Source organism: Helianthus annuus, chromosome 10 (genome assembly GCF_002127325.2).
Source record: "Helianthus annuus cultivar XRQ/B chromosome 10, HanXRQr2.0-SUNRISE, whole genome shotgun sequence".
NCBI classification, from domain to species: domain Eukaryota; kingdom Viridiplantae; phylum Streptophyta; class Magnoliopsida; order Asterales; family Asteraceae; genus Helianthus; species Helianthus annuus.
In genome coordinates this window covers 113,816,425-113,888,513 of record NC_035442.2, presented here as the reverse complement: position 1 = coordinate 113,888,513, position 72,089 = coordinate 113,816,425, and the positions used below count along the sequence as shown (strand labels likewise).

At 37.5% G+C, this 72,089-nt stretch overlaps 3 protein-coding genes, 1 long non-coding RNA gene, 2 other non-coding genes and 1 pseudogene across 47 annotated transcripts; 5 read left to right on the top strand and 2 right to left on the bottom strand.

Moving 5' to 3' along the window:
• The first annotated feature begins 14,099 nt into the window (after nucleotides 1-14,099).
• LOC118483533 lies at nucleotides 14,100-14,206 on the top strand. The gene has a single exon (XR_004870823.1). It is a non-coding gene; the product is annotated as a small nucleolar RNA R71 (small nucleolar RNA).
• A 5,692-nt stretch (nucleotides 14,207-19,898) lies between these two features.
• LOC118483510 lies at nucleotides 19,899-20,005 on the top strand. The gene has a single exon (XR_004870800.1). It is a non-coding gene; the product is annotated as a small nucleolar RNA R71 (small nucleolar RNA).
• Nucleotides 20,006-24,010: 4,005 nt separating this feature from the next.
• Nucleotides 24,011-25,379, top strand: LOC110881343 (putative nuclease HARBI1). Its single transcript, XM_022129630.1, has 2 exons — nucleotides 24,011-24,173; nucleotides 24,280-25,379. The coding sequence occupies exons 1-2, from the start codon at nucleotides 24,011-24,013 to the stop codon at nucleotides 25,377-25,379; spliced, it is 1,263 nt and encodes a 420-aa protein (XP_021985322.1).
• Nucleotides 25,380-27,605: 2,226 nt separating this feature from the next.
• Nucleotides 27,606-32,351, top strand: LOC110884745. Of its 42 annotated transcripts, none has more exons than XR_004869058.1 (12): nucleotides 27,606-27,844; nucleotides 27,921-27,965; nucleotides 28,095-28,194; nucleotides 28,335-28,392; nucleotides 29,084-29,378; nucleotides 29,755-29,912; nucleotides 30,150-30,403; nucleotides 30,513-30,608; nucleotides 30,682-30,780; nucleotides 31,448-31,503; nucleotides 31,579-31,649; nucleotides 32,019-32,351. It is a non-coding gene; the product is annotated as an uncharacterized LOC110884745 (long non-coding RNA). The 42 variants fall into 42 exon arrangements; XR_004869063.1 differs by having other exon boundaries at nucleotides 29,618-29,912; XR_004869060.1 differs by having other exon boundaries at nucleotides 29,609-29,912.
• Nucleotides 32,352-32,808: 457 nt separating this feature from the next.
• On the top strand, nucleotides 32,809-33,410 carry LOC118482678 (annotated as a pseudogene).
• Nucleotides 33,411-45,200: 11,790 nt separating this feature from the next.
• On the bottom strand, nucleotides 45,201-53,464 carry LOC110884744 (phosphatidylinositol 4-phosphate 5-kinase 8). Its single transcript, XM_022132456.2, has 9 exons — nucleotides 53,189-53,464; nucleotides 48,590-49,666; nucleotides 48,134-48,301; nucleotides 47,777-47,942; nucleotides 47,503-47,613; nucleotides 47,210-47,397; nucleotides 46,964-47,115; nucleotides 46,287-46,452; nucleotides 45,201-45,661 (listed from the first exon to the last, which is right to left on the bottom strand). The coding sequence occupies exons 2-9, from the start codon at nucleotides 49,663-49,665 to the stop codon at nucleotides 45,382-45,384; spliced, it is 2,307 nt and encodes a 768-aa protein (XP_021988148.1). The 5' UTR covers nucleotide 49,666; nucleotides 53,189-53,464; the 3' UTR covers nucleotides 45,201-45,381.
• An 8,894-nt stretch (nucleotides 53,465-62,358) lies between these two features.
• On the bottom strand, nucleotides 62,359-63,225 carry LOC110881342 (uncharacterized mitochondrial protein AtMg00810-like). The gene has a single exon (XM_022129628.1). The coding sequence runs from the start codon at nucleotides 63,223-63,225 to the stop codon at nucleotides 62,359-62,361; it is 867 nt and encodes a 288-aa protein (XP_021985320.1).
• Nucleotides 63,226-72,089: the final 8,864 nt, after the last annotated feature.

Genomic DNA, 72,089 nt, shown 5'->3' with positions numbered 1-72,089 from the left:
GGGATGGAACCGAAGTCTGCCGCCAAACAAGATAAGGAGATCGGGCAATGATCGGAAAGACCCCTTTTGTGCACCATCAGCCTCGCATTAGGCCAGAGGCTTAGAAATGTGTCGTTAACTAGAAATCTATCTAGTTTACTCAACTTTACTTCTTTATGACCCGAAATAAAAGTAAACTTACCTCCTGACATGGGGTATTCAAGGAGCCCTGTGTTGGAAATAAAGCCGTTGAAAGCCTCGCTTGAGCCGTGGTCAAACTGGGAGTTCACTCTTTCTTCAACCGAACGCACCTCGTTGAAATCTCCCAGCAAAAGCCACAAACCACTGTGAACTGAAATCAGCCCCGTAATCTCCTCCCAAAATAACCTTCTCCTCCCGGCCTCATTCGGAGCATGAATATCAAGGATGTTAATCCTTTCATCAACTCCCGTAATAACTCCAGAGGTTAGCAGAAATTTTTAGCTCTTCTCCACCGTATCGATGGAGAAAATATCCGGGTTCCAAATGGAAACCAACCCGCCCGATATGCCTACCGAATCGACCGACACCGATTTAACATTGGAATTATCCCAGAATTTACGAACCATAAGGTCGTCAACCCCCCCCCTGGTGAGTCTCTTGAATGCCGATGAAGTATGCCTTAACATTACCTTTCAGACTTTTAATCCAAAGACTTTTCCGGGAATCGTAAACCCCATTAATATTAACTGAGATAAAATTCATTGAGCAACATTAGCGTCCATCTCCCCACTAACCGGTTTTCTGACATGATTATCAAAACCCCCTACATCTATTCCCAGACGAGCACCAAACTCTAAAGTCTGACTTACTTCCTTCTCAAATAATCTTCTGGTCACGTCTTCGATCTGAATGTCAACCTCCCTGTCTACCTGTATCTCCATCGAGGGGCCTCCCTTATCCTTGTTCGGCATTAACTCTGAATCACCAGGAGATACCCTGTCGGCATGTCCCAACTCAGACGTCTCCTTTCTCAGATTTTCCACCGGAACTCTATTGTCTTCTTCTCCTGATATCGGAATAGTAGAATCTCTGTATCAAGATACCCCCTTCCTTTTCCAACTTGAATATCTCATTAATATTAAACGGGTCCGAGCTATTAGAAATCTCCGCCCCCTTATTCATACCTGGAACAGAGAACTGACAGGCCTTCATTTTAGATCCTCCCATCCTTTTGGGCCGGTTTGTAATATAACTGGGCCTTGGGGAAGAGGGCGATGTCACCCTGGCTGGGCTACCCCCATTAACAAACCTTATCCTGGGCCCAACTCCTTCTCTTTCTCTCTCATTATAAATTCCTGAGTCATGATAGTTTTGTCCCCCACGAGCCGCCCACACTATTTCGTTTTCCATAACCTTGGGAGATAAAACGTCTTCTTTATTTCCCATGCAAAAAGAACCATCCATGCACCCTTTCGACTCTCTATCTTCTTCCACCGGAGACTTGTCATATTCCGACGAAATCCCCAGAGACTCTGCGTCTAAATCAGCTGGCTCCAGGAACGATGGAACCCACTTCCCCGAAATTTCCTCTACCCAGACTAGCAACGACTGATTTTTCCAAACTACAGTGAATTCTTCGGCTATTCACTTCCTAGTATGAACTATAATGGCCAGCCTCTCCTCCGCCATATTACCATCGTTAGCCTCAACTTCTGATTTAACGATTAATCTACCGCATCTTTCCCCAATTTTATTGAAGACATTCCTATCCCAAAGGGAGACAAGAACTCCTAACACTTTAACCCATGCTACTCGCTCGAAGATCAGAGGAATACTATCCCAAACATACAACCTAGAGAACCAATTCTCCCATTCCTCCGATCTGTGAACACGGAACTCCTCCTTCCTCCGAACTACTGAAACAAAGCAGAACCTTGAGTCCTCCTAAGTATCTTAGCTCAATCCCTACTTCCATTAAACCCGAGAGGTGTTCCTTAAAATTGTTAAGAATGTCAATATCCTTAACTTCTCCAATCAACGACTTAAATTCCCATCTCTTTTTTTGTTTCGGAGTTCATTGGAGGTAGTTCGATAGATTGTTTTTGGCAAGCCGCATTCACCACTGAGCTGTAAGACCTGTGATCTCTGTTATGAAAAGAACCCGTCCCAGTACCCCTGGGCTCCTTAGCCACTGCTGGTCCCATGTTAAGTCTATCGAACACCGACACTCTTTCTCCCACGATATGCGCTTCGATCTTGGACCCGTCTCTATCAAATTTGGCTATGTTCACATCGATCGCCGCTCCTTCTATTCGAACTTGCTTGAGCTCTTCAATCCAACCCGCTGGATCTCTAACATTAGACAACTTCAAAAATCCAAATTTATTGCCTGCTCTATCCTTCTTAAACGGCACGAAAACATCCTCCAAATTTTCCAAATGTCCAAACGCCGTCCAAAGAGTGGAACGATTGCAAGAGTCGGGCAAATTAGAAATGAAAAACGAGGTCGCGTTACGAAGTCGGAGTTCTCTATTAGTAAAAATTTTCTCCTGCCTGACTTGCTTCTTACTAAGAACAGTATTCGAACCATCTTCTTTATTAGGCCAACCAAAGCGACCCTTTCCAGGGTAACCTCGATTACCCCCGCGAGCCATAAGAACAATTGGAATGAAGATTACACGGATCTTTAAAAGGTTAATAGGATTCGTACCTGTCTAGCTAAACTATCCACAATAGCCGCGACAAGTAACAGACCTACTAAGCAATCAAGAGGCCGGAAATCTCCACCCAAACCACACAAAAAGAAGAGACGAAAGACGGAGAACTGAAAACAACCGACCCGAAAGGCGAATGGATAAAGCAACAACCTGAATAGAAAGAAAGGTAACCTGCAGATTCACGACCAAGGTGAGAATCAAGGGATCTTGCCTGCTATTCCGAGATGTGGCTCATCGTCGAGCACTTCCGGCGCCGGGACTTAGTGAGAGAGAGATGACATATGTTATCTTTTATTGACATATATTATTACTCCGTGACACTTTCTCTGAGTGCCAAGAATTTTCTTGTGGTGAAAGATAAATCTGTTCGATAATAAAGATCGAATAATATTTCCTCGTCGGATTATTATTTTTTTCTTGATTATCCTTTTTTTTATTTCCGAACTGATAGCGAAGAAGTAAACAAAAAATTATATAGGGTTTTTCAAATCAATGAAATTTTGTTGATATTTACATTTGAGAAGAAAACTTTTTTATGAAATTTTGTTGATATTTACGTTTGAGAAGAAAACTTTTTAAATTATAAATGGTATGTACAATATGCGTAAACGATTCTTTTATTTTTGAAAACAGAAACTGTCGTCAAACATTGTTTTTATTTGGTTTATAGTTTCGAAATAAATGCATAGAACTTTTGTCACAAATTTTATAATTTAATATTTATTTATTTAACTTATGTTATTTATTTATTTATTTAATATATATAATTGGAAAGTAGGTATGAATAGTACCATTAATGGTTTTTTTGATAGTGTCCATAAATAGTGATTGGGTATTTTTAGATAATTATTTTTATTTAGTAGTAGTATTTTATTTATTATTCATTTGATTTTTTAGTAATAAATGGTAATTGATAAGTCTTTTATTTTTTATTAACATTCAATTTATATATATATATATATATATATATATATATATATATAGGGGACCGCTAAAATGAAAATCACATCCAGTTGTAAGAACCATTAGAACTACACCGTACGGGGCGAGTTGAACCAAATTTTTTTTCATAAACGTAGATGCGTGTATTATAAACACATTTGTAAAAAAAATTAAAAAAATGTCTATTACACATATTATATATATATATATATATATATATATATATTTATATATATATATAACTTACGTTCATTAACATTGAAAGAAATTTAACTTTGCATCTTTGTTTTTTTAACATTTCACGTTATTTGTCCGCACATAATTGGAAAGTGTGTAATAGTAACTTTATTTTTATAATAGTATATAGTTTTTTTTTTTCGTAATTTTATTTTTTTTAATACTACAATAGATTCTATTACACATATTATTATTTACATTTAATTGTACCGCCATCATACCAGAAAGAACCGAAACCGACCTAATAATATATGTATTAGTACCAGTTTTTATTTATATTGTTTTTGTTTTCGACAAACCAATGTTTATTTATATTGTTTTTACTTTCGATTGAAATTCAGAACGTATAGCACACCATAACAGCCGATAAATAAATTTGTAAAATTAAATAAAATGATATCTACATGTCCTATGCTATTAGTATCGTAACTCGGCTCTAAACATCAAAATAATAAGAAAAGGCAAAACAATATAGTAAATAACAAAGGTAAAAAAAGGTAACCGAAAAAGAAAACGATAAAAACTCGGCTAGTGTCGGTGCGCTCGTTATAGCAAAGAAAAAGAAAAGTTAAAAAATATGTTCAAAAGAGTATCGACGCATTCGTTAAAAAACTAAACTAAAAAAAAACTTCGCCACACTCGTTATAGCAAAGAAAAAAAAGTTAAAAATATGTCTAAAATTGTATTAACGTGTTCGTTAACAAACTATTTAGGGGTAGAAAAATAATTTGGTTAATGTAAAAGAAAACGAATACAATAATTAAACTACATGGATTTCAAATGAAAAAACTTACAGTAAACGACGAAATAGACTAAAAGACAAAGAAAAACAGTATACAACTTCTTTTAATTATTATATAGAGATAATAATAGTTTTGTTTCTTCATTTTTTTATTATTTTAATACTACAATAAATTCTATTACAAATATTATGATTAATATTTAATTATACCACTATCGTATCAAAAAGAACTGAAACCGACCGAATAATATATGTATCGGTACCAGTATTTATTTATACAGTTTTCGCTTTCGACAAACCAGAATTTACTTATATTGTCTTTGCTTTTGATAAACTGACATCATATCGCTACTATACCGTACCGAGCAACATCGGTACCTGTACCCGTACTCCTTTGTATAGTTATTGTTTGGTAACGAATTTTGTGCCGCAACCGCAGTCAACCAAACCGAAACCAAACGAACAACATCGGTATAGGTACTGGTACTTATTTTTAGTGTTTTTACCTTTGATAAACTAATGTATCGTACGAAACAACATTGTTACATATACTTGAATTCATTTTTATGATTTCCAGTTTCGATAATTTGCATTTATACAACTCTGTCTGTGATGATAAACAAATATCATTACTACTACCGTGATGATCTGAACTGATCGATATCATTTGGACAGCATCGTTGTTGGTACCGGTGTTTGTTTTTTCCATTTTCAGTTGATGTTAAACATGTGTTGATTTCTATACCGAGTGCATGTATTGTACCAGTATTATAATGAAACTAACCCATACTGATCGAATGTCCGTGATAAAGTAACGTCGCAACGCGCGGGAAACAACCTAGTATAACAAAAGTTTATGGTTCTTAGGAACAGTAGAACTATTGGACAATAATTAGATGCTAATTACAATTCTGCCCTCTTTTGAATTGTTTGTGCTCCATCTCCTCATAGTTACCGAAGTGAAGTGATGATTACCAGATTTTATCTAAATCTCAAAGTTACTGATATTTTCTCTATTAAAATCTAGATAAAGCCAATCATCTGAAGATCAAGTAATAGAAGGCTTGCATTTCTCTTAGGAGATACATGGTTCAACTTTTACTTGGTGTAGAGCAAGGCAGTGATAGGAGAACCAGGGAAACTTGGGTTCGATTCTTGAGTCAAATGGGTTTTACTGTTAATTTCACCGTCGTGCCTACGATGGGGGGGGGGGGGGTTATCGCGTTTTCTCCGAAATTGGTGGTGGACTCGAGTTACTCTCGGAGTACTCCGTTTGATCTAGTGGGTGCCCCGAGAGTGCTTAGGATTAATTTTGTTTGTGGTCCAAAAATTCTAGATAAATTTATTAGGAAAGGTTTATAAGAATGTGTTTTTGATTTATTTTCTTAGTATTTTGATTTAAAGATACCCTAGCTTTGGGTTTTTTCGATTGTTATAGTGAGTGTCGGTACCTTAAAGAAGCGAAACGGTACCAATCAACTTTCCGCCCCGAAGCACGGAGTATCTCAACTAGTTAAGTAATACTAGAGGTGTGTTGTTAAATTGGTTGTATTTAATTCTAATAAAAAACTCCAACTAATACCCACATGTCATTTTCTTATTCAAAATTCTAACTAATGACACATGACATTTTCTTCTTTAAATCATTAATAATATTATTTAATTAATATCTAATTCTAATTAATGATTATTAATAATATTATACTATTAATATTAATTAAAATTCAAGACTAATTAATGATTAAAAAGTACTTAAAGATTTTATTAAAATAATACTTCAACTTTATTTTAAAGGTGGTTATCTATAATTTTCAAAACCTATGATTTTAATAATTTTTAAATGAATAATTATGCTTAAGTTTTTTCATATGATCTATATTTTCATGTCACATATTAGTTGTCGTTTCCGATTTATTCTTATATTTCACAATAATTTATGCTTAAGGTGAATATTGTGAACCTATTTATTTGTAATAGGATTTAGACTAATCACATATTTGTAATAGGATTTTGTTTATTTTTTTAATGGGAAATGTTTGAATCTTATTTATTCTTCTTTTTTAGGTTATAAAGGGTTCATTTTAAAACATGTAATTTTTATGGGTCAAAAGGATTTGAGTCATGTTAGGCCAACGTTTCAACACCTTTTGTGCATTGTATTTTTTATATACATTTTGTAATATTTGATGTATTGTTTATGAGTAGCTGATGCGTGTGTAGTGTAATATATTTTTAATGTATAATTAAGCCCTTTTTTACACCTTTAGCCAAGTTTTAAATTTATAAAACACGATATTTACTAACACTAAACACACATATGGGCAAGTGCACCCATCGTGGACGTAGTATAGTGTTGGTAAGATACCGAGGTCGTCCAAGGACACAAGAGCTTTTAGTACCGGTTTATCCTCAATGTCTAATCAAATCAAAAGGTTAGAAAAATGTTTTTAAACTAAGAAAATAAAAACTAACTAAATGCTGAAAAATAAAAATAAAATAAAAACAGATAGACAAGATGAATCACTTAGATCCGACTCATGTATTAGTATAACCTTTGATTATTTTCGCACTTTGATGCGTGTGTAGTGTAATATATTTTTGATGAGTATTTAAGCCCCTTTTTACACTTTTAGCCAAGTTTTAAATTTATAAAACACGATATTTACTAACACTAAACACACATATGGGCAAGTGCACCCATCGTGGACGTAGTATAGTGTTGGTAAGATACCGAGGTCGTCCAAGGACACAAGAGCTTTTAATACCGGTTTATCCTCAACGTCTAATCAAATCAAAAAGTGAGAAAAATGTTTTAAACTAAGAAAAATAAAAACTAACTAAATGCTGAAAAATAAAATAAAATAAAAACAGATAGACAAGATGAATCACTTGGATCCGACACGTGTATTAGTATAACCTTTGATTATTTTCGCACTTTTGCACTTGTTTAAGAGATTATCTTAGTTATTGTAGTAGGCCCCTCTTTTGAAGGCGACGTTACCCTCAACCCAGTAGTTTGAGTCAGCAAGGATACAATCCTAAAGGGTCGGATTATTGAAAGATAATGAATTAAGTTATTAATGCAAATTGTGGTAGGCCCCGCTTTCGGCGGTGACGTTACCCTCGGCTAAGTAGTCTGAGTCAGCAGGGATACAGTCCTAAATAGCCGGGTTATAATATTAATAGTAGTTAACTTATGAGGGGGTCAAAGAGTTTGGATCCCCGCCATCCAATACCTATGGGCATTGAAGGAGATCCTACTAAATTTGACCCAGGTCCCAAGCAGGACCTCTAAACGCTGAACAAGGGCAAGACCCTTACCAAACCGTTCCCTTAACCCCCGACCAGGTAGCCAACATACCTCCATATAGACCGTGGAGATATGAATGGTGAAAATCTTTTATTTTATATAGACAGTAAAATAATGCCAAGACACCACGGACAAACGATAAGGAAAGATCACCTTCAACATAAGTAACTAGTTATTAAAGTCATTAATACAAAACCAAATAAAAAGTGCAAAAGATTAAAAATAAAAAGTATTATACTAAACACTTGTCTTCACCAAGTGATGTAAGAGACTTAGGCAAACATGGCCTTGATTGTCAAGAACTCTTACTATCAATCTTGGATCCCGAGACGACTCACACACTCTACGATGGACAATGGATGATGGTGGTGGATGATGGTATTATGGTGGTGGTGGGTGGTGGATGAAGTGTGAGAGAGGTGGTGTGCCAAGGGATGAAAGAGAATGAAACCAAGCTCCCCTATTTATAGGCTGAACAGAAGGCTGGGCACGGCCCCGTGTCCGCTGGACACGCCCCCGTGCCCGTCTGACATTCTCTCTCTTCATTAATTGTAATTCGCAATTACAATTAATGCGCCTGCTGTACTTTCACCACGCCCCCGTGCCCACTGGACACGGCCCCGTGGTGGGCAATGGAAGCTTCTACTGGTTTGTCTTTTCTGCTGCTTCCTGGGCACGCCCCCGTGTTCGCTGGACACGGGGCGTGTTCAGTCTCTGTTTTCTCTTCTTTGCCTTGGGAGGTGCCGTTGAGGGTCCGGGCAGTCTACTTTTGTTCCTTTTCTTGTATTTATGCTAGAATTAGTTGTCTTTTTGCTTCTTTTGTGATTTTGAGCTCATTTCATCCTGAAAATACAAAAGGAAGACAAAAACACTCTTTTTCCAACATTAGTACTAAAAAAGGGTTAGTTTTATGCCTTAATTGATGTGATTTATATGTTGCATTTTACACATATCAAATACCCCCACACTTGAACTTTTGCTTGTCCTCAAGCAAAACTCTTTAAATGTGGCTTACACTCCCAAATGGAATAGGTAGAAGAGAAAGTTTTTAGCTTGTCCTAGAGTGTCGGGAATCCAAGGTCTTTGTAAGTTTTATTTTTATTTATTTAGAATCCTATTCGTTATGATTTATTTTGAACGTTTCATAAGATAAATTACTTATTTGGGCATAGCATGCCTTATTAAAATTCCATTTATATACAAGTTCACATACCTCACGGGGGATCACTCAACACTCGGCCGAAGGTGTATATTTTTAGTGAATCACTCGAGAGCGGCATGGAACTTACGCCTTCCATAGGCTTGCCAAGCAATCAATCCTCCTCCTTTTTAACTTTTTACCTTTGTAAATATCAAGAGGACTTTTGGGTGAAGGGTTAGGCTTGGGTTAAAGGTGGGTGGTTGGGTTAGTGGTTAGTAAAAAGGGCGAAAAATCGTAAAAGCGTCGGTTTTCGTAAAATACCTTGTCTTTAGCGACTTTTTATTTTGAAGTATTTCTCCAAACAAGCTTTTATATAGCTTTTGTTTGTTTTTGACTTCATCATTGTTGTTGTTTTTTTTTTCATCACATAAAAAGGCGAGTTTACGAAAAACCGAGCTTGTTACTGAAATAAAGGGTGAAAAATAAAAAAGGTTTTTGGTGGGTGAAAAGGGTTTTGGGGTAATGAAATGAAAAGGTTTAGGCTCAAAGGGGCTATCTAGGGGGATTTTGGGTAGGTGAAAAAAAATGAAAAATAATGGTTTTGAAAGAAAAATAAGGTTAGTCCTAATGCCTCCATCATTTACTTACTTGGGTTTAAGTTGGTAAGGACCGGGAATGTATTGTCGTGGCAAGTTCTAGATTTGTAAGAACCAAGCGGCTATTCACACAAGAAACGAAAAATGAGCATTTAATCTAAATATGTATATTTTTATGCTCAATAGACAAGATGAATCACTTAGATCCGACTCATGTATTAGTATAACCTTTGATTATTTTCGCACTTTGATGCGTGTGTAGTGTAATATATTTTTGATAAGTATTTAAGCCCCTTTTTACACTTTTAGCCAAGTTTTAAATTTATAAAACACGATATTTACTAACACTAAACACACATATGGGCAAGTGCACCCATCGTGGATGTAGTATAGTGTTGGTAAGATACCGAGGTCGTCCAAGGACACAAGAGCTTTTAATACCGGTTTATCCTCAACATCTAATCAAATCAAAAAGTGAGAAAAATGTTTTAAACTAAGAAAAATAAAAACTAACTAAATGCTGAAAAATAAAATAAAATAAAAACAGATAGACAAGATGAATCACTTGGATCCGACACGTGTATTAGTATAACCTTTGATTATTTTCGCACTTTTGCACTTGTTTAAGAGATTATCTTAGTTATTGTAGTAGGCCCCTCTTTTGAAGGCGACGTTACCCTCAACCCAGTAGTTTGAGTCAGCAAGGATACAATCCTAAAGGGTCGGATTATTGAAAGATAATGAATTAAGTTATTAATGCAAATTGTGGTAGGCCCCGCTTTCGGCGGTGACGTTACCCTCGGCTAAGTAGTCTGAGTCAGCAGGGATACAGTCCTAAATAGCCGGGTTATAATATTAATAGTAGTTAACTTATGAGGGGGTCAAAGAGTTTGGATCCCCGCCATCCAATACCTATGGGCATTGAAGGAGATCCTACTAAATTTGACCCAGGTCCCAAGCAGGACCTCTAAACGCTGAACAAGGGCAAGACCCTTACCAAACCGTTCCCTTAACCCCCGACCAGGTAGCCAACATACCTCCATATAGACCGTGGAGATATGAATGGTGAAAATCTTTTATTTTATATAGACAGTAAAATAATGCCAAGACACCACGGACAAACGATAAGGAAAGATCACCTTCAACATAAGTAACTAGTTATTAAAGTCATTAATACAAAACCAAATAAAAAGTGCAAAAGATTAAAAATAAAAAGTATTATACTAAACACTTGTCTTCACCAAGTGATGTAAGAGACTTAGGCAAACATGGCCTTGATTGTCAAGAACTCTTACTATCAATCTTGGATCCCGAGACGACTCACACACTCTACGATGGACAATGGATGATGGTGGTGGATGATGGTATTATGGTGGTGGTGGGTGGTGGATGAAGTGTGAGAGAGGTGGTGTGCCAAGGGATGAAAGAGAATGAAACCAAGCTCCCCTATTTATAGGCTGAACAGAAGGCTGGGCACGGCCCCGTGTCCGCTGGACACGCCCCCGTGCCCGTCTGACATTCTCTCTCTTCATTAATTGTAATTCGCAATTACAATTAATGCGCCTGCTGTACTTTCACCACGCCCCCGTGCCCACTGGACACGGCCCCGTGGTGGGCAATGGAAGCTTCTACTGGTTTGTCTTTTCTGCTGCTTCCTGGGCACGCCCCCGTGTTCGCTGGACACGGGGCGTGTTCAGTCTCTGTTTTCTCTTCTTTGCCTTGGGAGGTGTCGTTGAGGGTCCGGGCAGTCTACTTTTGTTCCTTTTCTTGTATTTATGCTAGAATTAGTTGTCTTTTTGCTTCTTTTGTGATTTTGAGCTCATTTCATCCTGAAAATACAAAAGGAAGACAAAAACACTCTTTTTCCAACATTAGTACTAAAAAAGGGTTAGTTTTATGCCTTAATTGATGTGATTTATATGTTGCATTTTACACATATCAAATACCCCCACACTTGAACTTTTGCTTGTCCTCAAGCAAAACTCTTTAAATGTGGCTTACACTCCCAAATGGAATAGGTAGAAGAGAAAGTTTTTAGCTTGTCCTAGAGTGTCGGGAATCCAAGGTCTTTGTAAGTTTTATTTTTATTTATTTAGAATCCTATTCGTTATGATTTATTTTGAACGTTTCATAAGATAAATTACTTATTTGGGCATAGCATGCCTTATTAAAATTCCATTTATATACAAGTTCACATACCTCACGGGGGATCACTCAACACTCGGCCGAAGGTGTATATTTTTAGTGAATCACTCGAGAGCGGCATGGAACTTACGCCTTCCATAGGCTTGCCAAGCAATCAATCCTCCTCCTTTTTAACTTTTTACCTTTGTAAATATCAAGAGGACTTTTGGGTGAAGGGTTAGGCTTGGGTTAAAGGTGGGTGGTTGGGTTAGTGGTTAGTAAAAAGGGCGAAAAATCGTAAAAGCGTCGGTTTTCGTAAAATACCTTGTCTTTAGCGACTTTTTATTTTGAAGTATTTCTCCAAACAAGCTTTTATATAGCTTTTGTTTGTTTTTGACTTCATCATTGTTGTTGTTTTTTTTTTCATCACATAAAAAGGCGAGTTTACGAAAAACCGAGCTTGTTACTGAAATAAAGGGTGAAAAATAAAAAAGGTTTTTGGTGGGTGAAAAGGGTTTTGGGGTAATGAAATGAAAAGGTTTAGGCTCAAAGGGGCTATCTAGGGGGATTTTGGGTAGGTGAAAAAAAATGAAAAATAATGGTTTTGAAAGAAAAATAAGGTTAGTCCTAATGCCTCCATCATTTACTTACTTGGGTTTAAGTTGGTAAGGACCGGGAATGTATTGTCGTGGCAAGTTCTAGATTTGTAAGAACCAAGCGGCTATTCACACAAGAAACGAAAAATGAGCATTTAATCTAAATATGTATATTTTTATGCTCAATAAAGGCTCAAAACTCACTTTTGTGGGAATGGGTTTTTAATGTGATCAAGTATATATAATCGAATTTTTAACTAGACTTGTTATGCCGTTTCATAATTTTCTTATGTTGGTTCTTTGTTATCACGACGCTATCGGTTGTAAACTTATAAAAATATAACCTTTTTAGAACTTGTTATTCCCAACTTAAACTAAGACAAGTAAATAAAAAAATGAGAAAGTTTTTGAAAAAATTTGGGGTGTTTAGCGGTTCCAATAGAGTTTTGTGTAAGGCTTGTATTTAGGATTTGCAAAATTCAAGGTTTTAGCATCCCCCCCCCCCCACACTTAAATTACACATTGTCCTCAATGTGTCCAAAAACAATGTTTTTGGTTGATTATAATGTGTAAAAGTGGGTTAAAAAGCAAAGATTTATGTTACTGGCATCCTGGACACGGCCCTGTGGTGACCGGGCACGGCCCCGTGGTCAAGTTACCTGAACTGGGTGTTTTCCTGCAGGTGGCTCAGCACGGGGCCGTGTTGGTTGGGCACGGCCCGTGTTGAGCCTTCTGTGATGGAGATTTGTGTCGGGTTGCTCTGTTCTTCGTGCATGGTTCCATTTTTCTCGTTCCCTTTTTCATCCATTACCACCATGAGTGTGTTTTATTCGGGGTACGGAACTCGAGGAGCCTTGGTCGGCTCTGGTGATGGAGGAGAGTTCTTCTCCTGCAGAGGTGTCGGTACTGTTTCTTCCGTTGGCGGTGGCACTTCTGCAGGCCTTACGGTGCGGTTTCGTAGTGTGATGAGGTGAACTTGCGCCTTTGGGTTTGTTTCGGTATTGCTAGGTAATGCGCCTTGCGGTCTCTCGGAAAAATTTTGAGCTATTTGATTTAATTGTTTTTCTATGTTTTGAATGCTAGCTTGTTGATTTCTAAAATTAGATTCTAATTGTAGAAATCTTTCCGAGTTTTTCTTATCAGTGTCAGAGACGAGGCGAGATATAGTATCTTCGAGCCTTTCTCGTCCACCTTGTTGTTGAGTGAAATTTTGTGACTCATTTCTTGGTTGCTGAAAGTTTGTTCGTTGGGTTTGTTGGTTATTACTATTGCCGGGTTCCCTCCAACCAAGGTTTGGGTGGTTTCGCCATCCTTGGTTTTAAGTTCCCGTTGGAGGACCCGACGGCCTAGGTCTATTATCAATGTAGTTTACCATTTCTTGTTGATCGTCTGTTTCTTTCATGCAACTCCAATTTTCATGTGACCCACCACACCCTTCACAAGCCATAACCGAGACTGTTTTTGTCATTTCCAATTTTTTTATCTTTGAAGAAAGGGCCTCGATTTGGGCTTGTAAAGAAATGCTTTCATCGACCTTATGGGCGCCCGGGGCGATAGACTTATTTCCCCGGGGGGTGTGCCATTGAAAACTGGTTTAAGCAATTTCCTCAATTTGATTATATATTTCGTGTGGGCGTCGATTACCTAAAAGTCCCTCGGAGCTAGAATCAAGTGTCTGCCTAGTGTGTGGCAACAATCCATTATAGAAAGTGGATACTTGTTGCCATATTGCGAGGCCGTGATGGGGACACTTGCGTAATAGCTCCTTGAACCTTTCCCAAGTTTCATATAAGGATTCCCCGTCCTCTTGTGAATATGTATTAATTTCAGCCATTAACTTAGCAGTTTTAGCAGGAGGGAAATACTTATATAGAAATTTTTGGGCTAGTTCATCCCAGGTGTTTACCGATCCAGCTGGGAGGGCGTTGAGCCAAGCTTTCGCTCGGTCTTTTATGAGAAGGGAAACATACGGAGGCGGATGGCGTCGTTTGATGCTCCATTGATCCGAAAGGTATCACATATTTCCAAGAAATTAGTTATATGTAGATGGGGATCCTCGTCCGCAAGCCCGTGGAAGGTTGCGGAGTTTTGGAGCATTTGTATCAAATGCGGCCGAAGTTCGAAGTTATTGGCTTCGACATTCGGAGCATTGATAGCGGCGCCTATATTACATACGGTGGGTTGTAGATAATCCATAAGGGTACGTTGATCCGCCATTGGAGGTGGATCACCCGAAACCTTCTCTTGGTTTTTGGCTTTTAACCTTTTTCTGAGAAAGCGTTCGGGTTCTTCTAGTGGTTCTTTTATGTCTTTAATGGAACTTGAGCTCATACACTACCTGAGGGTGGCGTCGGGTTCCAAGTCCTGCAATAAAAACAAAAAAGAATGTTGGTCAGAAGGTTCACCACAGCCCCGTGTTGAGCGAACACGGCCCGTGGTCGGAATTTCAGTGATTGTTTTTCCAGATCCCAGTTACTGGAAGTTGGACACGGCCCCGTGTTGCACCGGCACGGCCCCGTGGTCAACCTTCTGTAACTTGGAAAACAAAAACTGCCAGTAATGATGCTGAGCACGGCCCGTGTCCGACCAGGCACGGCCCCGTGCTGAGCTCTGCAGAAGCTGAAAATCTAAAAAAAAATCCTAAAAAATTAAAGAAAAATAGAAATATGATTAGGCCGTTGATTCCTAACTTTCTTAAAATCCTTGTGTCCCCGGCAGCGGCGCCAAAAACTTGATGCGTGTGTAGTGTAATATATTTTTGATAAGTATTTAAGCCCCTTTTTACACTTTTAGCCAAGTTTTAAATTTATAAAACACGATATTTACTAACACTAAACACACATATGGGCAAGTGCACCCATCGTGGATGTAGTATAGTGTTGGTAAGATACCGAGGTCGTCCAAGGACACAAGAGCTTTTAATACCGGTTTATCCTCAACATCTAATCAAATCAAAAAGTGAGAAAAATGTTTTAAACTAAGAAAAATAAAAACTAACTAAATGCTGAAAAATAAAATAAAATAAAAACAGATAGACAAGATGAATCACTTGGATCCGACACGTGTATTAGTATAACCTTTGATTATTTTCGCACTTTTGCACTTGTTTAAGAGATTATCTTAGTTATTGTAGTAGGCCCCTCTTTTGAAGGCGACGTTACCCTCAACCCAGTAGTTTGAGTCAGCAAGGATACAATCCTAAAGGGTCGGATTATTGAAAGATAATGAATTAAGTTATTAATGCAAATTGTGGTAGGCCCCGCTTTCGGCGGTGACGTTACCCTCGGCTAAGTAGTCTGAGTCAGCAGGGATACAGTCCTAAATAGCCGGGTTATAGTATTAATAGTAGTTAACTTATGAGGGGGTCAAAGAGTTTGGATCCCCGCCATCCAATACCTATGGGCATTGAAGGAGATCCTACTAAATTTGACCCAGGTCCCAAGCAGGACCTCTAAACGCTGAACAAGGGCAAGACCCTTACCAAACCGTTCCCTTAACCCCCGACCAGGTAGCCAACATACCTCCATATAGACCGTGGAGATATGAATGGTGAAAATCTTTTATTTTATATAGACAGTAAAATAATGCCAAGACACCACGGACAAACGATAAGGAAAGATCACCTTCAACATAAGTAACTAGTTATTAAAGTCATTAATACAAAACCAAATAAAAAGTGCAAAAGATTAAAAATAAAAAGTATTATACTAAACACTTGTCTTCACCAAGTGATGTAAGAGACTTAGGCAAACATGGCCTTGATTGTCAAGAACTCTTACTATCAATCTTGGATCCCGAGACGACTCACACACTCTACGATGGACAATGGATGATGGTGGTGGATGATGGTATTATGGTGGTGGTGGGTGGTGGATGAAGTGTGAGAGAGGTGGTGTGCCAAGGGATGAAAGAGAATGAAACCAAGCTCCCCTATTTATAGGCTGAACAGAAGGCTGGGCACGGCCCCGTGTCCGCTGGACACGCCCCCGTGCCCGTCTGACATTCTCTCTCTTCATTAATTGTAATTCGCAATTACAATTAATGCGCCTGCTGTACTTTCACCACGCCCCCGTGCCCACTGGACACGGCCCCGTGGTGGGCAATGGAAGCTTCTACTGGTTTGTCTTTTCTGCTGCTTCCTGGGCACGCCCCCGTGTTCGCTGGACACGGGGCGTGTTCAGTCTCTGTTTTCTCTTCTTTGCCTTGGGAGGTGCCGTTGAGGGTCCGGGCAGTCTACTTTTGTTCCTTTTCTTGTATTTATGCTAGAATTAGTTGTCTTTTTGCTTCTTTTGTGATTTTGAGCTCATTTCATCCTGAAAATACAAAAGGAAGACAAAAACACTCTTTTTCCAACATTAGTACTAAAAAAGGGTTAGTTTTATGCCTTAATTGATGTGATTTATATGTTGCATTTTACACATATCAAATACCCCCACACTTGAACTTTTGCTTGTCCTCAAGCAAAACTCTTTAAATGTGGCTTACACTCCCAAATGGAATAGGTAGAAGAGAAAGTTTTTAGCTTGTCCTAGAGTGTCGGGAATCCAAGGTCTTTGTAAGTTTTATTTTTATTTATTTAGAATCCTATTCGTTATGATTTATTTTGAACGTTTCATAAGATAAATTACTTATTTGGGCATAGCATGCCTTATTAAAATTCCATTTATATACAAGTTCACATACCTCACGGGGGATCACTCAACACTCGGCCGAAGGTGTATATTTTTTTTTTTAGTCACATAAAAGAACGAGCTTGCGAAAAACCGAGCTTGTTATTAAAATAAAGGGTGGAAAATAAAAAGGGTTTTTGGTGGGTAAAAAGGGTTTAGGGTAAGGAAACGAAAGGTTTAGGCTCAAAGGGGTTAACTAGGGGGATTTTGGGTAGGTGGTAAAAAAATGAAAAAAAAATGGTGTAGAAAGAAAAATGGTTAGTCCTAATGCCTCCATCATTTACTTACTTGGGTTTAAGTTGGTAAGGACCGGGAATGAATCGTCGTGGCAAGTTCTAGAATTGTAAGAACCAAGCGGCTATTCACACAAGAAACGAAAAATGAGCATTTAGTCTAAAGATGTAAATTTGTATGCTCAATAAAGGCTCAAAGCTCACTTTTGTGGGAATGGGTTTTTAATGTGATCAAGTATATATAATCAAATTTTAACTAGACTTGTTATGCCGTTTCATAATTTTCTTATGTTGGTTCTTGTTATCACGACGCTCTCGGTTGTAAATTTTATAAAAATATAACCTTATTAATCTTGGGATTCCTAACTTAAACTTTAGACAAGTAAAAAAAATGAAAATTTTTGTAAAAAAATTTGGGGTGTTTAGCGGTTCCAATAGAGTTTTGTGTAAGGCTTGTTGTTAGGACTTGCAAAATTTCAAAGTGTTAGCTCCCCCCCCCCCCCCCCCACACTTAAATTACACATTGTCCTCAATTTGTCCCAAAAATAAATTTTTAGGTTGATTGGATGTGTAATGTGGCGTTAAAAAGCAAAGATTTATGTTACTGGCAGTCTGGACACGGCCCCGTGTTCAGGTGCCAGTAACAGAAATTAAAGAAATGAGACAGAAGCCTGGACACGGGGGCGTGTCCGGTGAACACGGCCCGTGTCCAGTTACCTGAACTGGGCGTTTTTCTGCAGGTGGTTCAGCACGGGGCCGTGTCGGTTGAGCACGGCCCGTGTTGAGCCTTCTGTAATGGAGATTTGTGTCGGGTTACTCCGTTCTTTGTGCATGGGGCCATTTTTCTCGTTCCCTTTTTCATCCATTACCACCACGAGTGTGTTTTATTTCTGCAAATTAAAACTAAAGGATTAAAATAAACTAAGGATAGTTCCGCGGAATGCCTCCGTGGTGCGCCATGTTTATAAGGGTCCTTGGCTAGACCCAATGTGAGGTTATATATTTTCTGAGTGGGATGCTTGGCGTCCCATGTTACACTGTCGGAGAGCAGCATCCAAGCTCGAATCAATAACCTTCATGTAGTTGACCGGGTCGTCGTCCTCTATTCTCTTCCCAACTCCGAATTTTACTTCATCATCCCCATACCTCAAGGTGAGTGTTCCGTCATTCATATCTACCACCGCCTGTGCGGTGGCAAGAAATGGTCTCCCTAGTATGAGGGGGACCTCGGTGTCTTCCTCCATATCGAGTATGACAAAGTCGGCTGGATAGACGAATCTGCTTACCTTTACCAAGACATTTTCGATGACACCTTGTGGAAATTTGACGGATCGATCAGCGAGTTGTATGCTCATTTTTGTAGGACTCGTGGTTCCTAGGCCGAGTCTTTTAAACATTGATGAGGGCATGAGGTTAATGCTAGCCCCAAGGTCGGCTAGGGCATTACGAACGGGGGACTCCCCTATTGAGCAGGGAATCGTGAAGCTTCCGGGATCGATTTTCTTTTGGGGAAGTTTATTGAGTACGAGGGCAGAGCATTCTTCGCCTAATTTGACTAATTGCAAATTTTCAATTTTCTTTTTATGAGTGAGGAAGTCCCTCATGAACTTAGAGTATTTGGGCATTTGGGTTAGGACCTCAATAAAAGGAATATTGACATGCAATTGCTTTAATAGACTTTCGAACTTCGCGAATTGCTCATTGGTCTTTTGACGAATTAACCTACCGGGGTACGGAACTCGAGGAGCTTTGGTAGGCTCTGGTGACGGAGGGGAGTTCTTTTCCTGCAGAGGTGTGGGTACCGTTTCTTCTGTTGGCGGCGGCGCTTCTGCAGGCCCTACGGTGCGGTTTCGTAGCGTGATGAGGTGAACTTGCGCTTTTGGGTTTGTTTCGGTATTGCTAGGTAATGCGCCTTGCGGTCTCTCGGCAAAATTTTGAGCTATTTGATTTAATTGTTTTTCTATGTTTTGAATACTAGCTTGTTGATTTCTAAAATTTGATTCTAATTGTAGAAATCTTTCCGAGTTTTTCTTTTCAGTGTCGGAGATGAGGCGAGATACAGTATCTTCAAGCCTTTCTCGTCCACTTTGTTGTTGAGTGAAATTTTGTGACTCATTTCTTGGTTGTTGAAAGTTTGTTCGTTGGGTTTGTTGGTTACTACTATTGCCGGGTTCTTTCCAACCAAGGTTTGGGTGGTTTCGCCATCCTTGGTTGTAAGTTCCCGTTGGAGGACCCGACGGCCTAGGTCTATTATCAATGTAGCTTACCAATTCTTGTTGATCGTCCGTTTCTTTCATACAACTCCAATTTTCATGTGACCCACCACACCCTTCACAAGCCATAACCGAGACTGTTTTTGTCATTTCCAATTTTTTTTATTTTTGAAGAAAGGGCCTCGATTTGGGCTTGTAAAGAAGTGCTTTCATCGACCTTATGGGCGCCCGGGGCAATAGATTTATTGCCTCGGGGGGTGTGCCATTGAAAATTGGTTTGAGCAATTTCCTCAATTTGGTTATATATTTCATGCGGGCGTCGATTACCTAAAAGTCCCCCGGAGCTAGAATCAAGTGTCTGCCTTGTGTGTGGCAACAATCCATTATAGAAAGTGGATACTTGTTGCCATATCGCAAGGCCGTGATGTGGACACTTGCGTAATAACTCCGTGAACCTTTCCCAAGTTTCATATAAGGATTCCCCGTCCTCTTGTGAATATGTATTAATTTCAGTCATTAATTTAGCCGTTTTAGCGGGAGGGAAATACTTATATAGAAATTTTTGGGCTAGTTCATCCCTGGTGTTTACCGATCCAGCTGGGAGGGCGTTGAGCCAAGCTTTCGCTCGGTCTTTTAGTGAGAAAGGAAACATTCGGAGGCGGATGGCGTCATTTGATGCTCCGTTGATCCGAAAGATATCACATATTTCTAAGAAATTAGTAACATGCAGATGGGGATCCTCGTCCGCAAGCCCATGGAAGGTTGCGGAGTTTTGGAGCATTTGTATCAAATGCGGCCGAAGTTCAAAGTTATTAGCTTCAACATTCGGAGCATTGATAGCGGCGCCTAGGTTAACTACGGTGGATCGTAGATAATCCATGAGGGTACGTTGGTCCGCCATTGGAGGTGGATCACCCGAAACCTTCTCTTGGTTTTTAGCTTTTAATCTTTTTCTGAGAAAGCGTTCGGGTTCTTCTAGAGGTTCTTTTATGTCCTTATTAGAACTAGAGCTCATACACTATGTAAGATTGGCGTCGGGTTCCAAGTCCTGCAATAAAAACAGAAAAGAATGCTGGTCAGAAGATTCACCACGGCCCCGTGTTCAGCGAACACGGCCCGTGGTCGGAGTTACAGTGATTGTTTTCTAGATCCCAGTTACTGGAAGTTGGACACGGCCCCGTGTTGCACCGACACGGCCCCGTGGTCAGCCTTCTGTAACTTGGAAAACTAAAAACTGCCAGTAACGATGCTGGGCACGGCCCGTGTCCGACCAGGCACGGCCCGTGCTGAGCTCTGCAGAAGCTGAAAAACTAAGAAAATCCTAAAAAATTAAAAAGAAAAATAAAAATATGATTAGGCCGTTGATTCCTAACTTTCTTAAAATCCTTGTGTCCCCGGCAACGGCGCCAAAAACTTGATGCGTGTGTAGTGTAATATATTTTTAATGTATAATTAAGCCCTTTTTACACCTTTAGCCAAGTTTTAAATTTATAAAACACGATATTTACTAACACTAAACACACATATGGGCAAGTGCACCCATCGTGGACGTAGTATAGTGTTGGTAAGATACCGAGGTCGTCCAAGGACACAAGAACTTTTAGTACCGGTTTATCCTCAACGTCTAATCAAATCAAAAAGTTAGAAAAATGTTTTTAAACTAAGAAAATAAAAACTAACTAAATGCTGAAAAATAAAAATAAAATAAAAACAGATAGACAAGATAAATCACTTGGATCCGACTCGTGTATTAGTATAACCTTTGATTATTTTCGCACTTTTGCACTTGTTTAAGAGATTATCTTAGTTATTGTAGTAGGCCCCTCTTTTGAAGGCGACGTTACACTCAACCCAGTAGTTTGAGTCAGCAAGGATACAATCCTAAAGGGTTGAATTATTGGAAGATAATGAATTAAGTTATTAATGCGAATTATGGTAGGCCCCGCTTTTGGCGGTGACGTTACCCTCGGCTAAGTAGTCTGAGTCAGCAGGGATACAGTCCTAAATAGTCGGGTTATAGTATTAATAGTAGTTAACTTATGAGGGGGTCAAAGAGTTTGGATCCCCGCCATCCAATACCTATGGGCATTGAAGGAGATCCTACTAAATTTGACCCAGGTCCCTTGCAGGACCTCTAAACGCTGAACAAGGGCAAGACCCTTACCAAACCGTTCCCTTAACCCCCGACCAGGTAGCCAACATACCTCCATATAGACCGTGGAGATATGAATGGTGAAAATATTTTATTTTATATAGACAGTAAAATAATGCCAAGACACCACGGACAAACGATAAGGAAAGATCACCTTCAACATAAGCAACTAGTTATTAAAGTCATTAATACAAAACCAAATAAAAAGTGCAAAAGATTAAAAATAAAAAGTATTATACTAAACACTTGTCTTCACCAAGTGATGTAAGAGACTTAGGCAAACATGGCCTTGATTGTCAAGAACTCTTACTATCAATCTTGGATCCCGAGACGACTCACACACTCTACGATGGACAATGGATGATGGTGGTGGATGATGGTGTTATGGTGGTGGTGGGTGGTGGATGAAGTGTGAGAGAGGTGGTGTGCCAAGGGATGAGTTGGAATGAAACCAAGCACTCCTATTTATAGGCTGAACAGAAGGCTGGGCACGGCCCCGTGTCCGCTGGACACGCCCCCGTGCCCGTCTGACATTCTCTCTCTTCATTAATTGTAATTCGCAATTACAATTAATGCGCCTGCTGTACTTTCACCACGCCCCCGTACCCTTTGGACACGGCCCCGTGGTGGGCAATGGAAGCTTCTACTGGTTTGTCTTTTCTGCTGCTTCCTGGGCACGCCCCCGTGTTCACTGGACACGGGGCGTGTTCAGTCTCTGTTTTCTCTTCTTTGCCTTGGGAGGTGCCGTTGAGGGTCCGGGCAGTCTACTTTTGTTCCTTTTCTTGTATTTATGCTAGAATTAGTTGTCTTTTTGCTTCTTTTGTGAATTTGAGCTCATTTCATCCTGAAAATACAAAAAGAAGACAAAAACACTCTTTTTCCAACATTAGTACTTAAAAACGGTTAGTTTTATGTCTTATTTGACGTAATTTATATGTTGTATTTTACACACATCAGTAGCGAAAACATATTATCAAAAGTATAATATAAGATTTTTTTAATAAAAAGATTAAGAACATTTTAAGCATTCAAATACTTTTGACACATTTGATCATTTCACTTTTTTGCTTTTTAAAAAGTGAAACATGTTACTCAGTTGAATATTTCTGACAAAATACGACTCTAATCGATCGTTTCCACTATCATATATAAAAATATAATTTCAGTCCTTTGATGTATTTATATAAAGTAAGAAAATTACATTTAAGCTCTATTCTAGAGTGACTTAATTTTGTTTTTTAATGGTAATCTACCCTACTTCTAAATTATACCCATATTTAATGGTGCTCGTAGAAGCTTTTCTCTGTTACTAGGCTACTTGCCCAAGTTTGAATTTGCGACATGAGACCTCCCCGTATTTGACAATCAGACCATTGGGCGTGGGGAACGGCAGAGGGCCGTCCCAGCCCTCTAGCCTCGTCAAACACTGCCCCCTTGGGGCCTGGCATGGCTTATCCATCCGAATTTGGACGTTGGAGACGGGCCGGCTTTTTGAATGGGGTGGGCCCTTGAAACGGTAACTTGCAACATTTAAAAAAAAAATTACCCCAACACTATAAATTCAACCCCTTTTCACCCCACTTTTTTACCAAACTACTCCCACTTTTCTCTCATTTTTATAAAAAAAAAAACCTCTCCCAACCTTTAAAAAAATTATGGATCCCTACAACCCAAATAATCCCAACTCAAGTTCACACCCGTTTTCGTCATCCGGCTACACACCCGTAATGGACAACGCTTTTGCGGGTTACCAACAAATGCCAAACGCTTTCAACCAATACCCGTTCAACCCAATGCAAATGCAACAACCCAACATGTCGTTCAACCCATATCAAATGCAACAACCCAACATGCCGTTCAACCCATATCAAATGCAACAACCCAACATGCCACAAGCACCTTAAACACAAATCGAGGAACAAGATGATGAGATAGAGGTTGTGCCAGAAACACAACCTGAACCTTCAAAAAAGAAAAATAAAAAGGGAAAGGGTAAAAAGGAAGACGCACCGGGCAAACAAATACAACAATGGACAAAAATTGAGGAAGAGGCGTCGGCGAAAGCATATATTAACTCTTCAACGTCTCCTATAGTCGGTAAAATATTATTATTCTTATATTATTATTGTTATTAAATATTATTTGTACATTATATTTTTATTGTTATTATTAAATATTATTTGTATATTTTTATTGTTGTTTGTTAAATATTTTTGTTTGTACACTATATTTTTCTTACAAAATATTATTATTATTGTTACTAACTTGTAGATAACAACTCCCACATTTTTTATACCAAAATTCACTCACTTTCTCCAAACAACTCCCACATTTTTTATACAAAATACCCGCATAATCTTCTCTAAAAAATACACCATGTCATCTTCTTCTTCATCGGGTTCGACGGACACCATGGAAGCCGTAAATTTTTTTATAAACAAGGTGGTAGAGGCGACACAAATAATTTTGGAAGAAGAGGAGGAGGAGGTTTCGTCACAACCACGAAACAGGAACCCACACATCGAGCGAGACCGAGAAAGTTAGTGATATTTTTATTCTTATATATTTATTCTTAATTTTTTAAGTTTATGTTTTTACTCTTATTTTTTAATTATAAGTTATATATATATTTTGTTATCTTGTAGGTGCTAACCAAAGATTAATCGTTGATTACTTTGCCGACGAGCCGTTGTACTCGGAGGCTATTTTTAGACGCCGTTTCAGAATGAGTCGTCAACTTTTCTTACGTATCGCCGACGATTTAGCCGCTTATCACCTGTTTTTTACCATGCGACCCGATGCTAGAGGCAAAATGGGCTTCACCACCTTACAGAAATGTACTGCGGCGATTCGTCAACTTGCTTATGGGACGACAGCCGATTCTTGGGACGAATACTTAAAGATGTCCGAAAGACATGCTAGAGAATGTTTATACAAGTTTTGCAAATTTGTGGTGAAGCTCTATAGCCAAAAATATTTGCGAAAACCGAATCACAATGACGTTCAAAATTTGTATCAACACCACCAAGCAAGGCCCGGTTTTCCAGGCATGCTCGGGAGCATTGATTGCATGCATTGGCCATGGCGGAATTGTCCTACCGCTTGGCGAGGAATGTATACGCGAGGCGATCAGGGACATCCAACAATAATTATAGAAGTTGTTGCGTCTCAAGACCTATGGATTTGGCATGCTTTCTTTGGTATTCCTGGTTCGAATAACGACATCAATGTTCTACAAAATTCGGAGGTTTTTGACGATGTTATAAAAGGGGTCGCTCCTGATACGAGTTTTACAGTTTCGGGCGTGGAGTACAGATGCGGGTATTATCTTGCCGATGGAATATACCCACAATACTCTACAATAGTTAAAACGGTTAGGCATCCTGCGGATGAAAAAAGAAAGAAATTTGCCAAGTTTCAAGAAGCGGCTAGAAAAGATATTGAACGGTGTTTTGGGGTTCTCCAACAAAGATGGCATATTATTGAAAACCCAGCACGCGCTTTTAGACCCAAAACGTTGCGATACTGTATGTATGCTTGTATTCTGGTACATAACATGATCCTCGAAGACGAAGGACATGCAATTTGTGAGTATGACGAGAACGCGGTGGAGGAGAATAATGTTCCGGTTAGCGGAGAACAACAAGATTTGAACAGGTTCTCGTTACATAACGATTTCACACATGTCAATCTTCAATCGGACTTGATCGATCACATTTGGAGTCTCGGACAAAACAACGCGTAGTTTTTTTATTTATTTGTAACTTTAGGCTTTTTTTAATTTAAGTTTAGGTTTTTTTTTATTAATGTCGCTTTAGGATTTTTATTTTAAATGTAATTTTAAGTTTTTATTTAAATGTAACTTTTTTTTATTTTTATTTACTTTGTTTTAATTAATATGGCAAAAGATAATTAATAATAAAAAATGGAGGAGAAGCATCCCCACACCCTTGGATAGTCTCCAAGGAGAGAGTCCTTCTCCTTTGCCTATGTGACGCTTATGTGAAGGATAGTCCTTTTGAGACTATCCTCCCCCATACCCAATGGTCTCAGTGATGTCCTTTTTTTTCTAGCTAGCTACATAATTTTGTTCATTTTATTTAAAATAAAACCTAATATAACTTTTCAAAATAAACAATCAAGAAGAAAATCCTTGAAAAAAAAGTCAATTTCATTTGTAAAAATCATTTTTTTTAAAAGTTTTTTTTATTAAATTAAAACCTTCACTAAAATAATCTAACATAAAACAAACTGTAGGCAGCCATAACTATTTCCAAATAAACAATCAAGAAGAAAATCTATGGAAAAAAAGTCAACTTCACTTGTAAAAATCATTTTTTTAAAGTTTTTTTAATCCATTTTTAAGAGTTAATTGCCCAGATAGTTCCTGTGGTTTCACGTTTTTTCATGTTTAGTTCTCAATTTTTCAAAATAGCATGTATGCTTCCCGTGGTTTAATCGTTTGTTACTCGAATAGTCTCTAGTACGGATGGGTGTTAGTTTTCTCAGTTAACTGGGTATGAAATTACCCAATTACCCTTTTCAAGTTTTCTCTGTCACCCACCCAATTCTTTCTTCTTTGAATGTATTATCTTCTTCTCTGAATCGTCCTCCACCACACAATCTCCGCCATCTTCGGACTACCACCACACAATCACCGCCATCTCTGGTCAACAAATCATCCTCCACCTTCTCTCCCCATTTTTCTCTTCGCCGTCGGCATCTACTATCAGCACCACTTCTCCGACCTACTTCTCTGGCAACTCTCACTCTAATACCATTGTTTAACCCATATCTGGACAAATCTTGAACCATTTGCTACATTGGCTCATGATTTGGATGGAAAATTGGTTTGTTTCAATTTGGGTTTGTTTGGATTATGGTGGTAGCCAGAGAAAACAAGTGTGTTTGTTTTGAGCGGCGAGAAAGAAATACAATGGTGGTGCCCGGAATCGTGTGGAGTGGTGACAGGTCGTGGTTTTCTCAATGATGCGTTTTTTTGGTCGTGTTCAATGATACGTGTGGAGTTCACAATTATCCGACTGTGATTTTATTCAATGATGTGTTTTTCCGGTCGTGGTTTTCTCAACTGTGCATTCCCCTACTCGTCTCAATCACTCCTTCCACATGTCTGATGGAGTAAACTACGCTAACGACACAACATCAAAATAAGGTATGAGTTGCAGGCTCGCCAGACAGATTGGTATTTGAATTTGGAATTGTAAGTATGGTTTGCTTATTTACTTGTGCCAGTACGGTATCTCTAAGACTGGACGGTGTGGGGGGGCGCCACCCGGCCACCTCATCACCGATTGAGCCCCACCCCGTGGCTGTTAAACCGGGGTGCAATGGAGTTGCCCGCCACCATGGTAGCGCCAAGATGGAGATATTCAGGTGGGGCCCACTTGCTAAAAACCAATGAAATCCTTTTTTTTTGTTTAATAGGGGCTCCATCCACACCATGCAAATTAAAGGGGGCTCCATGGCTGAGGTGGATCCTAGGTGGCGCTGACGTGGCCTGATAAGTAGGATGTATTTATACAAATGATTTTGTTAATTAATACATTTTCATTTGGTTATCATGGAGAAATAAATTAGTAAAATTTTTAACTATTAGTTTTTTCAATTATATTATTTAAAAAATTATTATATCTTATGTTTTTCAAGTAGGTAGATGAACAATAGGTTAATATTTTAATAGTATAACTTTACTTTTACTAATATTCCAAATAAACAATCAAGAAGAAAATATTTGGAAAAAAGGGTCAATTTCACTTGTAAAAATCATTTTTTTTTTGTAAAAGTTTTTTTAATCCATTTTTTAAATTAAAATCTTCACTGGAATAATCGATATCTCTAATAAAGCAAACCATTGGGGGACACATGTCACCATATGGTTGATGCCAAATAAGCAGCCACCTAAGCATACATGTGGCATAGCTTATAGGGGAGGATATGTGGCATACCTCTAAGGCTAGGATTGGAGTCTAGAGAATCTTATTACGTACGTTTCTATTACACACACACTCTCTCTCTCTCTCTCTCTTAATCTCTCATCCATCGATCCTTCTCTCATTCGTAAACCCAAAAAGCCGAAACGCCTCTTCAGAAGCTCAATCAATCGACCCCGTGCGAGAACGATTAATCCATCTTCAATACTCAATAGTGAATATCGATGGTAATGATGGATTTGAAGAAGTTAAATCGATGGTAATGTCTAATTCATGGTTTGATTATTCTTCTTTGTTGTTACATTCGTCTGATTTCGTTAATGTTCTGATGTTAGTTAGGGTTTTTATCGATGATTTGATGATCGATTATCACATCCATGGTAGAATCTTCTCTCCTTATTTGTTTGTATGTTTTTATTTTCTGTATTGTGGATTAGGTTCGTCGTTATTTCGAGTTCAATCGATTGTATGTTTTTTCTTCTCAGACATCTTCGATCTTCATCTTGCAGGTATGATTTTTTATTTTAATTTTATGCAGTCGTTCCGTTACTTTATCTCTAAACTCATGCGCACCACTGATTCACCATATTCCAAAATCTTTAAAGAAGGGTTAGTTACTTAGTCAGTTATTTGTTTTATTTTGATTAATTTGTATTCGTGTATGATACTATTTAACTGAATTTGATCCAAATTGTTGGGGATTTAGTAGGTAGGCTATGATTAGGTACTAATCAATTGGTTTTTTGTAGGTAGGAATTTGATCCAAATTGTTGGGGATTCGTGTATGATACTATGTAACTGAATGAGGTAGGGTTTTGATTGATTTTGTTGTTGGTTAATTGTAGGGGTTTAAGAAACCTTATGTAGTTTTGAAAATAGAATACACTTTACCTTCAACGTATTTAGTCAAAGGTACTAATCAATTGGTTTTTTTAGTTGGTTAGATATTAGTCTTAGATAAATGATTTCAGATTTGATTTTGAAGTATGGATATGGGCATATCTAGATCCTAATTTTTAAAAAATAATATAATAACATATTACTTTTATTAAAAGAATATATAAAACCAAATCATCTTTAATATTAAATTATTTGTTAATGAAACAATATTAACACTATTGATGGTTATGGCTGGATATGTGTGTGTGTCTTATTTTATGGTTTTGCATTGGTAGCCGATTGCAGGGCATATAGTGAACACTCAAATACTGCAAGCCATACAGTAAACAACAAATAGTTAGTACCAATTACCTGTCTTTTAGTATTTATATTATTACCAGCTAAAGTTATTTTTTTATCTTTTTATAGTACTTATAATCGTGATTAACACAGGAGGTTAGGATGGATCACCTGATTAGAAGTATAGAACCACCTAATTAGTTTTTTTCAAGGCTGGGCCATTCACTGCCACACTATTTACCATATGGGTCATAAAGTAGTACTTTAATATATGGTTAAAAAGAGGTGGCGAAAGGACTGATTTGTAATTTGCTTGTAGAGAAAAGATTGGATAGTGAAAGGAGGTAGAAGTGCATTAAGATGGGGCCAATACAACATAGACATAAAAGAATTTGCAGAACTGGATATAAAGATTGGTCTCTGTTGCACAAGTGTGGAGACAATGGTGGAGTCTAACTATTATAGACAGAAGGGCTCGAGTTTGATTCGAGGTAATATCAACAAGCTCAAATGTTTAGAATGTGGAGTTGTTTAACAGGATGTTTCAGATCTAGAATTCCACCAACCTATGATTTGTTAATTTAGCCGAACTGGAGATCCGAGTTTGACTCGAGGTAAAGTCAACAAGTTTCTTTTTTTACTTTTATTTAGTATTATTTTGTTCAATAGTCAAACTGGAGAGTTGGGTTAAAGATCAACATAGAGGAGTGTTTTTTTATATGCATCCGCATTATAATTTTAATTTCACTTTGTCATTAGACTTATGTAATATGTATATTTAACTTCATGTTATGCACGTTAAATTTTAATTTAACTTTCTCATTAGACTTACCATTGGTTTAAGCCAACTCAGCTGACACTTGGCATAGCTCTAAGGCCAGGATTGGAGAAGCTTCTTTTATACGCTTCAATTATACTGCCTCTCTCATTCTCTCATCATTCATCGTTCCTCTTCTAAAACAAAACCCTAATCGCTGAATCGCCTCTCAGGAGCTCAATCGACCCTGTCCGACAACCTTCAATCGATCTTCAAGACGCAGTACTCTACCATTGACGGCAATGTTTGATTTCGTTCATCATCTCTCTTTACTTTCATGAAATGATCAGAACCTTTTCCTTACATTTATGCGGACTTGATTTCATCTTAGGTATGATTCCTTCATCCATCTTAAATCTGATTGTTGATTATGTTAATTGCAGTTTTTCATACCATGTTTATATTTTCAGGCTGTTTTGTTATTTCGATTTAAACTACATGTTCAGATTTATATTTTCATTCTGATGTTTCAATCTTAAAATGTTTTGAGCCTAAATCATGTTTAATAACTTTACATAAGAGTTTTTTGGATGGTAAAAAGGGTATTTCACGGATTCCCATTCTGCAGAACGTGTCATTGAGAGCAACACATGGTAGAGTGAGTTTATTACAGGACGGTTCAGTTGTGGTTGAAGTCGGTGGTATTGAGTTGGGTCAGGGTCTCTGGACCAAGGTTAAACAAATGACTGCATGTTGTGTAAGTGCGGTTCAGTGTGACGGAAACGATGGGCTCTTGGAGAAGGTTCAGGTCATACAAGCGAACACTTTGAGTATGGTTCAAGGCGGGTATACGGCTGAAAGTACAACCTCTGAGGCAAGCTGGTAAGCTGTTAGACTTTGTTGCGATGTGTTGGTTGAAAGACTTGTGTCATTGAAGGAAAAAGTGAAAGAACAAATGGGTTCGGTTAATTGGGAGTTACTTATTATGCAGGCGGTTGTACAATCGGTGAACTTATCCGCAAGTTCATTTTTTGTACCTAAGTTTACATCTATAAGTTACATTAATTACGGTGCTGCAGTTAGTGAGGTAATTAAGTTCCGTGACCAATATAATCGTCGTTTAGTTGTTTATATGTGATGCTATTATGTTGGAAAAACAGGTGGAAGTAAATCTTTTGAATGGAGAAACCAAAATGTTGCAAAGAGACATCATATATGATTGTAGACAGAGCTTGAATCCTGCTGTGGATTTGGGACAGGTTTGTGTTCATTATAATTAATTATTTATGTTGCTACAAAAGAAACCATTGGGGGACACATGTCACCCAATGGCTTAACCACATATGGTTTCTCTCTCTACTACAATTTTGACACGTGGACACCTTAGGAGTATAGAGATTGAGTACGGTAAAAATGTTTTGTGTCTAAATCATGTTTAATAACTTTACATAAGAGCTTTTTGGACGGTAAAAAGGGTATTTTACGGATTCAATCTTAAAATGAATATATGCATAATTGATAATGGTACCTTTCGAAAATGAATTAAAACAAAATCACATTATGTTGAATGCGAAGTGAGCTGTCGGCCATCGGTGTCCACCGGACCACCGGCCACTACCACTTTTGCTTACCGATGATTGGTTCATCTAATAAAAGTTCTATTGAATTCACTCTCAAGCATCATCTAACAAAAGCACACTATTGTTGAACCGATGTAGCTCGGGTTATTCAGGTTTTTTATGTTTAAAGGTCTAACCAATACCCGACTCTAATAATAATCAGTTTAATCAGTTTTCGGCTAACGGGTAAAATTGACGGGTTAATAAATCCAAACCATGATGACAATAATCCATACTATAGTATCGGTATGAAAGGTAACTTCTATGCCTCTAAAGAAAAATTGACTGATTTATATAAATTAATTAGGAATGACAAATGAAATTAGATTATGCTCAGATCTGGACAGGCGTTCGTTGACGAAGGTATGTGTTTTAGTGTTTTATTTTTCTCGATTGTAGTTTTTGGATTTCCGATCGACATTATATGTCATCGTGCAGGTGGAAGCGGTGTGATTACTGATTCCTTTGAATAGTTTACGGGGAGTAGCAACCTCAACCACTTTGATAAGGTATGATTCTCTATCTGGCTTCATATTTATGGTTTCCCACTTTCCCTTGGCAAAAATGTTTTAAAAGTTATAAAAAATTAAAAGGCCAATGCAAGTTAGAGCCGGCCATTTTGACCCATTTATTCGGGTTGTGATTTATCTAAAACCAAAAAAAAAAATTTGACTAAAAGGGAACGGGTCAGCTCTAAGTTGCATTGGCCTTTTAATTTCTTATAACTTTTATAACATTTATACGGTTTTAAAAGAGGTTACATAACTAATATTGTTAAAATATAACAATTTCATTTTCTAAGCATATGTGTATATCTATCAATCTCACAAAGGGAAAATAAAAGTTTTTTGCTGACTTGTGTTTACATCTTGCTACAGTGTTTGATCAAACAGGTTTAAGGAAGCACACTTCTTGAGGGCAGTCACCCAATTCTTGAATCATTAAAAGAGATGAGTAAAATAGAATGTCCAAAGGTATCTGAAAATATGAGGTTGATGTTGGTTTTAATGCCCCCGGTAGTGTGAATATTTTTATACTGTTTTGTCATCATCACAAAGGATGTGATAAATGAATCTGAAGGTTACATTAGGGATAATTTGAAGCGTAAAAAGACTACAACCTTCGTGTTTTTCATATTTTAATACGTTTATGTATTGTAGCTACTTGGAAATCAAGAAATTAGTAAAAAGGCTACAACTTCGTGTTTTTCATATTTCATATTAAATTTTAGTTTGAAATTGGGAGCTGTACAAGTTGAAATTTGGATTCGAAGGTTAATCTTTTATAGCGCTTTGTCATTTGATCATATATTCATCTAACTCAATTTCGTAAATTGGGTTTTATCAAACTATTTTTTATATGTGGCGTTTTTAAGAGTTAAAAGTATGAAAGGTTAAAACTGTTACCAAAAGTACAAACATATCATTTTTCAACCCCGCGAACTTCGCGGGAATTATCAAGGGTTGGATTGTATTTGAAATACCCAGTTTTCTCACATGGTCAACTTTATGTTGCATTATCAAGAGTCAAAAGCAGAGCCGGTGTGAAGTTGCTTATACTAGATAAAGATGAGAATGTAACAAATAAAACAAATAATGTCGTCTACAAGAAAGTTTTTTCCAGGATTTGAATAATTTTGTTTTTTTCTTCCAACGTGCGTCTTTTTACATGGTACTAAATTTGAATCAAAATAATATGCTTTTGGTTGAAGCCGCGTTTAACGTGGGCATGGTCTTAAAATATGCGAGACTATATTCTCTCAATGTTCTGAATGGTCTTAAAATTTCTGGTCTGCCTAATCATCGATTAGTCCTTAAAGTTGGTGTACCTGTAATGTTGCTTCGTAATATCGATCAACAAAATGGTTTATGCAACGGTACGAGACTACAAATTACTAAACTTTATAAACGTGTTATAGAGGCGGAGATTATATCCGGAGGAAACATAGGGACAAGAACGTTTATTCCACGAATCAGTTTGACACCGTCGGATAAAAGAATTCCTATCAAGTTTCAACGACGACAATTCCCATTAAATATATGTTTTGCAATGACTATAAATAAAAGTCAAGGACAATCTCTATCGGACAATCTCTATCAACGGTTGGATTGTATTTGAAATATCCAGTTTTCTCACATGGTCAGCTTTATGTTGCGTTATCAAGAGTTAAAAGCAGAGCCGGTGTGAAGTTGCTTATACTAGACAAAGATGGGAACGTAACGAGTAAAACAACAAATGTAGTCTACAAGGAAGTTTTTTCCGGCATTTGAATAGTTTTCTGTTTTTTTTTCTTCCAATGTATACGTTTGTACAGAATATTTCATTTCAAAGTAAATAATATTGTTTTGGTTGAAACCCGTGTATTACGCGGGCATTAACCTAGTCTAACATAAATCAAATTGTAGGCAGTAACAGCCATGACTATTTCCAAATAAACAACTAAGAAGAAAATCTTTGAAAAAAAAAGCCAATTTCTTTTGTAATAATCAATTATTTTTGAAAAAGTCTTTTTTTTTTTTTTTTTTTTTGTAAAAATCCATTCTTTTTTCAAATTGAAATCTTTATTGAAATATTCTCACTTAAAACAAATTGTAGTTAACTAACAACCATGACTATTTCATTGGACAATATACATGTACAAATCTAAAAAAAAAACAAAAAAAAAAAACACACACATATATAACGGTGCTAATAAAAGTACTAGGAAACTTTATATATTTCATAATCATCATACTCAGTAAATCCCAACAATAGCAAAGCTAACATAAGATCTGAGGAGGGTAAGATGTAGACAGTCTTACCTCTACCCCGTAGGAATATAGAGGCTGCTTCCAGTGAGATCACCGGCTCAATAGTAGTTTTGCATCAAGCCTTGAACATAAGGCAGATAACACTCAGCAATTAAGACAAAGATCGATTAGTGCATGTACTCCCTTTTCTTTCTGCTATCAACGCCACTACATGATGAATAATTAACCATCCCCCTTTTTTAACGTTAACATTAAAATTTGTGTACTTTCACTTTTGCCCACGAGCGCCCACACATATATATATATTATATGCATATACCGCAAGCTAGACATATAAACATTATATTTTTTTTTATACTCGATTATATGAGTGTCTAAAGATAAAAGATAATGAATGAAGTAATTGTATTTGTATCCACATAAATTCAAAATACAAACCATGTTAAATTTGTACCGGAGTCCATGTGGAATGGAAGTATATTGATAACAATAATAAGTTTTTTTTTTTTAAATTAATGTATTGTGAAACAAGTCTATTAGCTAAACAATATGATAAAAAAAGAGATGTAAGGAGAAAGATGTTTATATCATTGATAGGTATGTCAATTATTGAGATACAATGAGATATATGAGTAAGTCTTGTAGAACAAGCTAATCTATTTAAGGTTGATAACTATATATAATGTAATATATTTATAACGCTCCCTCTTGGTTATCAACTTCGTACGCTTTGAAATGTTGCCACGTTAAAAACCTTGCCAAGAAAACCTAATGAGACAAAACCTCAGCTAAGAGAAAAAGAGTGCACATATACATACACTAACACATACATATATACATATATAATACAGTTAAATAAATAAGTACGTACTTGTATACATAATAAATAAAAAAATAAATATTTGTAGTCATGAAAAATGTATTTTTTTATCATAAGGAAGTTATTTATTTATTATTATTATTACTATATATGAAAACCATTTTCTATATTTTATTATTTAGGATCATTAACAAAAATAATCAATCATACATATACAATTAATATTTACTTATTTTTTATTATTAATTTGTATTTATTAATCAATATTAGTATTTACTTAACACTTATTCTTTATTATTAGTTTTTATTTATTAAAGTTATATCAAGAGATGCGGTTCTAGAACCGCATCTTTTGGCTCTTTATTTTTTTCAAAACAACCATAAGATGCGGTTACATAAGTACCGCATTCTTTGGCCCATTTTTTTCAAAACAAACATAAATCTTTTTCAAAACGCCTATAAGATGCAGTTACAGAGAGAGAGACCGCATTTTCTGAAAACATTCATAGTATCTTTTGCTCAATTATGTACTAGTGTAAACATTAGCGGTCATGACAGAGAAGGAAAAGGGCTTATCCCTTGTTGTCGACATCAGGCCCAAAGCCCATCAACCCACCTCCTTCACAACTCTCTTCGGCTATAAATAGAGAACTTCGTCTACAGGTTTAAGGATCGCTCTCTTGCTCTCCACTTAATACACACACTTTTATCCTCAAAACAAGTTTTTATTCTCACGCCGGAGGGTGGTTACAAGAAGAACCTGTTGGTTCAGTTCTGTTTATACATGAAGGAAAACATTAAAACATACCTGTTATAACAGACAGTGCGTTGGAGAATCCAGTAATGGAGTTCGACATGCTTGTCATCGTGATCTGGTTCCTCCTTAGGGTGCTGACTAATGATGGGGACTTAGAAAACCGAAAAGGGATATCTGTTTGGAGAAGAGGTCGAACTAATGATGTTATGGCTAATGGGGTGTGTGTAATTGTGTAACTGAGTAACCCCTTAACCTCCACATAATTCTCCTTATATAAGCACCCAGGAGGAAACCTAATTAGTTAATAAGGGTAATATGGTCCATCAACAATTACCAACTAATTATTTAATAGGTTATAATATATTCTGATCTCTATAATGTAAATGATTATGATGGCTATAGATTAAATATCAATACGTAATATATATTTAATCTTACATTCTCCCACTTAGCCGAGTAATCATTTACTATGAGTATTAGATAAGCCTGATCAGGAGTTAACACTCATTTTAGCCTTAAACAAGTACTATAGCAGAAAAATACAGCCGTTGAATCATTATGCGACTCAGGACCCCCATTAATCATACTATAGCCTTAATTTAAAACCTAATCGTCATGATCAAAATACGCGTAAGCCCTTTGTTTGACTTGTAACTTTATTTGTCTATATGCCATTATACCGGTTGAACATATTCTAATAGACATACAAAATCAAACTGAGGAAATTTCATTAATCATAAACATAAGCTAGTACAATATGCTCAAATAAGGTCTTTACTAAATCCCATATTCCGAACATGTTCTTCATAAACCTTAGGAGGGAGACCTTTAGTCATCGGATCCGCAAGCATATCCTTAGTACTAATATACTTGATACAAAGATTATTTTCCTCAACTCGTTCACGTACAAATAGATATTTTGTATCGAGATATAAACCAGCTCCAGTCGAACTGTTACTGTTCTAGAAACTAACGGCAGCTGAGTTATCACAGTAAAGCTTCAATGGTCTAGAAATGGAGTTAACGATTTTGAGTCCAGTGACCAGATTTCTAAGCAACATTCCATGACAGGTTGCGTTATAAACAGCAATGTACTCTGCCATCATTGTGGAAGTTGTGGTCAACTGTTGTTTATGACTCTTCCAAGAGATAGGGCCGCCTACTAACATAAAGATATAGCCCGAAGTGGATTTCTTGTCATCTTTGCATTTGGCAAAGTCAGAATCAGAATAGCCCACCACTTCTAAATGATCACTTCTTCTATAAGTCAGTTTATAGTCTTTCGTCCCTTGCAGATATCGAAGTACCTTCTTAGCTGCTTTCCAGTGATCTAGACCAGGATTAGTCTGATAACGGCCTAGCATTCCAGCAATGTAAGCGATATCTGGACAAGTACAGCCTTGAGCATACATCAAGCTCCCAACTACTGACGCGTAAGGTATCTGGCTCATTTGCTCCTTCTCAACCTCTGTTGTCGGACACTGGAATGAACCGAAAACATCTCCCTTAACTACTGGAGCGACGGAGGGTTTGCACTGTTGCATGTTATATCGTGTAAGGACACGATCTATGTAAGCCCTTTGGGACAATCCTAAGATCCCTTTGTTTCTATCTCGGTGAATTTCGATGCCAATGACGTAAGAAGCATCTCCGAGATCCTTCATGTCGAAGTTATGCGAAAGTAACCGCTTCGACTCATGCAACATGTCTAAACTATTACTTGCCAATAGAATACTATCTATGTAAAGGACAAGTATAGTAAAGTTACTCCCACTCATCTTGAGGTAGGTGCATTGATCCACTTGATTCTTCATAAAACCTTGCTTCTTCATGACTTCATCAAACTTGAGGTACCATTGACGTGATGCTTGTTTTAACCCGTAAATGGATTTCTTCAGCTTACAGACTAGATGCTCCTGACCTTCAGGTTTAAAGCCTTCAGGTTGTTTCATGTAAACATCTTCGTCCAATTCTCCGTTAAGGAAAGCGGTTTTAACGTCCATCTGATGCAGCTCTAAATCGAAATGAGCTACTAGGGCCATGACGATCCTTAATGAATCTTTACGAGAGACAGGTGAAAACGTCTCTTGATAATCAATTCCCTCTTTCTGAGTGTAGCCCTTTGCAACCAATCTCGCTTTGTAGCGTTCAACGTTCCCATTCGGATCCAGTTTTGTTTTAAACACCCATTTGCATCCTACGGGTTTGACTCCGTTGGGTAATTCTACCAAATCCCAAACGTCATTTTTCTTCATGGATTCAAGCTCATCAATCATCGCTTTATTCCATTCAGAAGACTGATCACTGCTAATGGCTTCATTGTAAGAGATAGGATCATTGAGCTTTCCGGGATCCATTTCAGTCAGGTAGGTAACATAATCATCCCAATTAGTAGGCCTTCTTTGCCTAGATGACCTCCTGAGTGGAATATCGGGTTCAGCGTTGTCTTGGTTTTGAGCGTTTGATGTGCCTTCATCATGAGGTATAATGGGTTCTGATTGTAGAGGTGAATTTGGAGTTGGTGCAGTAGCTTCAGGTGCAGTAGTTGCATTGGGTACAAGAGGAGTAATCGGAGTAACGGTAAGCGACGAGTCTCTCCCCCCCGCGTCTTGTACTTCTTGCAATTCTTCGTAAGGGTTGGTACTGCTCCCACTGACCTTGAAATCCTCCAGGAACGCGGCACGCTTGGTTTCAACAATACGGGTGACATGGGGAGGACAATAGAAACGATAACCCTTAGAGTTCTCAGGATACCCGATAAAGAAACAGGTAACTGTTTTAGGGTCAAGTTTCCTTAGGAAAGGATTGTAAAGTTTTGCTTCAGCAATGCAGCCCCATACTTTCATATATTTAAGACTCGGTTTCCTTCCTGTCCAAAGTTCATAAGGAGTTTTAGAGACAGACTTAGAAGGAACTCTATTGAGTATATGAACAGCTGCTTTTAACGCTTCAGTCCAGAGGAATAATGGTAAATTAGTGTTGGCTAACATACTGCTCACCATGTTCATAAGGGTACGGTTTCTTCTTTCAGTGACACCGTTCTGCTGAGGTGTACCAGGCATGGTGTATTGGTTCACAATCCCCTGGCCCTTACAAAACTCATAAAATGGACCAGGAGCTTGACCCACATCAGTATGTCTTCCATAATATTCACCGCCTCTATCTGATCTCACAACTTTAATCTGACGATCTAATTGCTTTTCAACTTCAGCCTTATAATCTTTAAAAGTTGTTAGAGATTCAGATTTCTCCTTAATAAGATACAAGTACATGTAACGAGAATAATCATCAATAAAAGTGATAAATGAAGTATGTCCTGTTATGCCAGCGATTTGGTAGGGACCACTAATGTCAGTATGAATGAGTTCTAATAAATTAGAACTCCTAGTGGCACCTTTCTTATTCGCTAATGTCATTTTACCTTTAAGACATTTGACACATGTTCCAAAATCAGAGAAATCGAGAGGAGGTAAGACTTCATCCTTTATGAGACGATTTAATCGTTCTTATGAAATGTGGCCTAAACGCTGATGCCACAACATGGATGAAGTCTCTAAGTCTCGTTTCTCTTCCATCTTTGTGAGTGATTCATTAATGTTATATGACAACAAAGATTTGGAAAAGCCATCATCTAGTTCTAATCTATAGAGACCACCATCCAGAACACCAGTACCATAAAGAACAGAATCATAGAGGATAGAGAGTTTGCGATGACCATGGGAAACAATAAAACCGTCCATGTCTAACTTTGGTCCTGATACAAGGTTCCGAGTTACCTCAGGAACATATAAGGTATCATAAAGTTTAATACATAAACCAGTTTTCATAACTAATTGTAATGTTCCAATGGCCTTCACTTCTAATTCTCGATCATCCCCAACCTTAAGCGTTCTTTGGTTTCTTTCCAGCTTCCGGATTGAAAGGAATCCCTGAGTAGAATTGGTAACATGAACCATAGAACCAGAATCAAACCACCAAGAATTAGCAGGAACACTTAAATTATAGGACTCAAGTATCATAAAATAATCGTTACCTTTCTTAGCCAGCCACTCCTTAAAGTCAAGGCATTCCTTCTGCATGTGTCATGTCTTTTTACAGAACTTACAGCGGATACTGCCTAAGGAGTTCTTAGAGCTGGAAGGTGCACTTGTATTATGATTAGGATTAGGCCTTTGGACTTTTGAAGCATCCTTCCTCTGATAATTGTTCTTCCTTTTCTTAGGATTGGAGGTAGTGAAGTTTGCAACATCAGTATGGCGATCCATCCTCATACGCTCTTCCTCCTGCACGCACATAGCGACCAGTTCACTCATTATCCATTTCTCCTTCTGAGTGTTGTAATTGATCTTGAATGCTTCAAAGGACGAAGGAAGCGAAGTAATGATGAAATGAACAAGGAAACCATCACTGATTTCCATTTCCAGCCCCTTCAGCTTATTGGCCATGTCATTCATCATCATGATGTGCTCGCGAATGCCGATCCTCCCATCATACTTAGTTGTCACCAGCTTGAGAATAAGGGTACTAGCGTGTGCTTTAGACGTCCCCTTGAACTGCGCCTCCACAGAAGCCAAGTAGGTTTTAGCATCTTCAGAATCATGAATAGCTCCCCTGATAGCATTGCTTATGGACTGCTTCATAAACATGAGGCACATGCGGTTACACCTAGTCCACTTTTCATGAAGTATCTGCTCAGCAGCAGTACTCTGAGTGGTAAGGTCCGCTGGCTTATTCTCCCTTAGAGCGAAATCAAAATCCAACAGCCCAAGCGTAAGCATGAGAGCATCCTTCCATGCAGCAAGTTATCACCCGTCAAAGATAGAATCCCCTGATTTGGTTCTGATAGTGGAAATAAGATGAGCAAGTTATGATACTAAGGAAGAAGTCCTAATGTGATCTAAGGGCACGTTAAACTAAGGCAGGCATAAATAATGACCATTTTACATTATGAAGTTGTGATAATGTCTATTACTAACATCAAAATAATAGACTTAGTTAAAAATTCTACTTAAACGAAGACAAAACAGCTTTGGCCAGAAGTGTAATCATTTAAGCATATGTGCAAAGTGGTTGTAACAAATCAGCTTTGGTCAGAAATTGAAACAATCACTTTAGTTATGCACTTGTTAAGTATGCCATCTATGAAAGAATTAAATCAGCTTTGGCCAGATATTAAAACATTCATGCTTATGATGCACACTTAACATATCTTTCGTAATACTTGAACGATAAGTAGATGTATCAAGTCAGCTTTGGCCAGAAACGATATATCAAAAACTCATTCAAGTTAAGCTATTTCGGTTTTGTAAAACATTATCTGATTCTGATTAATTAACTAAATAATTACAAAACCAATTATTTAATAGCAAACTACCCGTTAGCGCGGATCGAGTCAGGTCTCGAGTCAGGTCTCGACTGAGTTATGAGATCTCGAGTCAGTTAAACAGCCTAAAATAATGAGGTTTCGAGTCAGGTCTCGACTGAGTTATGAGATCTCGAGTCAGTTATGAGGTCTCGAGTCGCAACCTTGTTGTCATGAGTCGGAACCATGGTCTCGACTACTATATCTTATGAGATCTCGAGTCATGATGAGGTCTCGAGTCGCAACCACGGTCTCGAGTTATGACGTTACGGTCTCGAGTCGCAACCTTTGTCTCGAGTTATGACGTTATGGTCTCGAGTCGAGACCTTTGTCTCGAGTTATGACGTTATGGTCTCGAGTTGTGAAGGTTTTAATGACCTGATGATTTCGAGTCGAGACCCTGTGGTCTCGAGTCGAGACCCTGTGGTCTCGAGTCGTAATCTGGTGATCTCGAAGCTTCCTGTCAACAGCTGTTAATTGTGATAACATAACTGAAAATTCGAAATCTAAGGGATTATGAGATATTATTTCCTGTTTTAAGATGATCTAATTTTATCAACATATTTCGAAAAATTGTAACTGTTTATCTAATAACAGTTTTCGAATAAAGTTAAAAGATAAAATTGGATCAAACATGGTAAAAAACACTCGTTAATCCTAAAACATTCCAAAACATAACAGAATTTTTCGAATTTTCCCAAGAACATGATGAACCTTAAAACATAAAACATAAATTCTGGAACTCGAAACCTGAATTTTAATAATTTTTCTAAACAGACTTCGGTTAAAACATAATCCAGTTAATTTCGAATGAACATATGATTAATCTTTTTCCGAAAACAATGATCTCGAGTCGATCTTCATGACTCGAAATCGGCTGTGACGGTTTTGAAGTTATAAAAAATCCGTTTTCCAAGTTTCAATCCCAGAATTATGGATACGAAAACAGAACTGACTAATCAACATATGCTCTGATACCACATGTTGGTTCAGTTCTGTTTATACATGAAGGAAAACATTAAAACATACCTGTTATAGCAGACAGTGCGTTGGAGAATCCAGTAATGGAGTTCGACATGCTCGTCATCGTGATCTGGTTCCTCCTTAGGGTGCTGACTAATGATGGGGACTTAGAAAACCGAAAAGGGATATCGGTTTGGAGAAGAGGTCGAACTAATGATGTTATGGCTAATGGGGTGTGTGTAATTGTGTAACTGAGTAACCCCTTAACCTCCACATAATTCTCCTTATATAAGCACCCAGGAGGAAACCTAATTAGTTAATAAGGGTATATGGTCCATCAACAATTACCAACTAATTATTTAATAGGTTATAATATATTTTGATCTTTATAATGTAAATGATTATGATGGCTATAGATTAAATATCAATACGTAATATATATTTAATCTTACAGAACCCCCTATTCTCCTCCTTGTAACAAGCTTCTCGGTGTTGTGGTTGTTTTGCAGGATTATTGTCGTAATCAATCGAGGAAGAAAGAATGTTAACCTTATTTAGACGAGACACAAACCACAAGATAATCCTCGAATTAACTTGGTGTTTCTTCAACCAAGGTACACATGGAAGGGCTCCCATTTTTAATTAGTAATTATTATAATTTATCAGTACTTATATAGTGTTATGGGTCTAAATGTTTTTTTTTTTTTTTTTTTTTTTTTTGTATTAGTCGAAAATCACTTTAAACATGAAGTCAAATATTGCGTTTATCTAATAGAGAAATATATAAAGCAAAGCATTGGATAATATTATAGTTGTGATGTGTACGGATGTTGACTATAACTCATTTTCTGATCTGCATGCCTTTCTTTCTTCTTGATTAATATAAAGCCAAAACCAGTTGTCAAATATTTCATCTAAAAATTCAATGCTGGAAGAAAACTATGCGATTTTTAAGTGGTATGTCTCTTGAAGCTAGCAATTTTAACACATGTAAACATGACATGGTTCTAATATAAAATTTACGGACTTAAGTTAAATCTATAATACGGGTTTGGGTCAATTTCAAGTCAACCCACAAATACCTTCGGTTTAAATGGGTCGTGTAATGTCTGGATTGACCTATATAACCTGTTTAATTTAACTAATGCAAATATATGATTTGTTTTGTATTGTATTGTATTGGTTTGCAATATTTTATGGGAAAATATAATTTCTATATGTTGAGTGTTGTAATAGACATGCAAGCTAACTATGAAATTGTTGCATCAAGATTCTATTAAAAATATATGTTGCAATCTATCGTCTTTGATCCTACTCTTTAGGGATGAGCATTTGGAATTGAGTACCGGTAATGAATTTCTCGTATCGAATTATTTTCGGTACCCACTTTTTAGCATTTTCGGTACCGGTAAAATCCGATGTTTGGTACTGGTAAATACCGATTTTTACATTCAAATACCGGTACCGTACCAAACATTTTCGGTATCGGTACCCAATTTTGACGATTTTCGATACCGGTACCACGCTCATCCCTACCACTCTTTTATCATAGCCTTCTTAGTTCCATCTTTTTTTTTTTTTTTTTGCTACTAATTGCTACTAGTTCCAACTGATGTTAAACAACTCCTAATTGCTAATAAATTACATAAAATTATCATTTTGCTTGAGACTGAACCTAAGACCTGTCAATAAGAGGCAAGAGCCTCTACCAAGTGATTGTTACTCGTCTTGATATTGCGTATGCGGTTCAGTAGGTACATAATTAATGCTCTAAAACACATTCCTCAACACCTTTAACGTACTCCTACTCATGGCCTTCGTCTCTATCCATACTTATTACATCGTTTGATCTCTTACATTGATGTGGACAGGGCTGGATATCTTGAGGGCCAATAGTCTATATCAAGCTATTATGTATTTCTTGTAGACAGCCTTGCCTTGTGGGCTTGTAGACTTTCAAACGACAACATACTATCTTTTGTTTTAGGGTTGAATTCAAACACGTGTAATATCAATCACTTTGAAGCAACATGACTTCATAATTTTCTACTTCAGTTGCATTAACCATATCTCGTGACATCATTATATATATATATATATATATATATATATATATATATATATATATATATATATATATATATATATATTTTTGATAATGTGAATGTCGTGTATTTAAATTCTAATGTCAATACACAACAAATGTGAATGGATTTACACTTCGTTTGTGGCATGTGTTGCATTTGGTCAGGTATGTGTGTACTACGTTTCCTTGGCTTGTTAGTTTATGTACGTCTTTACGCGTGTATATTACTTTTCCTTTGATATTAAAAGAAATAAACATCATTATATAAAGAAAAAAATTATCATCCTTTAGACTGTTTCTTTGTTAATATCTAAATTTGTATCAACAATGAAACATAATGAAAAGTTTCATCGAGTTAGGTGACAGAATAAAAAAGAATCACCGTTTAGTATGATTTGAAACCTTAAAACACCATTGTTAGTGCATAGATGTGAAATACATTCTTATATTGATGAAAACAAATCAAACATGTGACACAAAAGGAAAATATAATTATTCATATGTTCATACCTTATCTCAAATAATCAGCAATGATGTCCAAAAGATGAATAAATTAGTGCAAATCAATCAATAAATATTGGATAAAAGCATCACTGCTGATGTTCGGGTACCTGATAACCAACCCGTATCACAATCAAGTTCGTCGGGTTCGGGGTATTCGGCTATCGGGTTCCTTAGATCAGGTTATTTGGGTAGTTCGGGTTTGGACATAAATCTTATTCACCCTTTCTACTATGCTATCTACTCATTGTTCTTAATGGAGACCTATCTTAAATATATAATTGCTACCTTTTTTTTTTCTTATAACTTCTCTAATATAATTGTGTTTGTCCAGTTGATTTCAAGTAGTCTTGATGATACTCATGTGTCGCCCAACTCCACCGTATCTGCCACTCTACAACACAACTCCACCTAGAAAAGATCTCAAACCCGAATCCCGAATCCCAGACCACCAAGAAACAAAATCAAAATCGTCCCACCAAAGTCAAGGTCAAAATCGAAGGATGAGAAACCATATTCAAAATTGTCATCCAAAGTTCAGTCCTCAAGGGGACAAGTTGTGTAAGTGTACTCCATAACCAAAAGGTTTGAAAGTTCAAATCCTGCAGAGTGTCAGTGTGATGTATTTATCGTAGAAAATCTAGAAATTTCTGTTAACACAAAAAAAAAAAGCGAAACTTACCAAACCAAGGCCAAAACGATGGCAATGTGTGTGCGCGTTCTTTTTTTCAGTTATTTAAGGCCCATTTAAGGAAAGAGATGGGCCTTGCACTTTTGATGATTATACAATCATATGCAATCATGCAGATAGATATCAACTGTGAAGTGATTGGTCCGAGATTGAATTATTAATTTATTACATAATAAAACACAAGAATTAAAATATACTCGAATATTATTATACGACACAAATGCAAATACAGCTTCAAGCAAAAAGGATTCTAGAATGAATATATATACTGACTATGACAAAAACAAAGATTCATACTTGCAGCAGGGAGTTCAACGATCAATAGGAAAAACCTTCTCCAGAAAATTGACGAATCGGTTGGAGTAGAACTTTGGATCGGCAACAGATATCGACATTGGATCATATCGAACTGATTTACATGCATGCTCGATTTTCTTTCGCATGCTATAGTCTTGTAGTATATCAATTATGCCCAGATACAGCACAACATCGTATACCTCAAAAAGTTCTACTTCTGCTGAATCTGAAACATCCTGCGAGACCTTGCGGTTTGCCTGAGCCGGCATGTTCACACCTAACTGCACTCGTAATCTGAAAAAATAATAATAAAACATGAACATCCCACAAAGACTTTACTATTCAAAATTAGAGTAAAATGCCAGTTTTATCCCTGAGGTTTGGCCAGTTTTTGCGACTTTCGTCCAAATGTTTGTTTTTCTGCATCTGGATCCAAAAGGTTTGAAATCTGGTTATTTTCATCCGGCTCGTTAACTCCATCCATTTTCTCCGTTAAGTCAGGGGTATTTCCGTCTTTTTTGTTAACTAAAGGACAATTCGGTCTTTTTCACTTTATGCAAAAAGACCTAATACCCCTGAAAAATACCGAGTTGCCCTTTAAGTTAAAAAAAAAGACGGAAATACCCGACTTAACGGAGAAAAATGGATGGAGTTGCCAAACCAGATGAAAATAGCAAAGATTTCAAACCTTTTGGATCCAAATGCGGAAAAACAAACCTTTGGACGAAAGTCACAAAACTGGCCAAACCTCAGGGATAAAAATGGCATTTTACTCTCAAAATTATATTATTAACTCTCACTGTGTGACCATGAGAAACCGTTGGGGAAAACTCACAGAGCCCAGCTAACGCTATCCATAGATTGGAGTTTGTCTCAATAACAAAGATGAAAAAGAAACTAATATCATATATTATATTACCTAGCGGTGCCAGGAAGAAGAAGATCGACTTCTTTGTCACCTACAGAAAACGCTCTCAAGGTATTTCCTCTTATGTGAGGACCCGGTGCGGTATTGACGGAACTGGGTTCATGTGTCACTAAAAGAAGACCCTTTGGAGGAATTGAGAGGTCCCTTGATACTGAATCTACAAGATAGTTGTAAACAATCAAATAATCTAGAATGGAAATCACAACATTCATATCAGGTAGAGTAAAATGCCATTTTTGTCATAGAGGCTTGGCCAGTTTTGCGACTTTGGTCCAAAGGTTTGTTTCTCCGCATTTGGATCCAAAATGTTTGAAATCTTGCCATTTTCATCCGGCTCGTTAACTCCATCCATTTTTCTCCATTAGGTGAAGGGTATTTCCGTCGTTTTACCTACTTTGTTTTGAATACTTGTATAGTTGTACATGAAGTGAAAAAGACCGAATCGCCCTTTAAGTTAACCAAAAAAACTTAAAAACGACGAAAATACCCCCAACTTAACGGAGAAAAATGGATGGAGTTAACGAGCCGATTGAAAATGGCAAGATTTAAAACCTTGTGGATCCAGATGCGGAAAAACAAACCTTTGGACGAAAGTCGCAAAACTGGCTAAACCTCAGGGATGAAAATGGCATTTTACTCTATCAGGTAGTGATTATTCACAAACTTACCATCATCAACAGGTGAACCAGATCGGTGTTTTGCATCTGGTGGTTCCAAGAGAGCCTTCAAGTGCTCGGGTGCTCTAAAATGCAATCCCAGAAGAAGGCTATAATCTATGATTTGTTGAGATTCCAAAAACTTGCAGTCTAGACGGATCTGCCTGCAAAATCGGTTAGGTTCATTTAAAGAAAGTTACGTGACTAATATGAATGACGGTCTGTATGTAACTTTGTATTGCCTATGAATGGACTTACTTAAAAAGTGCCTCACGCAATGACTTGTCCATGTGGAATTCATATGCAAGATCAAGGTCTTTTAATGTTGTGCCCTCATCTATATCATCTTTATTTGTAACTCTTCCATGATAAGAACCCTTCAAATCATAACGTCGATGTATCCGTAGTTCTGTTTTGAACATATTTCCCATGACTATAAACCGTACCTAGAAATGACGTCAAAAAAAAAAAAAAAAAAAAAAAAAAAAAAAAAAAAAACCTGTTAAAAAATGTTAAAAGAAAACTAGAATACATTAGTTAGTGATTCTTACCTTCTTGCCACCTCTCAGTGCTATCTCATGGAGGCCGAAAAATTTTGTGATCAGCGTGTTATCATACATCTTTACATGATCATAATAGCTTGGAAGCATCTTGAGTAAAACCTACAAAATATTGTAAGAGACAAGAAGCTTCTAATGAGGTTTAATTTGTTCATATAGATTAATGGTTCTATCCGGATAACAAAACAAAAATTTTTAGCCCTAAACAGTTACAAGCATATATTATTTAAGAAAATGTAGCATGTATGCTTCAAAAGGTTCAAACCTCGAGCTCAGATCTTCTTAGTGTCTTGATTACAAATCTGTCATCATGAGAGAGATAGAATATGCTGCCACTTTTCCCTGGAGAAGAAAGCTCTCTCAAACCATCATCCCCGCATATGGACATCATATATTCTGCAGCGTCTAACTTGAACAGCTCTCTCAAATTCCTGAAAAAAAAATTATCAAATATGCCGGAATTACACATAAATCAAATGTTAGGAAATGAGCTTTGTCTAACATAAAAACTAAGAGGTTCTTTAATCTGATAAGTAAGGTTGCCGCTAATTAAAATAGCTGGTCTTTTAAAAATGAATAAAGTACACAAACCCAACATGTATGCCAACAGCTAGAAAGATACCTGAAGACCATAGGACAGTAGTCTTTCCAATAAAAGTCAACCGAATAGTGTGGAGGTGTAAATTGTGAGCCTTTCCTTGGGAAGTACATTCTTATTCTAGCCCGTTCTCCAAAATCTGAAGATCTCACTTCACGCATCGGAACTGGTGTAATCTTGCCAACTGTGTACCTGTAAACTTCAAATCATATTCTGGAATGATATTTGTGCATGCTAATAAGAAACGGAGAAGTGATATCAGAGCTCATAAGCTGACATAAAATAATGGCTTTTCAAAACTACACATTGAGATTTAAAAACAATGAACCTTAGAGAGGCTAATTCAATGTGATTTCATATGACATATGTTATATTCTCTAGGACTCTTTTCTCTTGTTTTCTTCTTGACAGTTTCTATAATAACAACAAAAAATGAAATAGAGTTTACTGATGTATGAAGTTCAAGTTGAGTTCATTTACCTGATACCTAGTTGCAGATTTAGCATCAGACAGTAGCTTTTATGGCCTTCAAAAATATCCACACATGACTTAGTCTTCACTTCATTTGCATGCAATTTACTCTGCTGTTTGTTTTTAGATGACAATCCTGCATTATTCTTAACCCGTTCTTTCATTAAAACACCTTGCATGTACTCCCTTTCCCAGGCCACAGTACTATCACTGTCTAGTTCACTTTCCCCTTCATCTGATATACGAGATAACATATCTGTGTTCTCAGAAGTAGATAACGATAACTCTATAGCAGAATCCCCAATGCTATAATCTTCTTCGGGTGGCAGTCTCTTGCTCGATATTCGACCCGAGTCTCTAAAGAATCCATTAAACGATATCTTTTCGGATAAACTTCGACCAACATTACGTTCCGAATCCCTGAGTCTATCAGACCTACCAGAAGAACCGTCAGATACGAGGCCTTTCTTTTTCTCAAATCTTCTAAATGATTGCGACTTACACTTACTTCCTGCGGCATAAAGCGTGCCTTGACCATCCTTGAGTCCTTTAGTCCATGTCCCGAAATAATAACTACCGTCTGCGAACCTGTAGACACCAGACCCATGTCTATGACCGTTTGACCATGAACCGTCAAAAAGGTCACCATTCAGCCATTTCATCACTCCTCTACCACACATTTTTCCAGCTTTCCAGTTTCCGATATAAATGTTGCCGTTACTCCAAGCATACTTACCACTTCCTTCATGCACACCGTCTTTCCAACAACCATCGTAAACATCAGAATTACTATACTGCTTTCTTCCAAACCCGTTCTGAATATTCAATCTCCAGGAGCCTTTGTATACAGATCCATCGAGTTTAGTCAATGTTCCGAAACCGTGAAGATAACCCCCGGAAAAATCACCCTCGTAATTTGTGCCAGATGGCCAAGAGATTTGTCCTCTCCCGGACATTTTTCCGTCTTCCCAGTTACCATCGTAAACTGTACCGTCTGACCATGTGTATCTACCCGTGCCGTGGGGAATTTTACCCTTCACGTTGCCGTAATAAACATCTCCATCTAACTTTATCTCCTCTGTCATTCTGAAACAATGAGGAAGACACAACAAGTGAACAAACATAATCAGATTCTGAAATATGATTAAACGGATGCCATTTCAGGCTCACAAGTTCTCTTCAAATAAGAGAAAGCAATAGCGCAGCGGAATCAGATAATATTAGATCTAAAACAATTTTTAAGTGCTAGCGATGGGGTTATCAAGAAGAAAAGATGCTTAAACATAATTAGGCAAGGATACATCATACAGCTATCAGTTGATTACTTGATTTATGATTTGCAAACCTTTAAAGTCACTTTGCATCTAAACCTAATAGAATTTGAGTCTCACTCATACATGATACACCTCACTTTCTTTTTTGAAATACATCTTACAATTTACTTTTAAAGACTATTTCAACATTCACAACTCATCATACGATTTCTGTCAGGTGGTTAAATGTGTCCAACTTAATATCAGGTTATATAATGGAAAAAATCCATATAACAAATATTCAAGCTTATGGGAAAGACAAGTTGACATGAGTTTTCTAAGCATACAATGTACTACTTTCTGAAACCTGGTACATAACACTTCCTAGTCTCCTAGTATTCTAGTGCAACATGACACATCATACTTAATGTAATAACATAGATGGCATCTCTATTCAAAACTGTTTGTGGACCATAGATAGAAGATGTTTCTGATGCTGAAACATAATATTAGAACCTGCAAAAAAGATGAACATGAACATAACAAATCTTTTTGGTTACTAATCCCTTCTTAGGTGTACAAAAAAAAAACAGTTTTAGAACTGTAAGCGGAAAAAAACCGAAACACCGAAACCGGTTTTTTTAACCGGTTTTTTTTAAACCCGGTTTTAGGACCGAACCGGCGGTTTGTGACCGGTTACTATTCTTGATCTTTGCAACCAGTTTAAAAACCGAAACCGGTTTTAAAAAAACCGGTTAATAACCGTTTTTTGGCAAAAAAAAAAAAACGGTTAAAAACCAATCCAAACCAGTTAGACCGGTTACTGTTTTGGATTTGAAAAACCGGTTAATAACCGAAACCAGTTATATAAAAAAAAACCGATTTGTACACCTCTAAGTCAGCAACGTTAATTGAAGCATACAGAGTGAAGAGAATGGTAGTGTTCTGTACTTCTGTAGTCACAGAATGGTATAGGTTCTGTCATTTTATTAATTATACATAGAGTAAAGTACACGGATGGTCCCTGAGGTTTACCAAAATATTGGATTTGGTCCCTAGCTTTCCAAAAGTACACAGATGGTCCCAGTGGTTTGCACTTTGTAACACATTTAGTCCCCAACTTTTTACAAAAGTACATGGATGGTCCCCATAGTTTGCATTTTGTAACGCATTTATTCCCTTGGACATGCTAAAAACTTTAGATTTGTTGGCTGGGGACTAAATGCATTACAAAGTGCAAACCACGGGGACCATCCGTGTACTTTTGGAAAGCTAGGGACCAAATCCAAAATTTTGGTAAACCATAGGACCATCCATGTAGTTTACTCTTATACATACGATCAGAAATTCAGAATGAGTCAGTTGGAAGTATTGTCCGTTGACATAAGCTTGCCCTCATGCTTTTATTTATCTATTTTCTTAGCATAAATCATTGTATACTTGTCAGATGCAGACAATACGAGTGGATAGAACCTATAAACTTTAACGATTGATAACAAAGGAGTATCAACTTTTTAACTATCTCATTTTGAAGATAAGCGAATAACCATTACCAAGGGAAAGCTCTCCAACACGAGAAAAATTCCGACAAATGACAATTATGTTAGTCTTGTGTGGTTCTATGACAAGTATATTCGCTACACTTATTTTATGTTCTCTACTTCTCTAAGAGCAAGACATGGTGAACTTAAGAATACATGCTAAAGACAAAGGTGAAGTTTTATATCTTAAAATGAAATTTAACGATTTCAATTCAAAGCTGCGTATCTCTAAAAAATCTTGATCCAGACACCAAAAATCCCTACTCTTGACAGGGAAAAAAGCGCGTAAGTAGTGAAATCAAACATCATAAGAATCAACTATCCAAACAGAACTTAGTTTGATCGCTACAAAATTGATGTTGTATTGTATCCTAAAGTAATTAACTATAACTATAAAAGAATATATAACTGAACTTATATATTAATATGTAAATAGTCATATCTATCCATTCTTAAAAAGCATTGACCCAGATAACCATCGAAAACAAAGCCAATTTACATTTTGATACATCATATATTTAATTGCTATTACATATTAGTATATTACTAACAAATTGACTTTGACCAAAGCACAGCCTCATACCAGATACCACCTGACCTGAACAGGTAAACTTAATCAATTTAATTAACACCAAAAAGAGATCAATACTCGCTTACATTTTTCCTCAACTACCTAATCAACATGAAGATATCAAAACAATCTAGATGCAAAACACATAGAATAACAACCGATCTCCTAATGCGTAACAACCACTACCATTTTTCGCAACACTGCCTGTCAAACACAACATAATCAAAATCATTCCGCTTAACCATTCTAAGTATTACACATCCTAATACCATAATACGAGCGAATCAGCAAACAGTAACACATATAAACAAGCTCAATCGAATAGCTGTAAACTCACTCAATGACAATTCAAATTCACTATAACAGGCAATAAAACATCGAGAGAACTCACCAGTAGGATCGAATCAAACTCATTCTAAATTTTACACATTCTATTACGAGCAAATCAGCAAACATTAACACAGATAAAAAAGCTAAATCAAATAGTTACAAACTCAATGTCGATTCAAATTCACTACAACCGGCAACTTAACGACTAACAAACTCACCTGTAGAATCGACTCAAAATCATTCCTCTTCCTCATTCTAATTTACACATCCTAATACGAGCGAATCAGAAAACATTAAAACAGATAAACAAGCTAAATCAAATAGCTATAAACTCAATGACGACTCAAATTCACTACAGCCAGCAATAAAACATCAAGAGAAAACTCACTTGCAGAACCGAATCAAAATCATTCCGCTTAATCATTCTAAGTTTTACACATCCTAATACGAGTGAATCATCAAACATTAACACATATAAACAAGCTAAATCACATAATCACAAACTCAATGGCGATTCAAATTCACTACATCCGGAAACACTGTAGGATCGAATCAAAATCATTCCGCTTAATCATTCTAAGTTTTACAAATCCTAATGCAGAGCGAATCAACAAACATTAACACAGATAAACAAGCTAAATCAAATAGCTATAAACTCAATGAAAATTCAAACATTAACACAGATAAACAAGCTAAATCAAATAGCTATAAACTCAATGAAAATCCAAATTCACTACAACATGTAGGATCGAATCAAATTCATTCCGCTTAGTCATTCTAAACTTTACACATCCTAATGCAAGCGAATCAGCTTAATGCATATAAACAAGCTAAATCATAAAATTAAATACCTATGAACTCAATGACGATTCAAACTCACTACAACCGGCATCAAAACACCGATAAAACTCACCTGTAGAGTCAAATCAGACGAAATCAAGCCAAATCAGCTCAAATCTATGCAAACTTTCGCATCAACCCTAAGCAGATCAACAAAATCAGCAAGATCCACCAGTGAAGTAACAACAAATCGACAGATTGAACCTTCAAAGTCGAAAATCATGGAGAATAAGATGAATTTGTGGCGTATGTATAGTTGAACTTCAGGAGCTGGTGTTCCATGTGCGTGTATGGTGTGAGATGAGTTCTTTCTGGTACAGAAAGGGCAAAAAAAGGGAATAATGAGTTTCAGGGGAATGAATAATAATGTGAGAGATTGAATACGTGGCAGTCATGCAAAATGCGTGAAAAGATTGAGAGCCGTTGGATCGGAAATGATCGGGTGGAGATGACGCGTTCGGTGATGTGACTGGAAGTCGAGGCAAAGCATAAGGTGAGTTGTTAAGATTCATGGATTTAATTTTTATTTGAGGTAGCGAATCGCATCAAATTTTTTATTAAAGTTCAAAAAATGAAATATCATATGTTATTTTAGATTTCTTTTTGTTGCTAAATTTAAAGTTCAAAAAATGAAATATCATATGTTAATTTTAGATTTGCTAAATCTTGAATGGTGAAGAAGGGATCGGATTCATTGTCTTTTTACTAGGCTAGACCCCTCAATGTTAAAAGAAAGGATAAAGGAGATTTAGATGCCTTATTTTAAATAAATTTCGGTTTTTTATTGGTGTTTTTCAAACATAACCGGTTATTGAATAGGTGTTTCTACTACTTTACTAGTCCGATCAATTGGACTAGTTATGTTGAACTTAAAAATTGGATGATATTATAAATAAGAGTAAATTACTTTTTAAGTATTCGTGTTTTAGTGGTTTTTAATCACTTGAGTTCAAAATAAAAAAAAAAATTAACGTTCCGAGTCCCTAACCGCTCATTTTATAATGTTTTGAGTCCTTATATTTTGGTGGTTTTAACCACTTAAGTCTAAAATAAAAAACACAAGTGTTAAAAATTGGACTCAAAACCATATAAAATGAGCAGCATAGCCGGCCCTAGGGGTGTCCGGGGAGGACCACCGGCCAGGGCCCGTGTTTTTCGGGGGCACATTTTTTTTAAAAAGTCCGATATATATGTTATGTATATTATATATTATTAAACATAAAAATGACAACCATCTAAAATGTGTAGCCGAGTGGTTGTATTTGTTTGTTTGTGGATTCAAGGTATCGAGTTCGATACTCAATACAAGCATCCTTTTATTTTTTAACTCTTCCCTATTTTGTTATCTCGTTTTTATTCGTGAGAGACTTGAAAACAGAGGTGTATAAATTTAGCTTTACATACCTTATCAGCTATTTGAGTACTTATTAGTTATTTATTTAAAATACGCTTTAACGTAAATTTAGTTTGGAAACAAGCCGGGTCGATTGTAGGAGAGCTTCACGAATCATTGGTTGGCTATTAGTTTATTACGGTATGTTATTTACTCATTCAAATACTATGATTTTGTCATTTTTGGCAATTGCATTGTTTATTGCTATAACTTTAATCGTTGTTTTAAAAAATTAGTTTACGTCGTATATTTATATATTTCGTTAGCACCTGAGGGGCACATTTTTCTGGGCTCGGACAGGGCAGCTGAATTCTCATGGCCGGCCCTGATGAGCAGTTAGAGACTCAGGTCGTTAAACTTTTTTATTTTGGATTCAAGTGGTTAAAACTACTAAAATACAGGGACTCAAAAAGTAATTTACTCTATAATTAATTATAAGTTGAGTAAATTACTTTTTGAGTCCATATGTTTTAATTGTTGGAAAAATTACAAGTTTTGTCCTTTATCTTTATACCACTTTTCAGGCGGTGTCCTTTACTACCTATTTTGTTGCAAGTTTAGTCCTTTACACCCAACCTAGTTAAAAAACCTGTTAATTGTTGACAGGCGGTGTCCTTTACTAGATATTGTGTTGCAAGTTTAGTCCTTTACCTAAGTAATTTGTTGCAAGTTTAGTCCTTACACCCAACAATTAACAGGGTTTTTTAACTGGGTTGGGTGTAAAGGACTAAACTTGCAACAAAATGCCTAGTAAAGGACACCGCCTGCCAACATTCGTTAAAAAAGACACCGCCTGAAAAATGATATAAAGATAAAGGACAAAACTTGTAATTTTTCTTTAGTTGTTTTAATCACTTAAGTCTAAAATCAAAAAGTTTAACGTCGTGAGTCTCTAACCGTTCATTTTATAACGTTTTGAGTCCAATTTTTAACACTTGTACTTTGATTTTGGACTCAGGTGGTTAAAACAAATAAAACACATGTACTCAAAATATTATAAAATGAGCGGTTAGGGACTCGGGGCGTTAATTTTTTTAGTTTTAGACTTAAGTGATTAAACCACTAAAACACAGGGACTTAAAAAGTAATTTACTATTAAAAGTTTTAAAAATATAGAAGATGTATAAATAAAACTAGTAAACACTAAAAAAGCAGATGTGATTTTCTTTAATTTAAGTTAACATAAAACGATAAATATTTATATATAAATAATTTCAGATTTGTAGGCATACAAAACTTAAGGTGAGGAATGAGACATGCGTCAAATCACAATTTCAAAAGGTAAGGTCATAAATGAAGAAATATAGATGTGGTGAGAATAGAGGGACACGGACTGAGACATGAGTCAAATCACTATTTCAAAAGGTAAGGTGATAAAGCTATTAATAATCACACGGTAAAATCTTATTTTTATGAGTTTTTTACTAAAAGCGCATGGTCAAAAAAATATTTACTAAATTGGTGTTATTAAAAAACTCTTTATTAAAATAGTATTTTCTTTAACAACTTGTTTGTTTCTCTTCAAATCTCATTGGATAACCTACAAGTTCACTAAAAGAAACATATTTTGAAAAAGAAAAAATATAAAAAATTCATAACACTAATGTTTTGATCGTTTGAAAATTTATTTTTGGTTTGTTTATTTTAAATTTATATTTTATTTGTTTCCAATGAACTGATCATATGTTTTTATTGAACTTGATTTTTAATTTTACTTTACAATCTGTATTCCATTTCTTTAACATTTTATTTTTAAATTTCAAAGTTTAATTGAACTTTATTTTTGTCTTGATGTATTTTGTTTTTTCTTACAAACGAATATAAATGAGTAAATGTGTTCATATAAACAAACGAAGATAGATGAACATATACTCATTTGAAGCTCAAATTCTAAAGTTCGTAATTAGTTCACGAGTAGGTTTTCAATCTTAAGCTTAACTCTACATTATTTATTAATTATTTTCTATACAATTTTAATAATTCTATATACTTTAATTATAATTTATATATACAACATAATATATATTTATCACCATCATTTTATTTTTAAATTAATATTATTGAAGAAAATGTATAAAACAAATTAAATAAAGCTATGTATATAACATGTGCGTTTAGATTCGTGTAACAACTTGAACTCAAGCTCGTATATTAAACAACCTTATTTAAATTTTTAGACTCGAATTTGGGCTCAAGCTCATTGAAGCTCAAATTAATACGACCTTTTAGCGAGTTGATCTCAAATTACTGGTCATGAGCAACTTGACTCATTTATACCTAAATACAAGTTGTAATAACATAATTACAACCTATTAAAAATGGAAGTTTAGTCATCCTAAGAGTTGAAAGAAAAACAAATAAATTAAAACAAAACCAAGATATTAAAACTGGAAAAAAAATCTTAAAAAATATAAATGACAATAGGAGATACATAAGATTGAGAAAGAAAAATGAAATTTACAAGATACGGTTAAATTTATTTTTATATAAAATAAAACAAATAAAACCTATTTTCTAAACTTGAACAATCTATTTTTCAAATTATTAATATATTAATGTTATATATTTTATATTGTGTTTTCCAAAATATGTTTCTTTTATTGAACATATAGGTTATCCAATGAGATTTGGAGAGAAACAAACAAGTTGTTAAAGAAAACACTATTTTGACAAATAGTTTTTTAATAACACCAATTTGGTAAATATTTTTCTCACCCACATTTTTTTGGAAAAAAAAAAAAAAAAACTCTATTTTCATATGGTGTATACGGGTCGTAAAAAGTTATACGACCCGTATAGAATAAAGTGAACTGACGGGCTAGTGAACTGACAAACGTTGTACAAGCAGCTTTTATCAGTTCAGTTTATTCTATACAGGCCGTATAACCTTATACGGCCCGTATACACCATGTGAGAATAAGATTTTTGTCTGGTCGTATATAATGTATACGACACATTTATACCGGCCGTATAAGGTTCCCGTATATTTCGAATTTCGTTTCAAATTTTAACTATCTGACTAGACGTAAGATTCTTTGATTTGATGTTATATTCCTCGATTCTCATGCCAGTCATGTGATTAGACGTTAGATTCCTCGATATTTGTGCGAGTTATTTGATTCGATGTTATATTCCTCGATCTGCGTGTTAATCATTTGAAACGATGTAGTATTTCGTAGAAACGTCTATATAAAGGACATTAATCTTATTCATTTTCATTCAACTTCTATTCCTTTTTTTCTATATTTCTTTGTATTCAAAGTATATTACGTTATCAATGTCGTTTTGGGGTGACGGAAACTTTTTCGGTAGTGACTTGGCTAGCGAGTCGAATCAGGGGAGTCATAAAAATAATCAAAATAACAATCCGGGTTTGTTTGATCTAAATGTTCTGTTCGATCTCAATCTTGCGTCTGATGCAAGTCAAGATCCTTGGGGTTTGGATGCCTTTCAGGGTATTTATGTTGGTTATTATCCACCGCCGCCCGTTAGTTTTCAATCCTCTCTTGCTAGTGGAGGACCACTGCCCGGTAGTTTTCAATCTCCTCCCGGTAATGGCGGAGCGTCTGAGGGTCGAAACGATAACTAGGAACCTAGTGAGTTTGAAACCGATCAGGTATAACATTTATTTATACATTTATTTGTTGTACGTTTAATATTATTGGTTATACATTTGATGTCAAACAAACGACCAGTTAAAAACAAACGACCAGATAATAAACATGAAGCAAAAGCAAAGTAAACTTAATATCGGAACACATACCGACTGCGATTTCGTCAATTCCACATATACTAATAAAAAAATTTGTTAGTTGTATACGGGCCGTATACAGTTATATGGCCCGTATACAAGACATAAACAGTGCTTGTATATTGAATATACTAGTGAATAAAAAAAATAATAAACGTTGTACACGGGTCGTATACAGTTATACAGCCCGTATACAAGACATAAACAGTGCTCCTATATTGAGTATATGAGCGAATAAAAAAAATAATAAACGTTGTATACAACCCGTATAACGTTATACGGCCCGTATACATTCATTAATTCTCACATATAAGTATTTCGTTAGAAATTCGATAGCATGGATGAATTGGTGGAGTGGTGTAGAGAAGTCCGATGCCAAAATCGGTACGCGATAGTCACCAAACATACGATCTATGAGAAACCCCCAAGCGGGCAGCCGTTAAAAATTTGGCTAACGTGCGATTGTGCCGGCCACCACAAGCCAACAGCCATGGTCAGACGGACCGTGTCACACCCCAACCGATGGCGGTTGCATCGGGGTGCGGCACTAAGCGAATCAGATTGTCCAAGAGAATCCATAATGACTAATTTAATGACAATATTTAACAAGTTTAATATCCCATACTATCAAACAAATATTTCAACAAAAGTCATAACAGAATCAACTCTCTCAAACAAAACTAATCCGACAACTTAGACTCTTACGTGAGTTTCTAGCATTTCTATCCATTTGCAGCAAAACAATCCATCAACCTATTACATACGTTAAAATAAAGTCAATACAATAATGTAAAGGTGAGTACACAAGTTTAGCATAAGTATAGTATAAAAAGCGTTTACGCATAACCAGCATGTAACACGTAAAGGTGAGTTTCTAGCATTCCTATCCATTTGCAGCAAAACAATCCATCAACCTGTTACATACGTTAAAATAAAGTCAATACAATAATGTAAAGGTGAGTACACAAGTTTAGAATAAGTATAGTATAAAAAGCGTTTACGCATAACCAGCATGTAACACGTAAAGGGCGAATCAAGTAAGCTATCAACAATGATACAAGCTAACCACATGACTGCGAGTAGTGTATGCGCGATACGTGTACACCGAAGTGAGCACGTAAAGTAAGCAAACCTTAACAACCCCTGAATAAACAGGTGCTGAGTCCAAACTATAGTACTATCGTTGCTAAGGGTGGTAGGGCAACTCATCACTGTGTAAACATAGCAAACAAGCATTCAACTAATCACGTATAGCATGCGAGAGCGGTTAGCGTTTATAAAAGAGTTTAAGTGTTGTGTGTTGTGTTTTTTATAGAGAACGTATGTAACACCCAAAAGTGCGTTAAACGAAAAAAGGGTTCGAGTATACTCACAGTGTGTGCTTAGCAAGTAAACACGGTCTGGAATGGATTGAAGGGAGCGCCGGATCAGCCTGCGTACGGGAACAAAAGCGCAAGTCTTCCAAAATGTTGAAACGGTCGAAATCGGAGTGTCGAGAGGGATACAGAGGCTTCGTACGAAGCTAGGGTGTTCGTACGAAGGCGTGCCTTCGTACGAAGGGAGGCTTCGTACACGTGTTGCTTCCTTTGTCCAAAATCGAGTGTTCTTTGCGGCTTTTGTAACACCCGGAAAATATTAGAAATTATATAAATAACCATGTCAACTACGTTGGTCACAATTAAGGATAAAATAACTAGGAAAAATTAACCTAGTTAAATATGTCCCTTAAAACAATAAAGAAAACTTGGTTAATAACCCTTTATAAAACTTGGATAAGTGGAGGGACTAAAGTTGACAAAAACTAAAATGGTTTTAATTTAATTAAACAACACACCATAACACACACATTAGTGTGTGTTCTGGTCGAGATTTCCACAGGAGCTAAAAAGGGTTCTCTACATTGAACCCTAGCATACACAAATCAACCAAATTGAAAAGACAAATCAAGTTTAAATCGAAAACCGAGCTGAATTTAGTGATCACTGAAGTGAAGGGATCACAAGGTATGTTAAATTTCATCATTTGGTTTCATCTCGAATTCTTGGTGAACACTTGAAAACGAAATTATTGCTAGAATATTGAATATATGAAGGATGCTATGTTGAATCCATGTTTAGGAATGAACTATAGTTGAGAAACTTGATGAATGGATGATGTAAATTATGAAAATTATAATCATCTACATAAGTGCTAAATGGGTTTTGTAGGAAGATGATGAACACTAGAATTATGATCATCAAATCGGTGTTATTTGATTTCCAGGAAGTAAGTCTAGGTGTTGTTATGCAAACTAGACATATGAACTTGTGAAATATGTTTAATCTTGGCTAAATAACTAGTCATGAAACTTAGTTGTAGATTTTATAAAATTATGCCCACAAGGTGTTTGTTAAAATGCCTAAACCAAAGCAAAATTGTTGAAACTGAGAGTAAAACGCATAATCAAATTATATGGCGAATTATGTGAAGTATAATGCGATAAGAGTTCTAAACATGTCGTTGGTTGAACTCTATAGGCAAGGCGATTGAATCTTCGAGCGCACAAGCTGGGGCGGAGGCACGCTTGAAGGAAAAGCTTAGAGGTACGTAACTTATGGTTTCGTTACATTATGCATAAACATTGATCGTAGTTATGCTAATGATGATGTAGTGTAATATAGGAGTTTGTTGTGTCATTGAAGTGACGAAGTTCACTCGACAACCAAACGGGTCAAAATAATGGTTAGAATTAGTTTGGTATGCCATTGAAGTGATGGTTTTCACTCGACAACCAAACGAGTCAAAATGATGTTTTAAAACGATAATGTTTGAAGTGACTTGAATGTTACACAATAAATTGGTATAATAAGTGCGTAAGCCAAGAAACGGAAACGCCAAATTTGATTTTAACGAACCCTTGAATTGGGTCAAAAGTTTAGAAACATGACTTTGTAGAAATTACTTAAATATGCATGCTTGAATCAATGACAACAAGCATGATGCTATTGTGTGCGCAAACCATGTATGTGAGTGAAACGCCAATGTTTGATAAGCTCTGGGGATGGGTAAAAACATTTAGAAACAATTATTGATAACGAACATATAGTGTAACTTAAAACTAAACGGGTCGAATATTTGTAAAAAGAGATTTATAAGCCATTTGCTTATAAACCGGATTTCGATGCGAATAAAGATGATAAATGGATCCGTAATTAAATTACGGACGCATAGGAAAAAGAATCACGCAAATCGGATAAGTAGATAAAAAGTTATGACATTTGGAAGTTGAATTTTGGTTAGAAACTATAGCTGGGCAGATATACAGGTCCCAGATACGGACCTGCTGGAAAGTGGTCTCCCACGCGGCACGCGAGGGGACATGGTGGCACTGGCGCGCCACGCGAAAGAGCAAGGGAAACCTCTCGCGTGGCGCGAGAGGCATGAATCTGGAAAATTTATTTTTATTTTGTTGCTTGATGCTAGAAACTTGTTTAAATTCATTTTAAGCTATCAAAACTAACTTTTATGTTGGTTTTGAAATTAGGTGAACATAGTGTGCTCCCGAATGAAGATCAAACAATGAAAGTGAACCGAACACATGTCCAAATGAAGCTTCCGCGTTGATCTTATTTTGTTTAAATAAAAGTGAACTTTGTAAACTGATAGAGTTTATTATTCAATCGATGATCCCCTTCTTCTCATTCCTTGATAATATATACATACATTATGAGATCAATTAGGATCCCCTAAGAATGGAAACAATAATCACAGTATTATACAAAGGGAATATACAAGGAATATGCTATAATATTCTATTACACCCCGCAGTCGAAGCGGGAGGTGATCGAATGCTGAGACTGGAGCGTAAGTCTTCAAAGAGGATGCGAGGTAAGCCTTTAGTAAAGATATCCACTATTTGGTAGCGCGATGGGACATGTAAGACACAGACTTGTCCTCGTTGAACCTGTTCCCGAACGAAGTGGATGTCAAGCTCAATGTGTTTGGTGCGCTGGTGTTGAACTGGGTTCCCTGTGAGATATATAGCACTGACGTTGTCACAGTAGATGATAGTGGCTTTGGTGGGTGGACGATGAAGTTCGAGAAGTAGATTTCGAAGCCATCATATTTCAGCAACTACATTGGCCACTCCCCGGTATTCGGCCTCAGCACTGGAGCGTGAGATAGTCGGCTGACGTTTAGAGGACCAGGAAATGAGATTATCCCCGAAGTAAACACAATAGTCACTGGTGGAACGTTGAGTGTTGGGACATCCAGCCCAGTTGGCATTCGTGTATGCCAGAAGAGTAGGGTCTTTGTGATTTCCTAGTGAAAGACCGAAGGTGATCGTGCCCTGAATGTATCTAATGATCCGTTTTAGAGCGTTCCAATGGTCAGTCTTTGGAGCGTGCATGTGCATAAAAACCTGTTGAACTGCATAGCTGATATCTGGCCGAGTAAATGTTAAGTATTGTAAAGCACCTGCGAGACTTCTGTAGAGAGTCGGATCTGGGAAATCCGTGCCAGCATGAGCACTGAGCTTAGAATTTGTGTCCACTGGAATGGCAACGGGTTTGCAAGAAGTCATACCCCCACGTTCAATAATGTCGGCTGCATAGGTCTGCTGGGAGAGGAACATAGAGTCCTGGTTGCGGGTGACTGATATCCCGAGAAAGAAACTTAAGGGCCCAAGGTCTTTCATGGCAAACTCCTTAGATAGATAAGACATGAGACTGTCTCGCAGCTCTGTGGATGATGTAACAAGTAGAATGTCATCCACATAAAGAAGAAGATAGGCGGTGTGGCTATTGCTATGTATTATGAACAAGGACGCAGCACAGCGACTCTGTATAAACCCCAAGGTGAGAACGTAATCAGTGAAATGTTGATACCAGGCACGGGGAGCTTGTTTGAGCCCATATAAAGACTTTTTCAGTAGGCACACATGATCGGGATACTGAGTGCTGCGAAAACCCATAGGTTGATGCATGTATACTGTCTCGTTTAATTCCCATGAAGAAAAGCATTAGTTACATCCAATTGGTAAACCTGCCATGAGTTAGAGAGAGCAATGGATAAAACTGTGCGGATGGTGGCTGGTTTTACCACCGGGCTGAAAGTATCCCCACAGTCAACCCCAACCTGCTGTGAGCGCCCATCACAAACTAACCGGGCCTTGTAACACTCAAGAGTGCCATCAGACCTGAACTTGTGTTTAAATAACCACATACTTCGAATGATGTTCATATGAGGGGTGTGTGGCACTAAATCCCAAGTATTATTTTGAATAAGTGCATGAAACTCGTTAGTCATGGCGTTCCGCCATGCCGGTGCGGACAAGGTCAGTGATGGGTTTTTGGGGATGGGAGTGATGGTGGTGGTGGTGTGGAGGTTAAACAATTGTTTAGGTTTAACGATGGCGTCCATGGCATGCGTGCGCATGGAACGTTGTGGGGCCGGTTGTGAAGGTACGTTGTGAGGTGAGGTCGGTTGAGCCGGTGAAGGGTTGGGTGATGTGTGTGGGTTGGATGGACCGGTTTGTATTGGTGGGGTAGGGGCCGCAGTTTGGGCAGGAGGTGTAGGTTGTGGAGTTGGCGGATGTTGGGCTTGAGTGGTGGATTGGGCGGGGGAAGAAGGTTGGGCCGTGGGGTTGGGTTGGGTCGTAGGGGTAAGGTGGGCCGATGGGTGAGGTATAGTAGGTTCGGCCAAGGATGTTTGGTCCGAGTTATGTGGGCCGGATGGATGGATTGTGGGCCAAAGGTGAGCGGGGAAGGGAGTGTTTAGGAATTCATAGGTGGGAGATGGTGTGGTGGTTTTAATGGCCGCAAATGGGAAAGTGGATTCGTCAAACAAGACATGACGAGAGATGGTGATTTGTTTTGTTTGTAGGTTGTAACATTTATAGCCACGGTGTGAAGTAGGGTAACCAAGAAAGACACATGGGTAGGAGCGGAGAGCAAGTTTGTGGATGGTGTTTAAGGGTAGAAGAGGGTAGCATAGACACCCAAAAACGCATAGGTGATCATATGTTGGTGTTTGGCGGTATAGGAGGTTAGTTGTGGGTTTTAGAGGGGATGATGTTGAGAAGATAGGTAGTGGTGTCAAGGGCATGATGCCACAGATTGGGTGGGAGAGATGATTGGGCGAGTAATGTGCGGGTGATGTTGTTGATGGAGCGGATTTTTCGTTCCGCTTTTCCATTTTGTGAAGACGTGTAGGGACAAGAGAGTCGAAAGAGGATGCCATTTTTATCAAACAATTGTTTAAATGAAGCGTTAACATACTCTTTCCCATTATCACATTAGAAGGTTTTAATAGTTTGTTGAAATTGGGTCTGGATGAATTTGGTGAAGGATTCAAATATAGGGTAAACTTGAGATTTGTTTGAAAGTGGGAAGGTCCAAAGAAAGTTGGTATAGTCGTCCAAGAAGAGGACATAATACCAGTGTCCTCCCGTGCTTAAAACAGGGGAGGTCCAAATGTCACTATGTACAATATCAAATGGCTGTAAAGTAACATTATTAGATGCATAAAAAGGGAGTCTAGTAGATTTTCCCAAAACACATGGTTCACACAAATTCTTATTCAAAAACTTGAAAATAATAGAGTTTGAATTCTTTATAGATTGTAATAAAGATGGGCCAGGGTGACCAAGGCGTTGATGCCAGAGACTTGATGGTTGAGCAATGGAGGTGGATGTGGAGAAGCAATGTGAGTCTTTGGTGAAGGTGTCGAGGTCACCGCTGCTGTTGCACCGGATGATAGGGGCCCGGGTCTTGTAGTCCTTCACAAGAAGACCAAACGGGTCAAATTCAACAGACACAGAATTATCTCTAGTGAACTGACGTACAGAAATTAGTTTTCTAATAAGTTTTGGTGCGTAAAGGACTCAGTTTAAAACAAATGGTGGGTAGGGTCGGGGAAAGGTTTGTGAGCCGTGTCCAAGTACCGATATAGTGGTGCCATTTCCAACAATTATATTTTCATTCATGCAAGTATTAAAAATAGTACCGAAGTTACCTTAGTTGGGATCCATACTGATTGTCGCACCCGTATCCATCACGCCATGGTTGTAGTCTAGAGGGTTAAGTCTCATGGTGTATAGAGCCTGTTGGATATCAGTCGGGGTATACGAACCTTGATGCGCCTGGTGCGGTTTGGGTCCAAATATTCCTTGGCCAAGGTTAGTGTTTGCGGTTGATCCAGTGGTCGGATAAGGACATGGTGGTGGTGGCGGGGTCCATTGAAGCCATTGTTGCTGAGGAGTGGCAGGCGGCTGTTGGGGAGGCCACGGTTGGGGCATAGTCCATTTGTAAGTTGTCGGGCTCGTCCAAGATCCATACGGCTGCTGTCCGCAGCTGCGGGACCAGTTGGGTCTGCCGCGCCCCCTTCCTCGGCCACGACCACATCCACGAGACCGTTCCGAGGTGTCAGATGCGGTGGATGAAGGAGTTTTGGTTGTGCTAGCTGTGAGAGCTTAGGCCGCCATCTGTGAAGCATACAAAGCCTTTTCGGCCTTTTGACCTTCTATCATGATAAGCTGTGATCTTGCCTCGTAGAACGATGGAGTGGGGTCCTTTTGCTGAAGTATTGTTGAAATGCTTTCATAGGGTTCTGTTAAGCCGCCGATTAACTGAAGGACCAAGCGCTTGTTGTCGACGGGGGCACCAACATTGGCGAGTTGATCCGCCAAAGATTTGAGCGCCTGACAATATGCCGACATGCTGGGAAAACCATCTAACCTGGTATTGGAGAACTTATGGGTGAGTTGAAGGGCTCTAGTGGTTTTGTTGTCGTGAAATAATCCCTCCAACGTGGTCTAGGCGTCATACGCGGTCATACTCGGGGTGACAATAGTGTTGAGAAGGTCATTAGAAATTGAGCTATAGATCCATTGGAGCACGATCGCATCCAATCGATCCCATTGATCATCGACCGGTGTCGCATGAGCCTTGTCTTTGTCCGCATTAGTTGATGAGGAGGGTTTGGTAGAAGGTTTGGGGGAGAGGTGTTGAATAACTTGATAGGCTCGACAGATGGTGCGAAAGAGTTCGCTCCATGTCGAATATTGACTGGTTTCTACCTCTAAGGTGATGGGGATTAGGTTTTTAATGTTCGATACAGTAGTCGCAGGGTGGATTTTCTGATCCATGCGGATAAGAGGGGCTGTTAATGAGCAGAAGATGGGGACAAAAAGATGTGCAGGGGATGTGACAATGGTGGGGAAAGAAAGAAAAAAAAAAGAGGTAGGTCAAACTCTTGATACCATGATAGAGTTTATTATTCAATCGATGATCCCCTTCTTCTCATTCCTTGATAATATATACATACATTATGAGATCAATTAGGATCCCCTAAGAATGGAAACAATAATCACAGTATTATACAAAGGGAATATACAAGGAATATGCTATAATATTCTATTATAAACACTTAGCATTATATTTTGAATGTTTTAAACATGTTTGAATGTTAATTTGACAAAGTTTTTGTAAAGTTACATTTTTGGTACAAAAATGCGTATTTTAAGGTTATAATCATGTTGAATTGAAATGGGTCTTACAGCTTTCTTCGGAAAATCAAGTGTTCATCCCCCCAGCCTTAAGCTACTGATTAAATTTAGAGCCGGAGAGTTCTTTGAGCGTTGAGTCACATGCGGAAAACTGGACTGGTATGTACGAAGGGTGCCTTCGTATGAAGGTGGCTTCGCACAAGCGACAGCTCAGCGCTTTTTGAGCGTTCGGAGCTGTGTTTTCGCCTGAATCGGATGTATTTTAGAGTCCTTTTCATGACGGTTTCGACACTTCTTCGTCCCACTATCCAGTGAACGAAATATGTGTCGATTTTGGTCTGTTTTTATGTAAAAAATCGAGTTCTAAAAGGGTTTAAAAGGGTTTTTACTTGGATTAACACTTGGTGAGTGTGAAATCTGCAGATTTCTAACTTGGGAAGCTGAAACTAGGCCCAATACACCCAGTTAAGTATAGATTCGTGGTAAAATAAGAAGTTTTTCTTAAAAAGAGAGTGAATTTCAAATTTTGTCATTTATCTTTATAGTGAATTTCAGGCGGTGTCCTTTATCTTTCAAATTGACGAGTCTTGTACTTAATGTTTTAAAATCTTTCACGTTATGTCCTTTAGCCCTAACTCAGTTAATTTTTTCTGTTAAGTCAGATCATGTGCAAGGCACATGAGGGTATATTTGTCTTTTTTACCTTATTCTTTAAAAAACAAAAAATTAAAATACAGTATATAAACTTCATCTCTTCTGAAAGCAAATACTGAAGTTCACTCTACCCCTTTCTCTCTCCCCACCTCTCTCCACCACCAACAACCACCATGCTCAACCTAACCACCAAACCTCCACCGCCACCACCCTCAACCTCACCACCAAACATCCACCGCCCCAATAACCACCACTCTCAACGTCACCACCAACCCGCCACCACCAACCACTAACCTCCACCACTGTCACCAACATCACCACCAAACCGTCGCTGCACAAAGTGCACAGTAAAACTACCATGCCACCACTGCAAAACCACCATCCAAAAACAACCACCACGCCACCACTTTCGTCCACAACCCTACCGACGGCCACCTGAAACCCACATAGACCTTCTCCGACGGACCTAGACCTTCTCCGACGGACCTAGACCTTCTCCGACGGACCTCAATGTTGAAACCAACACCAACATTGAACTCATATTATCCATTTCTTCCTCAAATTGGGGGTTTCGATCAGATTGGGGATTTCAAGTCAGTTGATGTTTTAGTAGAAAGGTAATTGTTGCATAATTTTTTTCTTGGTAAATGGTTTTGTTAAAAAATGCAATTATTGAAATTTATCTCTCAAAAGTTGCGTGAACAATCATCTATCAGCTTTTAGATTCTTGATTATACGTCCATTTGATTTATTGATGACTATAACCATTCCTTAATTATTTTTTCACATATAAATTATAACACAGAATTACTTCAAAAATTGTCGATTTGATGGATGAAGTCCCAATAGTTTTTCACTGAATTGTTTGAGAAGAAGAGTGGGAAATGGTTTGGTGAATTGCAACCTGAGTGTTTACCAGATGATTGTGTGTGCAGGGAGAAGTGGGTTTATTTATAGGGTAATGTTGGGGGGGGGGAAGAGGGCAGGTACATGGGTGAATTAGAGGATTAGGAGGATCTGGTGAGGGTTTTCTAGCAGCCGGAGATAAGCGAGAGTAGAGAGAGAGAAAGGGAAAGATGAACTTCAAACAGGAGAGATGAGAGAGAGAAAGAGAGGCGAGGGAGAGACGAAGGACAGAGAGAGATGAAGTTTTTGTTCTTTTAAATGTTTTTTAAAGAATAATAATGTAAAAAGACAAATATACCCTAATGTGCCTTGCACATGATCTGATCTAACAGAAAAGATTAACTGAGTTAGGGCTAAAGGACATAAAGTGCAAGATTTTAAAATATTAAGTATAAGACTCGTCAATTTGAAAGATAAAGGACACTGCCTGAAATTCACTATAAAGATAAAGGACAAAATTTGAAATTCACTCTGAAAAAGATGAAGGTTTTTGTAAAAATAATGAAGGGTTTCATAAAATAAAGAAGTTTAGATGAAAAAGATGAAGTTTGGATGAAATCGGAGTTAAACTTGTGTAAAATCGTTGTGGAAAACGTTGTGAAACCTGTAAGAATAGTAAATCTTACTTGGAAAATAGCGGCACAGCAGATTGGGAGCGTTTTGAATAAAATGGCAGCAAGTTAAAATGAGAGGAGAGGGCTAGGTATTTATAGAGGAGGGCTGGTGACCTTGTTCAAAGTTGGCTGCCTTCGTAAGAAGGGGCCTGTTTTGTGCAATTAGCTCTCGTTTCGCGTGTCAGGTGTTTGTTTGAAGCATTTTGTTGTGTTAGTTAGTACGAGTATGTTAAGTATTTTAGCGAGACATTAAGTGTCGTGTTGCGTTGCGTTTTAGTGTGATAAATTGGGTTGTGTGAGCAAGCGTTTGAGCGTTTTAAGCGATGCGTTGATTCTCACATAACATAATTAAACAAGTAAACACACAAATAGCACAATAATATAAATAAATCCGTGTTTCGGGTTTGCGTTGAGTTTGCGTTGCGTTAAGCGTTTAAGTAATAAGCGTTTAATGCGATAACTAAGGGATAAAATGTGATATAAAATGCGTTTAAAAGATAGCTAACCCATAGTAATAATACGAATCTTGGAGTACAAGCGTCTACAAAATGAAACAACGGTAAGTTAGGAACAACCAAAAGTTCAGGTTGTTACAGACCGGGAACAGGAAAACCGATTGCGAGTTCCAACTGATCGGGACATACAGAAAGAGGTCACGGTTTTGGCATCTAAGGGTTTGCAAAGCTCAGCATAACCACGGACCCTTTCTGTATCCAGAGGGTCATCCGTCCCTAATGACGCTGACTCCAGCAGAAGAGAGGACGTTGGAGCAACTGGCGTATCAGAATACGAAACTACGAGACATTCTTACTATCATTAAAGAACAAAACCCCAAAAATGTCTCAACGAGAAACACCATATACAATGCCCGGGCCAAATTGGGTCGAATTGAGCAAGTCAGCGAGACTCCAATGTAGATACTTTTCCACCGGTTGAAGACAGTTGGGTTTGTTTTCTTCCACAGAACATCTGAAAACGACGAAAGGGTACAAGATGTTTTCTTTATCCACCTGGAGTCGAACAGGTTGTGGCACGCCTTCTCGCATGTGTTTCTTATAGACTCCACCTACAAGACGAACTGGTACAAAATGCCGCTAGTTCAGATTATCAGTGTCACATCCACATACTTATCGTTCTGTATTGCGCATGCGTTCATAACCAACGAGAAAGGGGAAAACTTCACGTGGGTGCTACAAAGGTTGAAAGAGTCGTTGGACCGTGTTATGGAGCCCCGTGTAATAGTAATGGACAGAGATATCGCCCTCATGAACACATGTGCAAGCGTGTTTCCGAATGCTAGACATTCACTGTGTAAGTCTCACATACAACAAAACATCGCAAAATATTGCAAGCCAAGCTTTGAAAGAAGGCTGGGAAAAGTTTGTATACAAGTAGGGCAGGCTGATTAACTCAACTACCAATGTTGACTACAACTACTTGGAGCAAATACGAGCAAGACCTGCCAAACAAAAAACGCAACGGTAAGTTTCCTAGTAATTTTTTTATTAATCGTACTTATCTGACTTTTCTTGACTGCACTTCACTTTTTTTTCAGAGATCATGGATTACTTGTTTTCAAACTGGTTGGAACCATATGGAGACCGATTTGTTTCTTTCTGGACCGACCAACATCTGAACTTCGGACAGCGTACAACCAACAGGGTAGAGAGTCAACGAGCGCTTTTGAAGAAATACCTTGACGAACCCAACCACACGCTGGATAAGGTTGTACCGCTTATCGATCAACTCATGAAAACCCAGGTCACAAAAATAAAAGCCAGCATTGAAGCAAGCAGGAGCCGGACAATGGATCCACATAACAAACCTGTTTTTGATCTCATACGAAAGAAGGTTTCACATGCATGCCTGGACCTGTTATCAAACGCAGTTCAAGTAATAGAAATCTTAAAAGCAGCTAACGGTACATGCGCGTGCCGTTTGTTTACAAGCTGCGGGTTACAATGGGCGTGCCGATTGGTACCGTATATACAAAATCGTAATACATTCTTCGACCAACCACGTCTTATAATAAGCGCATCTCATCGCGCAATAATTTTAACGTTTTCTATTGTTTGTTGTTTTATTTAATGTAGTGAAAGGATTCTGTTAGAGTCGATAGACCCCTTTTGGCAAAAGCTAGATTTGAAACCTTTAAATGAAGGGTGCGAGGAAGAGTATTTCGACATAGAAAACGAACTGGCGAATCTTAAAAAAACATATAATGGGGCAGCCAAGAGCGATAAAGATAAACTTGTTTCCGAAATAAAGGAGACGGTTAACCCTAATCAGACAAAGGTCAAACAGCCAATCGTGCAGAAAAACCCACGGGGTCATCCAACTTTAAAGGCTCATCAACAAAGGATGGTTGATTCGTTTGTGGAGCCTTCTAGACATAGTTTTATTTCATCGGTAGACGCGTATGGTGATCCAGTGGGCATCGCTACACAAGAGTCATACAACGAACCTGCAAAGCATAACTCGTTTGTCCAGTCACAAAGTGATCATCATGAAGCACCGACGTTCATCGACGAGATTGCGAAGGGCGCTAGGCAAAAGAAGGGTAAGCAAAAGGTGGCCAAATCAATGGAAGAGGCACTGACGTTACCAGTACTGCCTGTAGTACAATTTAATCTATTCAAGCACTACCAATAGTTCACTCCACCTTGCTTCCATCCATATCTAAGTCACATACAAGATGTTCGGGGCGATGGTAATTGTGAGTTTCGAGCTATAGCGGTCGGCTTGTCGCGTCATGAGACGGAGTGGCCGTTAATATGGCATGAGCTTCTAAGTGAGTGCAACCGGCACCAAGACCTGTGGTATACAATAAATTTAGTTAAGTTTTTGTGACACCTGTGTCACTTCAACCATCAAACAAATACCATATCAATGAAATATTGTATTTCATACATGGGATTTGTAAAAATATGTGCATCGTTTGCACATATCAATTCTTGTCCGATTTCAAGCTCTAAATCGCTTTCTGGAAGGTTATACGCGCCCTAATGCGTAAATATAACCAGTTTAACGCAACAAACACTCCGGAATAGTGAAATAGGCTTAACATACCTTAAATAACCTCCACATAACTTAGAAATAAGTTTTGGATGGTTTGGTGTGTTGAAATCAAGTTTGTTCGATCGTAGGGACTAATTGTGTCAAACTGCG

Coding starts and splice junctions, on each gene's coding strand:
- LOC110884744 (XM_022132456.2), bottom strand. CDS start 49,665: ATGACAGAGGAGATAAAGTTAGATGGAGATGTTTATTACGGCAACGTG. Junction 47,943..48,133: donor TACTGTCCTATGGTCTTCAG/GTATCTTTCTAG, acceptor TTTTTTTTTCAG/GAATTTGAGAGAGCTGTTCA. Junction 47,116..47,209: donor TTGCGTGAGGCACTTTTTAA/GTAAGTCCATTC, acceptor CCGATTTTGCAG/GCAGATCCGTCTAGACTGCA.
- LOC110881343 (XM_022129630.1), top strand. CDS start 24,011: ATGTCATCTTCTTCTTCATCGGGTTCGACGGACACCATGGAAGCCGTA. Junction 24,174..24,279: donor CATCGAGCGAGACCGAGAAA/GTTAGTGATATT, acceptor GTTATCTTGTAG/GTGCTAACCAAAGATTAATC.
- LOC110881342 (XM_022129628.1), bottom strand. CDS start 63,225: ATGCATCAACCTATGGGTTTTCGCAGCACTCAGTATCCCGATCATGTG.